General features: G+C 35.4%; 2 long non-coding RNA genes across 2 annotated transcripts in view; one reads left to right on the top strand and one right to left on the bottom strand.

Moving 5' to 3' along the window:
• Positions 1 to 37,594: 37,594 nt before the first annotated feature.
• On the bottom strand, positions 37,595 to 45,225 carry LOC112942038 (uncharacterized). The gene is made up of 3 exons (XR_003247880.2): positions 44,961 to 45,225; positions 40,114 to 40,205; positions 37,595 to 37,874 (listed from the first exon to the last, which is right to left on the bottom strand). It is a non-coding gene; the product is annotated as an uncharacterized lncRNA (long non-coding RNA).
• Positions 45,226 to 69,899: 24,674 nt separating this feature from the next.
• Positions 69,900 to 72,089, top strand: part of LOC138337648 (uncharacterized) — a 14,930-nt gene continuing 12,740 nt past the window's right edge. Inside the window, exon 1 of the long non-coding RNA XR_011211028.1 lies at positions 69,900 to 70,268. This is a non-coding gene — a long non-coding RNA (uncharacterized lncRNA). The remainder of the gene's footprint in view (positions 70,269 to 72,089) is intronic.

The raw sequence follows: 72,089 nt of genomic DNA, 5'->3' as shown, positions 1-72,089 counted from the left end.
AATTATCGTCGGGGAACAAGTCTGCGTCACGGAGCTGTTCCCTCAAGATTTTTCAAAATAGTTTTTGGTACAGTAGAGTCCGAATATGTTGACAAAAAATTTGGCCCTTGGTGAACCATTTACGCGACGCGGACTTGTTTCATCCATGCACAATTTGATGCCGCCTTAGGCAGCGTGTTGGCCCAAGGATGGGTCCTCCTCAAGGACCTCTGGGGTGGTCCTTGGGGAGTAGTAAACAGAAGTTTTTACCCTAAAGATTGTAATGTAGGGGTTAGGGTTATTCAAACTAATTTTAGACTCCAAAAAACACATAAAAACACATATAACATTGAAGGACAGACTAGCAGACAATCAAGACTAGTTTCTGTACCTCTTTGTCATCCTTCCACGTTTTTACTTCCAAACTCTACAAACTAACTTCTAATTCTAATATTTATTATTTTAACACCTTATTAACTCGTTAAACCCTTGTTAGGCTCTATATAACCCTACTTCATTTTGAGGGTCGTTACAGGATGGAGAAATGATTTCCTATCCCTTACAAACTTTATTAGTCAGAATTTCATTTTTATAAATAAGAGATATTCATTTCTAAGAAGGTCTTATTTTTATTTTTTCAATTGTATAAATCACATTTCCATGGTATTGTTTATGTCAAGACTCGGGCTACCCCCTATGAGCATCACAACGTACTTGACTCTGAAGGAGTCTCTTACAAGCCCTTAACCATCATTACATAAGACATAAGAGTAATGCGGAAAAATTAAAACATTTACATTAGAAGTACAACTTTCTTCACATAAGAAAAATAGGAAGCTAAACTTGTCTCATTACACCATCTAAACATAAGAGTACGAAAGTTAGTACTCATTAATTACATCAATAGTAAGTCTTATCATAATGAAATACAATATAGTCCTTAACAAGAAAAGTATACTAGAACTAGAACCTATAACAACTCGTACTCAGAATTGAGATCTTACCAAAACTGTGAGGTACCAGTTTTCTTAAAGAATGGACTAAGGGCACCTTTTTACGGCATGAACATACACTCATAGGAGATGTAGAAGAGAATGGGTTATTACAAAAGCACTAAGTATGGAAACATGCATAAAAATACTTAATTATTCTTAAAAAAAATACATCTTACTAAAAATGATGAATTTATTAAGTTGGAAAACCATTTATGCACATAAGGACATAAGACAAGTCATAACAGCATTCTCTTACGAGTTTTCATAACATAGTAGGACCATAACCTTAGCAACCCAAAAAGCATACTTGTGGAATGCATAGTTGGTATTCCAAAATACCAACTATACTAATTATCAATTTAGAATCACCTTAGTTACATATATCAACATTACATGCATTAATAATCCACAATTTATACATAAGTGAATAGCAATGTTCATCACATATACATAAGGAGAGTCATATCTTAACAATAACCCAATCAACGCATATCATACCTTCATGTTTTACCATAACATCATGGACCCACCCATATTCTCTTTCAAAGACTACTTGTGCAATGTAAAAAGTGAAGTCGCACACCCCCACTACTAAGAAGTAGACTTATCATGAAATCACAAGTATGGTGCAATTCATATGCATGATCTTATTAAATACTTATAATTGCCTTGACCGACATAGACCATAAGAGGTACATGGAATACAGTGAAATTAACCGCACACCAAAAAAAAGGTGTTGTACTTGCATAAGGTAGAACTAAACATGTATAGTTATAATGTGGATACACTAGCAAAGATATATGCGGACACATAGTTATGAGATAGGAAGATTGCTTCTAGAAACCCAACCGATTCAACTAACAGAAGAGTTTCCATCTCATTTATCATATGTAGAAGACCCGACCTAAACTAGAGTTAAAGTCTCTACCTCATTTGTCATATCTTCTCAGTTCTAAGCATTATTCTCCAACTTATACATATCTAAGGTGAATTGTAATTTCATATGTGAAGGAGTACATTACCTTTAACTCAACACATCCGATACATAGCTCATGGATTCAACATAGTGAGAACTAACTTTCACCTTAGAATCATCATATAATCATCCAAGACAAAACAAAACATTGTCATATCTAATAGTAAAGGAAACTAGCCTTTCAACAATACCATATCTCACACCTTAGTCATTGGATTTTCACCATTTAAGTAGAACATAACTTCATACATAAATATATAAAGGTAAGAACTTCCACCTTTCAAGTGGATTAAACAATTCACATATAAGAATCTTAGACATAGGATTACCTTTATACATCGCTTTCAAAGCCATAATTCAAGATTCAAAACATACAATTTACCGTTTAAGGTTCATAGATCATATCTTGGAATCAAACATAGAATTACTACTATAAGCATGGAATACACAAGGTTAATTACTAAATGCACAAACATACTATCCCACATATTAATAATTCATAAATAAACCCATCATAATTTTCATAAAGTGGGGGGAATGGGGAAAACACATGGGTTCAAGGGAAAATTTAGCAACAAAACCCCTAATTAAATGTCAATTTCATTATAATATAGGATAACCAATATAAAGAAAATGTTTTTGAGAATAATTCAAGGTTAGAATCAAAATCTTAATTTTGAACAAATTCCCAATTTGAAAACTAGTATAGGAATGGCTTCATGGGGAAAGAAATCCCATGAATGAAAGTTACATACCTTGTTTGAAGTTTTACCATGAACTTGTGATGAAAAAACTAGGTCTTGAACCCTTTCCTTGAAGCTTGTATAGAGGAAATTTGTAAGAGAAATATTTGAAAGAATTGGGTTAGGGAGAATATTTTAGATTTTTGAGTTTGAATCTTGTAAATGGATGAAAAAGAATTAAAACCCTATTTATATTTTACCCTTAAACTACCAAAAACATTCCACATTAATTGGAATTAAAAGTAAAAGACTAAACTAACCTTTATTAAAAGAACCCCTCCAGGTTCACAAGCCATATGGAGCACGACGACTCGTGGTGCTTGTCGTGAGATTTGAGGCAATAGCGTCTTTAATCTTGCTAATTCATACACTAAGTCAAGATCATGAGCCCCCCTACCCCTTGTAAAGTGAACCACGACCCGTTATGGTAAGTATAGTGCTTTGACAAGTAGCTCCCCTAAGTGCCCCATTTCCTACAAAAACTGAGTCTCACTACCCACCTCACAAATCGTGGAGTGGACCACGACCCTTTTTCAACTCGTGATGGTTGGGGAAGTAACTACAAAACTTGGGTCTCATAAGCCTTACACTAACGCTGGTCTTGACCACGAGCCGTTGTGGTTGCTATTGAGCCTTGAGGCAGTAGCTCCAAGTTTGGGCTTGCCCCTTTTGCTTGGCACTCCTCTATTAGGCCTTGACTTCTAAACCCCGTAAAATGATTAGATGGTCTACTAACTTGGGGGAAATTATTTTCATTCAATTGACCTTGCGTTTAGGCTCTAGTTCAACCAAGCATTTTCCGGAGTTTTACAAAATACCGGGTGGAGGGAATAGAATTTTAGTTTTGGAGTGGTGCATTGAAGATTTAATGTTCTTGTTTCTAGACTTAATGTTTAGTTTAAAATATATGTATTTATAAGGTTAGAGTTGGACACTTTGGGGGTGTTCGGGTTATTGACTTTTATTTTGTTAAATTTCTTTGAATGTTTCTTAGTACTTACCCATGAAAATGAACAAAGAGATTCCTTTATCTTGAGCCTCTGCAGTCCTTACTTGTGGTTGAGAGAAGTGGATTTTGTGTTATGGTGGATCGAAAACTAAATACATATTTAGTGCTGGATGGAAAAAATTTGAAGATGATAGCGATATAAAAGAGGGGTATGGACTTGTGTTTGAACTTTTAGAGTGTAACTCTAACAAAATCGAATTCAAAATTCATATTCTAACAGAAGATTTTCCAGCTGAATTGGTTCCTGAATATGAGGAGGGTATAATCATTGCAATGCAATAATAATTGATTAAAAACTTTATCATTTCTAGTAGAAATTTTGATTTTCAGGGATTTTTTTATTGATTCGAGTAGTTTCAATTTCAAAAACTAAAAACTTTATCAATTTCGATAGTTACATGTCTAATGTATGCCTCATTTTATCAATACTGCTTTTTTGGGTATTGCGGTTTAATAATGTTGATATTATTTATAAAAATATGTAGTACATTTTTATGCAACACATGTGCAAAGATATGAATATATTAAATTCTATTATTCAAAGCAATTCATTTTGAAATTTATATTTTTAAAAAACATGCAAATCTAAAATTTTTGTTTTACATTAACTAATTCAAACTTCATATTTTAAGAATGATTTGCATCTGAAACTAAATGGTTGTGACTAAGCAAGTGCCTATGATAAAAATTGACATCCTCACTATAGTTCGATGTGAATTTATGCTTAGGTGTTTTATCACATTGTCGACATTGAATCATATTGCAATTTAATTTCTTAAATATCATCACATAAGACTTGTTATTGTCCTTTTTCAACTTGTAGGAAGTTTATCCATGTAAATATTGAAAATTGAATTTAATAAAATAAAAAATGGTAAAGTTAACAATATAGCAAATTAAGAGACACGTGAAGAAGGGGTGGCAAATTATATTATTTTAAAATGTAATTGTGTGATTAAAAATGCGGTGAGGGTTTGTTTTTAAATATTTATAAAAAGGAAAATAATGACAAAAATTTAAAATATGATCCAATGAGCCTTCCGAAATTTTATCCCAACCGCGGAACAAATTGAAAATCAAATTCTTAAAAAATATTGGCAGTTGAATTAATTTGTCTAACCAGTTATAAGTTATAACTTGCATCTAAAATTTGGACCTCGGTTTTAAGCAATCTATCTCTGAAGTTCGATCATAGCATGTTCATATTTTTAGAGAAAATGCTATTTTGATACTTCTTATTTATGTATACGACATTGCCCTTTTTTGGATCCCCACAGATGCTTGTTTTTTAATATAGAGCATCCATGAAATCTAAATATGAAATGAATGATCTTGGTTTTATTTACACATTTGCCCATTACAAAAACAGTTGTGGAGATATCTTTTTTTTAATCTGGTGTTTGGTAGCCACATCAGAGTCCGGTCGAATTCCTAGTAGAATGTTCACATTAATGAAGGGTAAATCACTGTCTAACAAAGGTGAATACATACCCAAGGTCTCAAACCCAATACCTCTAATTAAGAATAAAGGAGTACTTACCACTCCACCACAACCTTGTCGGTAGATGTGTATATCTTTATTTGTCTAGAGTATTGTTTTATACCACCTAATATTTGCAAAACAACCTCTCTTTTTCCCGCTTAACTTATTCACCAAAATTAGATCTTCCTTAGCACACTAGTCTCTACATTTTGCAATAGTGAATCTTGTATGCCAGATATGAAGAACTAAGACAAATTTGAGATCTCTTATCTTCTCCAATGAAAACAATTTGATGACAGATCATCTCCTTAATATTCTTAATTGATAAAGGGAAATTATCTAACATTATTTTGAAAAATGTCCTTCCCTTAATAGTGTATCTTAATACATTATTTACATTGTTAGTATATAAATTAAATTTAACAGTACTCTTATTAATAACTAGACTTTGAAATTGGTGTTTGCCTTTAGCGGTAACATAAACACTAGTTGAAAAAAAGAGAGAAATAATTTTGTACGTATTAAATAAGTATTAATTTTATTGTTAAAGTTATATTTTCTCAATTTCACATAATTTTGATGATATATTTGAATCTTTTCATTTATTTTCCTATTATTAGGAGGGTTAAAGAGTACTAAAACAATAAGCTAAATTACCAACTTACTACCAATGTTTTTGTTGGGGTGTTAATAAGTTAGTACTTTGTCATGCTTGATTAAATTGTTCAGATTTGTATGGTAAGAATAAAATTATTTTTGATAAGAAGTGTTTAATTCTCAAGATAGTGCTTTTAGATGTGAATCAAATTATCAGACTCCAAAGCGAGTATCATATGTTGAGTGAAAGTTTTGTAAAAAGTAAGTAAATCAATTTCTACTACAGTTTAGGATGAAGTTTTAATTTATATCCATTCATTGTGAATTAAGACATTTCAAATTTGAGCGATGAGTATAAAATTTCTTTTGTAGAAAGTGTTTAATCTCCAAGATAAAACTTCTCGATTCAAACAAAATTAATCGAACATTAAAATAAATATCAAATATAAATTAAAAGTTAAAAAAAAAGAAGAAGCTAAGTTTAAAAGTCAATAGTTTTAATTGATTTTCAATCAATTATATGATTAAAAATAAATTGTACTACTATTGATGCCTATAGTCGATACTTACTTTTTGTATTATTTCTTCAGTTTAAATTGATTTGGTTTATTTTAATTTAATATGAAATTATAAAATAATTTTTTAAAAAAAATTGAAACCGTGTAACAAATGCTCTTAAATTGTGTGCTCTTATACATATGATAGAGAAAGTTAGATTAAAAGAATTATTAAAAAAATATTTTTAAAGACTTAAATGTCAAAAACACACCTAATTTATTCAATTTTTTATTTCACACCTAAACTCTTTAGAGTGTGATATAGACACCCATATATGATTTGTCAAGGAAAATAATATATTTTTATTTTTAAAAAAGAGTTAGGAATTTTTTACTGTGGGTTCAAGTTATCCTATTCACAAATGACAAGTAACAAATACAGAAAACCAAACTTGATTTTTTACTTTTGATGAAATATACAAATAGTTGGATTTTAGATTTGGAACTTATTATTTTAAAAAATCAAATAACTCTTGTTAGAAATATTTCTGATATTATTCTTAAACTTTTTAAAATCCTTTCTACAAAAATTCAGTTTTATGCCTGACATATGTGGTATATGATATTAAATAATATACGGACATAGCCCATTAATCATAAAATAAACTAATTATCTTAAATTAAGTCGTCAATTAATTAAATATAATTAAATAAATAGTTCAAAATTTCAAAACAACTCCATTAAATTATCAAAATTTACTTGGGACAACAGTAAAATAATAGCATTATAAAAATATATAAAAATCACCTTCCGAATTATTACAATTCATTAAAAATCTCTTGTAATCTTATATTATTTTCCCAAAAAACCCAACAAAGAAATTATTGGAAACATTTGTCTTCTAATTAAAAAATGAATCCAACTTAGATGACATGTAATCTGTGGCTTAGGAATATAACATTGCATTCTGTTGAATGCCTTCAATCGGACCCGTTACAACAGAAAGGACGGGGGTCTCGCACTATATATAGAAGCTAAGGCAAAACCTATTCTGCATTCTGTTTTTGCCTCTCCATAATAAAACTGCTCCCTCTCTTCCCCGAGGACGTAGCCAATTTATTGGTGAACCATGTAAATCTTTTGTCTTATTTTTCGCGTTTATATTTTCTCGTATTATCTCGAATTCCGCACAACAAATTGGTATCAGAGCCTCTCGGTTAATCGGTGTTTTTTGGATAATTCGAGATGTCTGCTTTGAACGTGAAAATCGACAAATTCACAGGGAGGAACAGTTTCAGTTTATGGCAGGTTAAGATGCAGGCTTTGTTGAAACAGCAAGGCTTCTGGGCGCCGTTGTCGAAAGACAAGAACGCCATCGTTACTCCTGAGATGGCGATTCTGGAGGAAAAGGCGCACTCACGATCATGCTGTGTCTCGCGGATGACGTCATCACGAAGGTCTCGGATGAAGAGACTGCTGCTGGTCTGTGGTTGAAGCTGGAGAGTTGTTACATGACAAAATCTCTAACCAACAAGCTGCTTCTGAAACAGCGTCTATTCGGTTTACGAATGGCTGAAGGTACACAACTCAGGGAACATTTAGAGCAATTGAATACTTTGTTACTAGAATTGCGTAATATCAATATGAAGAACGAGGATGAAGATGCTGCCCTGATTCTGTTAGTATCTCTCCCAATGTCGTTTGAGAATTTTGTTCAATCGTTCATTGTTGGGAAAGATACTGTGTCGCTAGAAGAAGTCAGATCGGCCCTTCATAGCAGGGAATTACGGCATAAGCTTAACGGCACAAGTACAGACATACAGCCTTCCGGTCTGTTCACCAGCAGCGAAAAGGAAAGGAAAAATGGCAGAAAGAAAAAGAAGCCGATATCGAAGGGTGCAAAGCTGGATGATGTTTGTAATTACTGCAAGGAGATGGGACACTGGAAATTTGATAGTCCGAAGAAGAAGAAGCAATCGGAAAAACAATCACTTTCTGCTGCTGTTGCTGAAGAAGACACCAATTCTGAAGATGACATTGCCCTAGTCGCGGATGAGCACACTCATCATTCAGATGTGTGGGTTCTCGATTCTGGGGCATCCTATCACATCTGTCCTAGGAGAGAGTGGTTCACAACTTATGAGCAGGTAGACGGAGGCAGCATCTCGATGGCCAACAGCTCTGTTTGCAAGGTGGTTGGGACAGGCTCGATCAAGATAAGGACACATGACGGTAGCTTCTGCACATTGAACGAGGTCAGGCACGTTCCATTGATGACGAAAAATCTGATATCTCTCAGTCTTTTGGACAGTAAGGGATTTACCTGGTCGGGAAAAGATGGAGTCTTGCGGCTCTGGAAGGGTTCAAATCTGATTCTGAAAGGTGTCATGTGTGGTACTTTGTATTTTATACAAGGTTCCACGGTTACAGGTTCAGCCCATGTTTCATCGTCAGAAGTTCACCAGAAGGATATGACTAAGTTATGGAACATGAGACTTGGTCATATGGGTGAAAGAGGGATTCAAATTTTTTCAAAGGAGGATCTTCTTGCTGGTCATAAGGTTAAGAGCCTAGAGTTTTGTGAACATTGTGTCTTTGGAAAACTACATCGCAACAAGTTTCCAAAGTCCATTCACAGAACAAAAGGCACACTTGATTATGTCCATTCTGATTGCTGGGGTCCATGCCGTGTTGAGTCTTTGGGAGGCTGCAGATTTTTTGTGTCCATTATTGATGACTACTCAAGGATGACATGGGTGTACATGATGAAGCATAAAACTGAAGCTCTCCAGAAGTTCAAGGAGTGGAAAGTTTTGATGGAAAATCAAATAGGGAAGAAGATCAAGAGGTTGCGAACTGATAATGGGCTGCAATTCTGCTGGTCTGAATTTGATCAATTCTTTAAGGATGAAGGGATTGCTCGACATGGTACAGTCCGAAATACACCACAGCACAACGGTGTAGCTGTGCGGATGAATCAAACACTTATGGAGAGAGCAAGGTGCATGCTCTCTAATGCTGGGCTAGATAGAAGATTCTGGGCAGAAGCGGTTAGTATAGCTTGCTACTTGATTAACTGCGGACCACACACAGGCATACAGTGCAAGACACCTATGGAGATGTGGTCATGAAAAGCTGCTGATTATTCAAATCTGAAAGCTTTTGGTTGTACGGCTTACTATCACGTCAGTGAAGGTAAGTCAGAACCAAGAGCTAAAAAGGGAGTATTTGTGGGCTACGGAGATGGAGTGAAAGGTTTCAGAATCTGGTCTCCAGCAGAAAAGAGGGTTATTATGAGAAGGAATGTTGTCTTTGATGAAAGTTCTCTGCTTAGAACCATTGTGAAGCCTACAACTACGTCAGAAACTGGGAGTCTTGATAATTAGGTGGAGTTTCAAGTCATTCAGAACGAGAGCGATTTGAAAGAACCTAAAGAGTAGGATCAAGAGCCACAGACAAAAACTGATATTCCAGAATCTATGCCATCAGATATCCATCGGAGTATAGCTCAAGATCGGCCAAGGAGGGTTGGAGTTCGGCCACCTACGAGGTATGGTTTTGAGGACATGGTGGGTTGTGCAATGCAGGTTGCTCAAGAGGTAGATACATCTGAGCCGTCTACTTACAAAGAAGCCATTTTAAGTCCTGATTCTGCAAAATGGTTTGCTGCTATGGGAGATGAGATGGAGTCCCTACACAAGAATCAGACATGGGATTTGGTCATACAGCCTTCGGAGAGAAAGATTATTACTTGCAAATGGGTTTTCAAGAAGAAGGAAGGGATATCACCAGCAGAAGGAGTCAAGTATAAAGTGAGGGTTGTTGCCAGAGGTTTCAACCAAAGAGAGGGAGTGGACTACAATGAGATCTTTTCACCAGTGGTCAGACATACTTCCATCCGAGTGCTACTAGCGATAGTTACACATCAGAATATGGAGCTTGAACAACTTGATGTGAAGACATCGTTTCTACATGGAGAGTTGGAGGAAGAGATATACATGACTCAGCCGGATGGTTTCCAAGTTCCAGGGATTGAAAATCACGTCCGCAAGTTGATAAAGTCCTTATATGGACTTAAGCAGTCTCTAAGGCAGTGGTACAAAAGGTTTGACAGCTATATGATGAAGTTGCGTTATACTCGGAGCTCATATGATTGTTGTGTCTACTACAATAGGCTCAAGGATGATTCATTCATTATCTGGTGCTTTATGTAGATGATATGCTGATAGCTGCAAAGAAGAAGCATGATATTCAGAAGCTGAAGGGTTTACTTAGTGCTGAGTTTGAGATGAAGGATCTGGGAACCGCTAGGAAGATTCTAGGGATGGAGATCATTAGAGACAGAGAGAGAAGGAAACTTTTCTTGTCACAGAGAAGCTACATTCAGAAGGTCTTGGTGAGGTTTGGCATGTCTTCATCTAAGCCTATTGATACCCCCAGTGCTGCCTATATCCATCTCACTGCCATGTTCGCTCCACAGTCAGAAAAAGAGAAGGAGTACATGTCACGAGTCCCTTATGCCAGTGCCGTAGGAAGTTTGATATATGTTATGGTCTGTACAAGGCCAGATTTAGCACATGCAGTCAGTGTAGTGAGCAGATTCATGGGACAACCAGGGAGAGAACATTGGCAGGCTGTGAAGAGAATTTTCCGGTACCTTAGAGGTACATCTGACGTTAGTCTCATTTATGGAGGTGATACTCAGTGCTTGGTTAGTGGCTATTCTGATTCTGACTATGCTGGAGATGTTGACAGAAGAAGATCGATGACTGGCTATGTGTTTACCCTTGGAGGATCTGTCGTCAGTTGGAAGGCAACTTTGCAACCTACAGTGACTTTGTCTACTACAGAAGAGGAGTATATGACCTTGACAGAGGCTGCAAAATAAGGGATTTGGCCGAAAGGGCTGGTTAGTGATCTTGGTCTGCATCATGATCAGGCTACGATGTATTGTGACAGTTTGAGCGTAATTTTTCTAGCCAAGGATCAAGTCCATCATGAGAGAACCAAGCATATTGATGTAAAGTATCATATTCTGAGAAGTGAGAAGAGAATCAAGGTGAAGAAAGTAGGAACTGCTGAGACTCTAAAAACGAACTAGTGAAATTAGAACCTCAAATGTTAGTCTATAGTTTTTAAACTGGTACAAACGATGGAAAGTGGCTTTAGAAGTTAGTTCGGTGGTTTTAGAGGTCATACGTTAAGCGATGTCCATGATGTCCGAAAACTAGTCTTTTGGTGTATGTGTGTTCTGGTATTGTCATTGAAGTTTGTGGGTTGATTAAGATACAAAACTTGTAGAAGTTCTAGTACATGTATTAACATGTGAAGGGGTTAAACGTCCAGGTACGACTCCATAAGGACCACCCCAAGGGTCCTTGAGGAGGACCTTAAATCAAATCCCAAAACTGCAAAAAAATGTTGGCCTACGACCATGGCATACGACTAGTAGATCCACTTATAGTCACTAAGTCTCCCTCCTTAAGTTAAGACTTATCCTAGGGATCTTTATTTCCTTTATACAAGTCTCTGACCAAAAGTACGATCCAACAAAACGGTCTTTTACTCCTTAGTAAGTGAAGGTTTCATAGGTAAGACTTGTTTCTCTAATGCAAGTCGGCCAAGCCAAGGGTTGTTTGTCAAATTCCACCCTTGACCAATTAAATGCATGTGCAATTATTTTATGTATTTTTAGGTATATTAAGTGTTTTAAAACAATTAAACCCTCATTTAGAATTGTACACCTAAATCAAAGTTCTTCAGTCCCAAATAGTTATCTCTAAATACCACTGAAGGTCAAGTTCAATGATCAATCTAGGGTTTGGATATCAAGTGCTTTTTTCTTCAATTTATTGCAGGATTCAACCAATAAGGTATGGTGAACCTTTATATAGGGCAAATTTCACCCTAGAGTCAATCTCAAAATAGTTTTCAAGATTTAAAATTTTGTGAAAAGCCCCAATGCTTACTCAAACTCGTGGGTTCTTGCATTAAACATTTTATATTGATAAAATATGATTATATTGATTGTTAACTTGTTAATTTAAAATTAAAAATTCTATGAACCCATTATTTCACTAAATTCCTAAAGTTTACTCATAGAGTGGTTTTTTTATTATGATGGGATATTGCTAGAATTGAGCTTAGATCGTATTGTTCTATTAATATGTATTGTTATCTATATATAATTATGATAAATTGTTGGAGAACCGAGTAATGGTGATCCTTGTTTGGGTGAAAGGTAAGTTTACGTAATTCTGTTACAATAATGGAATTGTTCTTGTATGGTTTGATCTACTTTATGGTGAAGGTGTTGACTTATTGTGTACATATTGTGAGCATGGTCTTGAAGGAATTACATAGTTAATTAGAATATTATCGTGTTAAGGTATATGTGAATGTATAATTTGAAGTTATTCATAGGGACTCAAGGAGATCTTGCATAAAGTGTTATGCTATTGTGAATGAAGTGTATTCTGTCTTAATACTATATTTGTTGATGTTACAATATGAAAGGTTTCTGTAATGTGATGTGTATCGTACCTTGGTATATTTAGGTACCTCTTCTTGAATATGATCTCTTTGAATTGGTAGACTTTGGTGCCTCTTCTTGATGTATGAAACATCTTGAATGTGACCTCATGACTTGGTAGACTTAGGCCTCTTTTTCTTGAGTAATGAATGAATAAATGTTTAGGATTGTTTGACTTAGTATTGGTACCTATCTATGAATGACTAATGAGTCCTCTAGGCTACATATTTAACTGATAGACCTATGATTGGCGACATTCATGATGAGTCTAGACCCCTAAGTGAATGTAAAACCTTGAAGCGGTAGACCTAAGGGTAAATACCTCGTTCTTGGGTGAAATGATATACTTAGAGATGGTGGTCCAGAATAATTGAAAACCATCTCCAAGAAAGTCAAATAGTTATACTTAACGAACCTTGATCTGTTAGATCAAAATATGGTTCCCTTATTTGTAGAAGCACCATGGGTTGGTAGAGCCAATGTTGGTGCCTTCCATAGTACATACATCTGAATGAACTACTCTATGGGAACAAGGGATAACACCGAGTGGATATGGTTAAGATGGTGTCTCTTCCCGAAGAAAGGACTATAGTCCAATGAACATCTTTAGATATCTTGTAAACCATGTGCCAACATGGGTTGCGTATTAGTTATACCCTTGGAAAGTGGAGCACCATCCACGGTGTGGGGTCTTCTGATACTAAATTTCAGGCCTAGTTAGTATGGTCTATGTCCGTTAATGCTTATTATCAACGAGTAGGATAAGAAGTTGCTAAAGAGAGTTCCCTAGTGTTAATGACTATTATATGAAATTCCTCTAAATGCTTAGATGTGTCCTTAAATGTTTCTAATAAATTAAATGTTGAACTAGTAGCATAAATTGATAGAATGAGTTTACTATAATGTTAAGTCGGACTAGAAGGGTTCTTATATATTTTACCCTTAAGAAAAACCTAGGTGTGGCATGAAGAGGTAATATCGCTGCCCCTACATGTCTTACTTAGGTGGATCCTAGGGTAACTTTACGTGGAGGGTCCAAGATGGTGAAATTGTGTATTTGACAAGGTGGCATGTGCTGAATATTGGAAATAGTTGAGCATGCTTATGATGTAGATATTGATTTATAATGTGTCTCTTATACATGTGGATTATGAATTTTATCAAAATAGAATGAAAATCATATATATCAAAAAATATCATTTTTTGCATGTTTTTTCATGATCATCATACTTAGTACATAATTGTGGTAAAACCATTATTTTCCTATGTCTTACTACATGTGTAGGTGTTGGCAAGTGAGGTGTTTTCAATAGTTGTAACAACTCGAGAGTATAACCTAGAAGAAATGGTATTCTCAACTCATGGCACGGTGTATTCAACCTCTAAAAGGTCTTATTCAAGCCCTTAGACATCATTCATCGCATATATATATATATATATATACATAAATATATATATATATATATATATATATGAAAAGTTGTAAGAAATTAAAACTTTTCACAACGATAGTTCAAATCCCTCTCATAGACAACATAGGAAATGCTAAGTCTCTTGTAGCCATCTTAGACACACGAATATCTTGGGTTACATCCTATACATCAATAAAATGAAAATACTAAAGTCTATCAAAACATCTTTTGAAGCAAAAGCTAAACATAAACATGTTCTTCAATCATGTGAGGACATACCAAGACTTGTTTAGGAGAATGCTATTCTCAAGATTCCAAAAGACTTCTCTAAATTTCCACCTATACGTTTAGAGATAAAACAAAATATAGAATTAGTACATTGAATGCACTAAAAATGGTGACATGCAATAAAACAATGCTAAAACGGACATTTATATAGAATATACTCTTTATGCTTTTTGGGGGGAAACCTCATAAATTGAGTATAAGAATGACTTTCAACACAAACTTCACATATAAGATACATTTCCAAGTAATCCACAATATAGAATGATCTAGGGGTTGCTAACGGCCGGATTGGATTGGTTTTGCACGGGTTGAATATGGTTTGAGAAAAAATGAGTTGGATCAAAATCCATCAAAATATAATATGGTCAAATATGGATTTGGTCAAATATGGTTTTGCCAAAATGGTTCTAACCCATTTAACCAAATTTGTTTTTCAAAAATATAAATGTACCCCTCTCCACATACCCCGGGGCGCCCCCCTCCCCTCTACCTTTCACCAACCAACCCCTAAAAAAATATTATTTTTCAAAATTAAACAAAAAAAATTGTTTAAAAAAAATTACCCCGCCCCTGGCAACCCCTTGCCCCCCACCCCACCTTCCACCAACATACCCTATTTTTTCTTCTAAAAAAATCTATTTTTTGCAGAAAAATAAATTACCCTCTCGTACAGGGTATTCTTCGCCCCCACCCCCAAAACCACCAACCTACCTCTAAAATTTTTTTATTGAGTGAAAGTGAAAATAAGTGATCTAATATGGATCAAATTGATACCCGTATTGAACCCATTTTGACCATATTTAAGAGACTTTTAAATTAGATTGAATCCCATATTTGACCAATTATAATATGAGCGATCCAAGTCATTGTATATGGTCAAAATGGCTCATTTTATTCATACGGGGTGAAATTGCCACCTCTAGAATGATCATCACTTCAAACCACATAATTATATAAGCCTCCTACCAAAAGTTATCCTAAGACTTACTTAAGTAACACAAGAAGAGACTGCTTATACATCCTCTTCAAGCACATCTAAATAATCCTTAGGACTAACTAAGATAATATTATTCAATTTTTTATTACTTAGACTATCTAGCCAAGGTAACTCTAAGATTCACTTGAGTAAGACTTGAAGTGCCCGCCTGCACACCCTCTCCAAGCCTAGTTAAGCAATCCTCAAAGCTACACTAGACAGGGATCCTTTTTATTCAACCTACATAAACTTAAGCATGACCATTTATTAAATCTATTAAAATAAAATAAATCATTTAGAGGACTTCATATAATGGACATGGAAAAGAACTACGGAAACCACATCTTAGTATCTTCAAAGCATACTTGTTCCATGTCTAGATATCGTCTTATTCAACTATCTAAATGTTTTAGAACTTCTCCAACACTGTAATGCATACCACATAATTATCATAGGCATTAACAGACATAGACCATACTACTTAGGCATGGAATCCGGACTCTACCTTATTCCGAGGGAGGGTGTTCTATTTTCCAAGGGTAGAACTAGGACACATCCCGTGTAGGCATATGATTAAGGAAGATCAAGGGTTTTTTTGTACTCTAGCCTCAACTTAAGTAAATTAACTACCAAAAGCATATTCACTCGCTGCTAGCCATGTTCTCATAGATCAAGTTCAATCACAAAAAGGCATATGAAAAGATACCATAATTTAGTATTACCAAATAAAAAATACTCCTACCATAGATGGGTCCACTAGGGCTGCCACTGAATGGTTACAAGGATAACTCAATTACTTCCTGAGAGATGGTTTCATTCTGTTCCAACCAACCTATCCTTATATCCATCATTCACACAAGAATGATACTATTACGGATTTCAACTTCAATGTTATAATAACCTCCATTCTATATTGAAAGTTCCAAGTTATTGACCTCCTTTACATGTTCAAGGTCATTTACTAGTCATACTTAGAAGGATACCATCCTAGGCCTACCTATCCTAGAGATTCATTTAACATTTGACCATACACATGCATGACAAATGTGCTTATGCCTACTATGTCAAGAGTTCATCTTCACATAACTTGTATGCATCAAGCTGAGGGACATAGGCTATTAATCAATATACACACATCATCTTCATATAACCTATACAATAATATTCAAGTGTAACGACCTGTTTAGTCGTTTTGAGCAGCAGATTTTATTTCAGGAAAAACAGGCTGAGACGGCAGAACCCACAACGGACCGTCATGGGCACGATGGACCGTCGAGGGGTCTCGTTTCAAAACACTTAGAAATTCTGAAAAATGGGTACTGAAATCGACTCTCTGAACTTTGTAACGGAATGGCAGAACGGACCGTCACAGGTGTTGACACCCAATTTTGACCCATGTCGGTAAATTAATTATCGAGCTTCCTAAATTTTCAAAATAATTTAAATTAATTAGTTTTATAATTTTTGCGAAAATATAACGATTTAATGTTTACATAGTTGTGTATATAGCCGGTATATCTTGTTTATATTCGAAACCAACCCAACTTAAAATTAATCCCAGGCCCAATCTTTGTTCCCAGCCCCACTTTAACTCCAACCCAATTTCCTTCAGCAGCCCAAACCATTCCTAGGCCCAAACACTTTAAGTTTTACCCGACCCAGCCCACATTCTCCAGACCCGACCCGACCTCCACCCCCTTCCTTCCCCTTCCTCTTCCCCTTTCCCCCACGCGACCCCAACCCCAGACCCCCTAACAGAAACCCCCACAGATGCGAAAATGATAATTCCCAGAAACGCCAGCACCCCCACGCGTTCTCGTCTCCCCCACGCGTTCTCGTCTCCCCTACACTCTCTTCCTCTCTCCTCGTCGTACAGCTCTGCAACACGCTAGGCGACGTGAACTCATCCTTGGCGGCGTAGGATCGAGCCACGTTGTTCGCCAAGGACGAAGAAGCAATCTTGACCCTCCACGTGCTTCCAGTCCGTTGCATTCTTGGCATCAAAAGGGCATATTCCTTCAGATGCGGATAATTTTGAATTTCAAATTCGAATTTGGGTGGAAAAAGGCCATCTTTCAGCGATTCCATTCCGAAAACCCTAAAAGTTTTCTATATAAACCCCTTCCTTCTTCAGTTTTGGGGTTAGAGTTTCGGGGATTGGGAAGGAATTTTGAAGAAAAAAAATAATAACACTGTTTCTTTCCTGTCCGTGGTAGAAGAACAGAGGGAGATTTTGGTCGAAAAAAATTCAGAAAGGCAGAGCTTTGGGGGGTTAGAGAAAATTTGATTGGATTTTTGGGTTTGAGATTTCAGCCGTTAAGAAACTTTTAGTTGAGGAAATTTTCGTAATATTTTGATTCTTTTTTTTCTTTCTGCTTTTCTCGAAGAACGGGAGTTAGAAGTTATTGGGATTTGTTTTAGCTGAAATCTTGTTGTTAAAATACAGAGGAATCATAATTTTCTTGGAGAAAAGAGGCCATCCCATAGAGAAGATTCATATTTGTTCCTTTGGAATAGGATTTTCGGTTCCTAGAGAGAATAACCAGTGAGATTCTCAAAACGTAGGACGAGAAGGAACTATTTCGTTGAGAGTCGGTGCGACGTTCTAGTTCAAACGTGCGAGGCAGAGGTGTGGTTTCGAGTTGGTTGAAGCATCGCTGTTGCTGCTCGTATCGTCTCGATTCGCTGCTTCCAAACAGGTAATCCTCCCCCTGCTCCATCCTATTTCTTCGTTTCTTTCCCTAATTTAAGAATGCTTGTTTCTTTTACCGCTTTGTGTTCTGGATGATGCTGCTGGCCGGTTTTCTCTATTTTCTTTGTGTTGTTTTCGTGGTGGAATCGAATCTGTTAAACGTTCTGATATCAAGTAGTATTGAGTATATATGGCTTGTGCTGCTGCTCGTCTATTGTTGTCCCTTCGTTTCGCCTCAAGTCAAATTATTTAGTTGTTATCTGTTAAGTCGCGTCTTGTGGCAATGTTTTATGAGATATGATATTAGTTGTTGCGTCGTCCGTTCTGTTAGTATTTGGTTTGGGTTTAGCTGCTGTTAATATGATGTAGTGAGGAAGCTGTTGAATCTTTTCAATTGTTTTTTCCCGAATATCAACCTGTTTGTTACCTCCAAACAAAATAGATATGGTTGGGTCATATACTCGTTTGATTCAAGTGCTTCATTCTCTAAAGTATCTTCTGTTGTGTCATCATTCTGATGTAGTTGCAGTCATACCCCTGTTATGTGTTTATGTTAGTTTGAAATATGCTTAGTCGACATATATATCAAAGTTTAATTTTTCTGCTGGAATATGTTACCGAAATTGCTTACCAGATTTGGCATGTGAAATGGGTTTGATTTTTTTACTCCTGAACGTTGATTGCCTACCTATAGTTATCCTATTTTGGTTATTGGCTGTGGTATGGGTATAGATCCAAGGATCAAACTCATCAGTTTATTCACGCCTTAAAGTGTTTTCTTGTCTAAAATAGCTTGTCTTGAATTTGTATATTTTTTATATTAAGATTGATAACTTTCCTTAATTAGTTGTTTCCTAGTTCGATAAAGGCTAATCATTTTATCATTTTGCATGTGAAATTGCTTTCCGAGTCCATTTTGGGACTTCATCTTACCCTTGCATTGTGGAAGAGCCGACAAGGCTCAAAATTCCTTCATCGAATCAACCATCGAGGCAAAACTTAGAAAGTCAAATGCCATGAAGATGAGAGAAAGTTGAAGCAAGCGGATTAGAAGACCTTTTCTTTATTTGCTTGTTATTGTGTTGTATTTATTTCGGGCATAAGCCCTTGTCCTTTTATCTTTCTTGTAATTATTTTGTATATTTAGATTAGGACAGGTACAAAATGGGTCAAAACCCAAAAAGCAGGTGGGTCCAACATTCGGTCAAGGCGAACAGAACCGAAGTTGGACCCAAATCTCTCTCTCTGTCTCTTTCTCTCTCTCTCTCCTTATTACTTGCTTACATGTGTTTGTTTAAAGTATCGTTAGTGTTAGGACTAGAAAACTCCAAACCCCTGTCGAAACGCTTTTCTATTTTATCTAGTTTAGAACTAAGCCTTGAAAGTGATAAATGTTTTCAACTCGTAAATTCGTCTAAGACTTTCCTAAGTTCAAAATTTTTTAAATTCTACAAGTTTGTTTGAATATAAAGTGCCTTAACCTTAAAAAATGAAATTTGCAAAGTAAATTATTTCAAAACTTATAAAGTTTGCCTTGATGGAAAATCTTAAGAATAGCAAAAAAATAAAATAGTTAAATAAGTTAATACCCGGAAAATCGTAAGTTAGTAGAGTGTCTTAGGTGCCTTACACCTTCCTAAGACACTAATAAGAATCCCGAACCCCCTAATAAATTTTCAAAACGATTTTCTCTGTTTAAATTGTTTTGAGAATGAGTTTTCTTGATTTTTCTTAAAAATTAAGTGGCGACTCCTAAAAGTCGAAAATACCTTTAAAAAACAAACAAACTCTTTTCGAAAATCATTTTTCGATAAAACAACAGGCGTGACGGAACGTCACAGACTCTTCAGAGAATTAAGTCTCTAAACTCTGTGACGGAGTAGCTGGACGGAACGTAGTAGGCACGACGGACCGTAGCAGGCACGACGGCCCGTCACAGGCTGCGTAATCCCAGGCGGAGTCGGATTTCTTTAAGGTTTTAAGGGACGTTTTTGACTATTCCGGCTTTAATTATAAAATTAGTGGGTTAATGTTAATAAGTCTAATTACTTGGGGGTTAAAAGAGGTAACTTTGAGTAAATTAGTGGGTTATTATTGCCATATTTTATTCTTAATTATATGCTAATTAGGGTAAAAGAAAGAGGGTTTGAATAAAGAAAATAGAAAGAACAAAGAGAGAGAGAGGATCGAACGAGAAGAGGAAAACGAAAAGCCTTGGGAAATTTCTTGCTTGATCACGAATCTTCGGTGGAGGTAGGTTATGGCTTTTATACTATTCGTAGTTAACTCTTAATAGCGAATGATATGTGTTGGGTGGTATTGTAAAGTCTTCTATATGCTAAATTGTATGCTTGCATGAATGTGATTATATAATTGTGATGAAATAAGAATGATGAAGCTATTGAATCCCAAATCTTGAAAACCCTTGTTAATGATGATGCCTTGGTATAAAAGAAGGCTTGAAGAACTAAAGTAATGAGATTTATGATGCCTTGGTATAAAAGAAGGCTTGATGAACTAAAGTAATGAGATTGATGATGCCTTGGCATAAAAGAAGGCTTGATGAATTAATAGAATAAGATTAGTGGATCGGGTTTCACGAACCGACACGTAGAATTAGGGGATCGAGTGTCACGAACCGACACGTAGAATTAGAGGATCGGGTGTCACGAACTGACACGTAGAATTAGGGGATCGGGTGTCACGAACTGACATGTAGAATTAGGGGATCGGGTGTCACGAATCGACACGTAGAATTAGGGGATCGGGTGTCACAAACTGACACGTAGAATTAGGGGATCGGGTGTCACGAACCGACACGTAGAATTAGGGAATCGGAGTGTCACGTTCCGAAACATAGTAGTAGGGGAGCGGAGTGTCACGTACCGACACAAGAATAAAGGTGATGAATCTTGAAAGATGTTAATATACTCAATCAAATGAACCTAATTCCCAAATGAGTATGATATGGAGGCTTGCGTCCTCATATGTGTATTTGACGTTATTTATCAAAGATTCTTGTACATGTTGTTGCTACAGATTGAGTATTGTAGTTGATTTATGATATTATTTGATGCATATTGTTTTCTATTTTGAGTTGGCCAATGATATCTACTCAGTACCCGTGTTTTGTACAGACCCCTACTTGTATGTTGCTTTCCTTGTTAATTGTAGAGTGCAGCAAACGTGTCATCGTCTTCAACTCAACCGCAACTCTAGCCAGTCTTCATTACACCGGATTTCAGGGTGAGCTAATGCTTCTAGCTTGGACTGGATCTTCCTCTTCATGTCTTCATGCCTTGAAGTTCCGGCATGGACTAGCTTTTTATGTATTTTAGCTTCTTAGATACTCTTAAATTAGTAATTTGAGGATAGATGTTCTTGTGATGATGACTTCCAGATTTTGGGGATAATAATAAATGTTTGAGTTTTAGAAGTTATTTGATTTATTTTGTTAATGAGTTTTTAAGTCTTCCGCAATGTTTTAGTTCATTATGTTTGAAATGATGGGGTTAGATTGGTTGGTTCGCTCACATAGGAGGATAAGTGTGGGTGCCAGTCGCGACCCGATTTGGGTCGTGACAAACTTGGTATCAAAGCATTAGGTTCGTTGGTCTCATCACACAAGAACGAGTCTAGTAGTGTCTTAAGGAACGGTAGGGGGACGCCTTTACTTTTCTTTGAGAGGCCAGAAGACTTTAGGAAAATTCCATTCTTTCTTTCTTTCTTTCGTGCTATACTTGGGTCCAATCGGTATCTAGGTGATACAAATTGATATCTGACCATCTTCACTCTATTTCGCAGATGGTTAGAAATAGAGCAACGACTGCGCCAACATCAACATCGGCAAGACAAGAAGCGTCTGAGCCAGCCATAGGGGCTGTAGCTCAAGGAAGAGTAGCGGCAAGAGGCCGTGGTAGAGGTCGTGGGAGGACGTCCTCTAGAGAAAGAGGACGAGCACCTAGACCATCTGATACTAGGGCAGTGACTCCTCCACCGACTGAAGAAGTAGTAAGAGAGGGTGAGGAAGGGGAAACTGAACAAGTACAGAATGAGGGTTTGCCTCCCCAACCTACCCCAGAGATGATCAATCAGGTTCTTGCTTATCTTAGTGGGTTATCTGATCAAGGTCAAACACCTCCAGTGTTTTCTGCACCAGCACCTCAGGGTCCGAAGGTACAACATGCGGCTACTGTAGCTCCCCGCATGGATGCCTCATTGGAAATAGGCATGTTTCCTCGTCTGACTACAGGGCTTGTAATGACAAATGATCAGCATGAACTTTTCAGTAAGTTCTTGAAATTGAAACCTCCAGTCTTCTAGGGTGCTGAATCGGAGGATGATTATGACTTTCTGGTTGACTGTCATGAGCTACTACACAAGATGGGTATAGTAAAACGGTTTGGTGTTGAGTTTGTGACTTATCAGTTTCAAGAGAACGCCAAAATGTGGTGGCGGTCACATGTTGAGTGTCAACCAACAGAGGCACCACCTATGACTTGTGCATCATTCTCTAGCTTGTTTATGGAGAAGTATATCCCCCGAACTTTGAGGGATAGTAAAAGAGATGAATTTTTGAGCCTAGAGCAAGGTAGGATGTCGGTAACTGCATATGAGGCTAAGTTTCGTGCATTATCCCGGTATGCCATCCAACTATGTTTCAGTCCACAAGAGCAGATTCGCCGTTTTGTGAAGGGGTTGAGATCAGAGTTGCGGATTTCAGCCTTACAGGTAGCGGCTACAGCGAAATCTTTTCAAGAAGTGGTAGACTTCGTGATAGAGGTAGAGGGAGTGAAACTAGATGACTTCACCATAGCAACTACATCAAAAAGGTTTCGAAAGGGAGGTGAGTTTAATGGTTTTTACTCTAGAGGACAGGGTTCAGGAGGTTACTCAGTCCGACCAATTCAGTCTTCACTACAGACTGTAGTTGGGGGACCAGCTCAGACCAGTCAACACTTCTCTGAAAGACCTATGCTTGAATCCAGAGAGTGTTATGGATGTGGGGAGACTGGGCACATTAGGAGAAATTGTCCGAAACAGAGTTACGACCTCCAAATGTTAGAGGTAGAGGTGGTTATGGAAGAGGCCGTCAATCTGGAGGACGCGGTGGTCGAGGTAATGGTGGTCACCAAAACGGCCGGGGTGATGGGCAAACTAGAGCCACTACATCACAACATGGTAGGGGCAACGGACAGACAGGTGAGAGGGCCCATTGTTACGCTTTCCCTGGGCGGTCAGAAGCGGAGACATCAGATGCTGTCATCACAGGTAATCTTTCGGTTTGTGATTGCATGGCTTTTGTATTGTTTGACCCTGGCTCTACATTTTCATATGTATCTTCTGCATTTGCTAATGGTCTTGATTTACATTGTGAATTGCTTGACATACTTATTCGTGTGTCTACTCCGGTGGGTGAGTCTGTAATAGTTGAAAGGATATATAGGTCTTGTTTGGTGAATTTCGTGAGGAACAATTCTTATGTAGACTTGGGTATCTTAAAAATGGTTGATTTTTATGTAATTGTGGGTATGACTTGGCTTTCTCCAAATTTTGCGATCTTGGATTGTAATGGTAAAACTGTGACGTTAGCCAAGCCTGGGACAGATCCGTTAGTGTGGGAGGGTGACTACACTTCCAATCCGGTTCGTATCATCTCCTTTCTTCGTGCTAAGAAAATGGTTAGTAAAGGTTGTTTAGCGTTCTTGGAACATCTCAGGGATGATACTACCCAAGTACCTCCAATTGAGTCGGTTCCGATAGTTCGTGAGTTTTTAGATGTATTTCCCGCAGACCTTCCTGGCACGCCACCGAATAGAGATATTGACTTTTGCATCGATCTTGAACCGGGTACTCGCCCCATTTCTATACCCTCTTATAGAATGGCTCCCGTGGAGTTAAGAGAGCTAAAGGCACAACTTCAAGAGTTGCTAAGCAGAGGCTTTTTTAGACCAAGTGCATCTCCTTGGGGTGCTCCGGTATTATTTGTGAAGAAAAAGGATGGGAGCTTTCGAATGTGCATAGACTACAGACCACTAAATAAGGTAACGGTTAAGAACAAGTATCATCTTCCTCGCATTGATGATTTGTTCGATCAGTTACAAGGTGTTTGTGTCTTCTCTAAGATTGACTTGAGATCCGGTTATCATCAATTGAAGATACGGGCAACGGATGTGCCAAAGACTGTTTTTCGAACTAGGTATGGGCATTACGAATTTGTAATAATGTCTTTTGGTCTTACGAATGCCCCTGCTGCTTTCATGAGCTTGATGAATGGGATTTTTAAGCCATATCTGGATCTCTTTGTGATCGTATTCATTGATGATATATTGGTATACTCAAAGAGCAAGAAGGAACATGAAGAGCATTTGAGAATGGTATTGGAAATGTTGAGGGAGAAAAAGCTTTATGCCAAATTCTCCAAGTGTGAGTTTTGGCTAGATGCAGTGTCCTTCTTGGGGCATGTGGTTTCGAAGGATGGGGTGATGGTAGATCCTTCTAAGATTGAGACAGTGAAGAATTGGGTAAGACCTACTAATGTGTCAGAAATAAGGAGCTTTGTTGGTTTAGCTAGCTATTACCGCCGATTTGTCAAGGGATTCTCTTCCATCGCTTCTCAATTGACGAACTTGACTAAACAGAATGTTCCATTTGTATGGTCGGACGAGTGTGAAGAAATCTTGAAGAAGCTCAAGACTTTGTTGACTACCGCACCAATCCTTACCTTGCCAGTGGAAGGTAAGAATTTCATTGTCTATTGTGATGCATCCTATTTGGGCTTGGGTGCAGTGCTAATGCAAGAGAAGAACGTAATTGCTTATGCTTCAAGGCAATTAAAGGTGCACGAACGTAATTATCCTACCCATGATTTGGAATCGGCTGCGGTAGTGTTTGCCTTAAAGCAATGGAGACACTATCTATATGGGGTTAAGTGTGAAGTATACACGGATCATCGTAGCCTACAGTATGTCTTTACTCTAAAAGATTTGAATTTGAGACAGAGGAGATGGATGGAACTACTGAAGGACTACGATATCACTATCTTGTATCATCCGGGAAAGGCTAATGTTGTGGCAGACGCTTTAAGTAGAAAGGCAGGGAGTATGGGAAGTCTAGCTCACTTGCAAGTTTCTAGACGTCCATTGGCTAGAGAGGTTCAGACTCTGGCTAACGACCTTATGAGGATAGAAGTAAATGAGAAGGGAGGATTATTGGCTTGTGTGGAGGCAAGATCTTCTTTTCTTGACAAGATTAAAGGAAAGAAGTTTAATGATGAGAAATTGATCCGGATCCGAGATAAAGTGTTGCGAGGAGAGGCTAAAGAAGCATTAATGGATGAGGAAGGTGTTTTGAGAATTAAGGGAAGGGTATGTGTGCCCCGTGGTTATGATTTGATCCACACCATTCTTACAGAGGCTCATAGTTTCGGATATTCTATACATCCTGGTGCAACCAAGATGTACCGTGACCTAAAGCAACACTTTTGGTGGAGTAGAATGAAGCGCGACATTGTTGATTTTGTTGCCAAATGTCCAAATTGTCAGCAAGTAAAGTAATAACACCAGAGGCCCGGAGGAACACTTCAGAGAATGCCCATTCCTGAATGGAAGTGGGAAAGAATTGCAATGGACTACGTGGTTGGTCTTCCAAAGACATTGGGGAAGTTTGACTCTATTTGGGTAATCGTTGATAGGTTAACGAAGTCTGCCCACTTCATTCCAGTCAAGGTGACATATAATGCAGAGAAGTTGGTCAAAATCTATATCTCAGAAATTATTCGATTGCATGGAGTTCCACTTTCCATCATATCAGATAGAGGCACGCAGTTTACTTCTAAGTTTTGGAAAACATTGCATGCGGAATTGGGTACTAGGTTGGACCTTAGTACTGCGTTCCATCCTCAGACCGATGGTCAGTCTGAGCGAACAATTCAAGTGTTGGAGTATATGTTTCGTGCATGTGTGATAGAATTTGGAGGACATTGGGATAGCTTCTTACCCTTAGCAGAGTTCTCCTACAACAATAGCTATCACTCAAGCATTGATATGGCCCCATTTGAGGCACTATATGGGAGAAGATGTAGGTCTCCCATTGGGTGGTTTGATTCATTTGAAGTTAGACCTTGGGGTACTGACCTTCTGAGGGAATCATTAGATAAAGTGAAATCTATTCAAGAAAAGCTTTTAGCGGCGCAAAGTAGACCGAAGGAGTATGAAGATCGGAAGGTTAGAGACTTGGAGTTTATGGAGGGTGAACAAGTCTTACTGAAAGTCTCGCCCATGAAAGGGGTGATGCGGTTTGGAAAAAGGGGTAAACTAAGCCCAAGGTATATTGGTCCCTTCGAGGTTCTAAAGCGCATAGGGGAGGTGGCTTATGAGTTAGCCTTGCCTCCAGGGCTGTCCGGAGTGCATCCGGCATTCCATGTGTCTATGTTGAAAAGATACCATGGGGATGGAAACTATATTATTCGTTGGGATTCAGTCTTGCTTGATGAAAATTTTACTTATGAGGAGGAGCTTGTTGCCATTCTAGATAGAGAAATTCGCAAGTTGAGATCAAGGGAGATTGCATCCATCAACATTCAATGGAAGAATCGACCAGTCGAAGAATCCACTTTGGAGAAAGAGGCTGATATGAGAGAAAGATACTCACACCTGTTTACAGATTCAGGTACTCCTTTTCGCCCTTGTTTTCCTTCTTGTGATCGTTCAGGGACGAACGATGGGTAAATTGGTATCTACTGTAACGACCTGTTTAGTCGTTTTGAGCAGCAGATTTTATTTCTGGAAAAACAGGCTGAGACGACGGAACCCACGACAGACCTTCATGAGCACGACGGACCGTCGAGGGATCTCGTTTCAAAACACTTAGAAATTTTGAAAAATGGGTGCTGAAATCGACTCTCTGAACTTTGTAACGGAATGGCAGGACGGACCGTCACAGGCGTGACGGACCGTCACAGACTCTTCAGAGAATTAAGTCTCTGAACTCTGTGACGGAGCAGCAGGACGGACCGTAGCAGGCACGATGGCCCGTCACAGGCTGCGTAATCCCAGGCGGAGTTGGATTTCTTTAAGGTTTTAAGGGACGTTTTTGACTATTCCGGCTTTAATTATAAAGTTAGTGGGTTAATGTTAATAAGTCTAATTACTTGGGGGTTAAAAGAGGTAACTTTGAGTAAATTAGTGGGTTATTATTGCCATCTTTTATTCTTAATTATATGCTAATTAGGTTAAAAGAAAGAGGGTTTGAATAAAGAAAATAGAAAGAACAAAGAGAGAGAGAGGATCGAACGAGAAGAGGAAAACGAAAAGCCTTGGGAAATTTCTTGCTTGATCACGAATCTTCGGTGGAGGTAGGTTATGGCTTTTATACTATTCGTAGTTAACTCTTAATAGCGAATGATATGTGTTGGGTGGTATTGTAAAGTCTTCTATATGCTAAATTGTATGCTTGCATGAATGTGATTATATAATTGTGATGAAATAAGCATGATGAAGCTATTGAATCCCAAATCTTGAAAACCCCTTGTTAATGATGATGCCTTGGTATAAAAGAAGGCTTGAAGAACTAAAGTAATGAGATTTATGATGCCTTGGTATAAAAGAAGGCTTGATGAACTAAAGTAATGAGATTGATGATGCCTTGGCATAAAAGAAGGCTTGATGAATTAATAGAATGAGATTAGTGGATCGGGTGTCACGAACCGACACGTAGAATTAGGGGATCGAGTGTCACGAACCGACACGTAGAATTAGGGGATCGGGTGTCACGAACCGACACGTAGAATTAGGGGATTGGGTGTCACGAACCGACATGTAGAATTAGGGGATTGGGTGTCACGAACCGACACGTAGAATTAGGGGATCGGGTGTCACGAACCGACACGTAGAATTAGGGGATCGGGTGTCACGAACCGACGCGTAGAATTAGGGAATCGGAGTGTCACGTTCCGAAACATAGTAGTAGGGGAGCGGAGTGTCACGTACCGACACAAGAATAAAGGTGATGAATCTTGAAAGATGTTAATATACTCAATCAAATGAACCTAATTCCCAAATGAGTATGATATGGAGGCTTGCGTCCTCATGAGTGTATTTGACGTTATTTATCAAAGATTCTTGTACATGTTGTTGCTACAGATTGAGTTTTGTAGTTGATTTATGATATTATTTGATGCATATTGTTTTCTATTTTGAGTTGGCCAATGATATCTACTCAGTACCCGTGTTTTGTACAGACCCCTACTTGTATGTTGCTTTCCTTGTTAATTGTAGAGTGCAGCAAACGTGTCGTCGTCTTCAACTCAATCGCAACTCTAGCCAGTCTTTATTACACCGGATTTCAGGGTGAGCTAATGCTTCTAGCTTGGACTGGATCTTCCTCTTCATGTCTTCATGCCTTGAAGTTCCGGCATGGACTAGCTTTTTATGTATTTTAGCTTCTTAGATACTCTTAAATTAGTAATTTGAGGATAGATGTTCTTGTGATGATGACTTCCAGATTTTGGGGATAATAATAAATGTTTGAGTTTTAGAAGTTATTTGATTTATTTTGTTAATGAGTTTTTAAGTCTTCCGCAATGTTTTAGTTCATTATGTTTGAAATGATGGGGTTAGATTGGTTGGTTCGCTCACATAGGAGGATATGTGTGGGTGCCAGTCGCGACCCGATTTGGGTCGTGACATCAAGTATCATGTAAGAACACACGAATCTACCTAGAAATAAACACTAGCAACACAACTAGTGACATCAGCCTAGTCTATTATGATCACACATAACCAATTAGAAGAAATCAGACACTAATCCCTCATATACACATATATGCATAATCTTACTTCTTATTGATCACCCATATAAACTATAAGACGATAACATCCCCATTTACATAATAATAATGTCAAGGAGCCATGGTGGCAACAATTATAAAACATAAGAACCGCCACCATAAGTGGACCATACCAATAAACACAATTCAATGCCTATACTACACAATATAGAGAGATTATTCATTTTACCACCATTCAATCATCAACACCGCCAATCCTTATCCTTTTCAATCAATTCAATTCACCAAGGCTCTTACCAATAGCCATATACACAATACTAAACCAATAATTTAACCCAAACAATGATCCAAGAATATACAATATTTTTCGTAATCAATTTAAGTGGTCCTATATACAATTCTATCATAATTCATACATATTTCAGTCGCCCAACACAATCTACACAATAATCCAATACAGTTAAGACATGATCAAATCACAAACATTTAGAGTCAAAATTAGAATTTTAGGAATTGCATAAGTTCATTGAGATTTGGATCTAAAAACATTCAATTAATATCAATCTTATCATAAATCATTTATTTGAAGCATTTTATGCAAGAACCCATGGCTAGAATTCAATTAAGGAAATTCCAAGTTTTGAAAGTCTTTGAAAAGCCTTTGGAACTTGGCTCCTTGAAGAAAGAAGATTCAAGGATTAAACATCATACCTTAATTGTGTATATTAGACGAACATGATGAATATTTAATGGATAAATCAAGCTCCTAGCTTCAACTTTGCTCCTAGCTTCAACAGAAATCTAGATGATTCTTTCTGGGGTTTTGATCTTTAAAGATGAACTCAACAATAAGTTCTTGACTTATAAAGTAACTTAAAATACCCAAATATCCATAAAATAACCCCCAAATATATTATTTGGATTCTAGGTGAATTACCTAAATTACCCCTATCTTGGACAAGGACCTGCAGGAAATTGCAGGCCCTATATGATGACTTCTAGCGACGGACCGTCAATGGAATGACGGTTTGGTCTTGAAGGTTTGTCGTTTGTGAAGATACCACCATTTTTAGGGGATTATCTCCCTCACCTAAGTGTGTATAAACATTCCCCATCGATGGGGCGTCGATTGAGCAGTCGTTGGTTGGGACTACCTTGGGCAGTTCCATGTCCAAAGTTTGGTCCTCCTCAAGGATCCTTAGAGTGCTTTTTGGGGAGTCGTGCCTGAATGTTTCAAAACCTTAACACGCTCGTCTAGATCTTAGGATTCTCTCCTATGACTTTGAACTCAAACCAATATGTAGAACATGCAATGGCACACTAGAACACACAAGCACGTCTCAAGGATAACTTTTGAACGTCTTGGACGTTTAACTTCCAAACTCTTCCAAGCCCAACACACTGCCTCCTAACACTTTAATTAACCATTTTAAGAACTTATAAACTCATGAATCACATTTTAAACACTATTTCAACCTAGTTCATTTTAGAGGTGCCATAATAGTGAAGCTTGGGAGTAGAGTTTCTCTCAAGACTTTTGGTATGTCCTCAAATGTTGAAGTCACATATTCTGTGTTGTAGTTTCTTTTGTTAAAACTTTTTAATAGACTTGTACTATTCCTCTTTAATTTAAAGGGTTGTGTCCCTAGTATGTTCTTTGAAATTGGGTCTAAGTTGGTTACGGGAGACTAGTATTCCGCTTGCATATAAAGATTTTTTAAACATTGACGACTTTTGAGTCTTATGATTTTGGTTAAAAAGTATTAGTTCCTCCCTATTTTTATAGCCTATGTGATGAATGAATGTTAAGGGATTGTATAAGACCTCTTCATGTCGAGTACGTCGTGCTACGACTCGGGGGTGCTCCCGCGTTGTGACACCGGAGATCCGAGACACAATAGAATAGGGGGTCTAAATTATATATATAAAAAATAGTTATGTTTATTTAATTGTTTAGATATATTTTACCATCATTAATTCTAAAAAAAACATTGTAATTGATTATAGTTTTAATAATTATTATTTTTTTCAATTGTTAGCATATGTCTAGTAATATTTTGCAAGAAAAGAATAAACATATTATAAATTATTGTAGGTTACCATACCAACATGAATTTTTCCGTCTCTCTTATTGATATATAGTTTGAAAAACTTTTTCAATAGAATCAATTATTACATAACAATAAAAATTATTATAAACGTGTTTTAAAATAAAATTAAAATTTTACTTCATTGCATATGTCATTAAGATCTAGTACTATTTTTTACTTATATAATATTTCGTAATCCTTTTAATCAAAAAGGCAATATCATAGTTATTGTTAGGTGACACAAAACTTTTTTAAAATTTTAACTATTAGAAAATCTAATTAATTTGGCTTGAAATGTTTAATGAAATATCTCAAAGAATTTAACACAATCCTACAAAACCAATGTTAAAACATGATTGATGCAAATTGAAATATATTAGACAAGTCAAGAAAAAAAATAATCGTAAATTCTATCGTCTACATTTTTTTAAATTATAATCACATTAATAGAAAAATTTCAAAGATATGAGCATAATAATTAGTAAGAGATAAACAAGAAAATTTAAATTACAGAGAAAGGCCTAACATGCCCCTTAAGTATTTGAATTGGTTAAAAATTACCCTTCATTCACCTATCGGTACTAAAATACCCTTGACATCTACCTTCCGACTAAAAAAATACCCTTCAGTCCAATGTATCACACACATTAGGTGGTTGGAGGGTAATAGTGTACCAAATATAATAATTTAAGTGCATTTTGGTCCCTTTTCCATAAAAAATAATTTAAAATTACTTAATATATAAGCTCACGTGATAGGCTAGATTTTTAATTCCAAAGAAAATTTAAAATTAGAAAAAGGTTAGGCATTCTACTCTCTAGACTACTCCCTCCCCAACCTTTCAATTCGTATCTCTTTCAATTTATTTCTATTTGGGTATTGTCCGCAGTTTTATTTTTGTAAAAAATTACGATAAACAGGAGACAAAATAATGAGGCATATTGATATAATTAGTTCAATAAAAGATGAATTAATCAAGCAAATATATAAAACGATTACAATTTTTTGTGTGTACCCAAAATTTAATATAAAATAATAAATCATTTCTTTTATCCCCATCCTAATCTCAAAATAATACTAATTAAAAGAATATAACTATGTGAGTTCATTTCAGGTTTGAGTCCCAAATATCCTAATTAAGAATAATAAATTAAAAACAAAGAAATATAAGAGAATGAATAAGACGCTCTGATAATTGAGAGAAAAATTTACGTTAATGAAAATACTAACATTTTTAGATGGACATTCAATTGGTGTAAGCATGGAATTTAGTTGGATCCTCATTTTTTAGTTGGGTTATGCTATAATATATTGCGGTTGATTTAAAGTAGGTCAATATATAGATATCATGAAATTACTTTTTCAATATTATTTTCAAATGTATCGGGTCAAAATATAATTCATAAGTTATTTTATAGAAAATAGAATTCAAAAATATCATTTTATTTTTTATTTGAGAAGAGTTTAAATTTGAACGAATCACATTAAGCAATATAATAAATAAATATTTAATTATTTTATTTTAAGAGAAATCTTAAAAGTAAGGGCAAATATGAGTCAAACGATTAACATCGAGGTTATTTTTTAGCAAAAATTTTGACATCAAGGGTATTTTAGGGCCGATAGGTGAATGTAGGGTAGCTTTGTATCAATTCAAACACATGAGGGACATTTTATACCCTTCTCCTTTTAAAGTAATAATAACACTGAATACATAATTTTTTATATTCTACTTTAGGATATTTTGTTTCTTTTAAGTGTTAATAAGGTGCTTAACCCTTATTGTCTCTTTAAGGTATGTATTTCCTTCATCTTTTTTCTGCTCATTCATATGTTTAATATTTCAAGTCTTCTAAAGATGTACTATGTTCGAACTTCACGATGTGTATGTAATTCAGACATCGCCTTCTTTTCACTAGAACTGAGTACATAACTGCTATAATGATCAATATATGTGTATTAAAACTTATACAATGGAAAGACACATCAACTATTTTTGGTAAAAAAAATAATTAACACTCAATGTAGGGCTTTTGAATGTGCACCGGATTATCGCACCTCAAAACGAATGTCATATATCAAGTGAAAGTCTTTTAAAAAGTAAGTAGATCTATTACTACTAAAGTTTCAGATGGTGTGGTAACTGATAAATATCAATCCATTATTAATAATGGGTCGTGTGGTGCATTGTATAACAAGAAATAATGCATGCATTAACTCTTGTTTAGTATAATTTTTCAACCTACATATAACTAATAATATATATTCTATTGTATATGAAGGTGTGTATTACTAATACCATGACTTTTTTGGGTATAAGTAATACAAGAGATCTAATGCATGTATTAGCATAGTTAAAGACTCAATTATGTACCCCTCAAAACTTTATTTACATCTTTTCAATCATAATTGTGGAGAGTATTATAGTAAATTAATATTTTTATGCAATGCATGTAATTTAATACAACAAACAAAACAGTATATAATTAATACAAGTATCACTAATGTACTCAATCTAACATTATTTTTATACACCAAATGACTCCTTGCACATTTGGAATTTGAACTCATGTGATTTAAAATGACTCCAAATAAAAATAAATAAATATGACTTGTAGAATAAAATAAAAATAAATAAGCTAAGCTTCAACGTCAATTGATTAATATAGGTGGGACTATAAAATTTTATTATTCTATACAGATCTTATTTAATCAATAAAAAAATATTTATTAATTTAAAGAATGCTTTGAGATGTATATTAATTAAACATATTTCTCATTATTATTTTTGACTTGCGATTTTTTATGTATTTAATAGAATATGTGTGAACATATAGATTAAATATGAATTTATTTGTATAAATCAATATATAATAACTGAAATAAAAAATTATATAAAAATTGATGATGCAAATTTAAGAAATAATATGTTTGATGTAAGTATGCATAAACAACAAATTTTTAAAGTATTGAATTATTATAATGAACTTTTTTAAAAAATAGATTACTAAGTGTAATGACCCCAGAGGTCATTTTTGATAATTTTGAACTATTCATTGGCTTTAGTTAATTATTTATGGACAATTGACTTAATTGATAGTTAATGGACTAAAGTATCTTTTATTTAAGATCTTATACCATTTGTTCCATATAATAAAATTAAGTTAGTAAAATTTACCACTTAAATACCTAATTACTTTAATTAAAAACAAAAAGGAGATAAGAGAAAAAGGGAAAGAAATTAACCTGCATCGAGTGGCGGCTGGCGGGGAGACTACCCACTTCACGATCAGGTAACAAAAATAATTTCTTAATTATGCAATTGAAATATGGATCAAATTCAAATGGTAGTTATAATTATTATAATAATGAGAGGAAAAGGTAAGAAGGTAACAACTTTCACATTTCAATTTACTATATATTATATATATTATATTTTTGTTTGCAGTGACTTAGAATTGGCACAAGTTGACTTTCGTCCATTTTTTTATCATTATGGCCAATTGATGGCTATGTAATCATCATAATAACTAAAGGCGTTCATTTATATTTTGAATGCAGTGGTCGTCCGTAAAAAAAAATTATTAGGGCTTAGTTTAATTTTTACAATTTTTAATATATATAGAAATTTTAATGTAGTGAGTCAAGGTGTTAAATATTAATATATTATATTATAGAAAATTTGTATGATTGTATTATTTGGAAAATTTATAACTTACTTCATTTTTGAAATTTAGAAAATATAAGATTTGACCTATAGACCGGAATCAAGATTTGGGAACTTTGTTACGCACTTGAGTGAGTTTCGGGTCTAAGATAGACATATAGGTATTGTTAGTTTCAAAAATCTTATCGTGGTTATTTATTTGAATAGATTGTTTTGAGTTGGAAGTTTAACAAAAAGGGAAGACTCAAGTTCCGAAGTGATTGTTCTACTATTTGAGGAAAGTGGATCTCTAAACCCTTATTAAGCGTATGAAATTCGTGTATTTCTTTGTGTGGTGTTGAGAATGACTTGGAGACTTGTAGCTTATTTGTTGGTGTTGTATTCCTGGTTGTAAATTGTATTTTGTTATCAAAATGGTTATCTCCTCCTTTTCATTTGAGCATGTCATTTGCATTGTATCTGAGACATGGTTGTGGTAAGAGGATGTACCATTTCGAGGGTCGTATCGCGCGCCGCGATGGGTATTATAATTCGAGGGACGTATCGCGCACCGCGAAGGTTACTATTATCGAGGGTCGTGTCGTGCGCCGCGACAGATGCATGGACAGATATGTCCCCCATGGGTCCCGGACTGAGAGACAGCGGGTGTGTATCGTTAAGAAAGACATGCATCATTATACTTGACATTGCATCTCATGGCATTGCACATTTTATTAATGAATTTGAACACGTGTTTTGCTGATCTTGTGATTGTTTCTCTGTGAAGCTTGTGACTGTTGAATATTGAGTTGTTATTGAGAATGTGTAAACTGATAGAGTGTGGTTATTGAGTTGTGTGTTTGGTAAACTGTAAACTGTTAGGCTGTAACATGGAGGTTTAGATAGGGTGTAAGGAGTACCCGTATTTTGTTCACTTAACTTGTGTTTAGAGGTTTGCTTGTTGGGTACCGCGTGGTTTCGAGGCATCTTGTGGAGGGTTGTGAGGTAGCTGTTTGTCATCTCAGCAAACTTTCCTACTCCAGTTTATGACTTTGTTTTTACTTGAAAGACAACTTCATGTTAGACTTCTATTTTATTTCAATTCTAATATTTACATTAGAGGCTTGTGCACGTGACAACCTGGTTTTGGGGATTGAATTAATATGACTTGGTTTCATAATAGAAATTGTTGTTGGATTGTCATTTACTTCCACACTTTGTTAGATATTGGGTTTTAAGCTGACTTGTTTTGGTGGGATAAGACGAGTGCCATCACACTCATTTTTGGGTCGTGACACTAAGAAGGATATTAATGTCAAGTGATCATTAATTATATTACTTCAAACCTCTCTATAATTTTTTTCTAATTTTCTTTTCTTTTTTTACTCTATTTGATTTTTCTCTTTACTCCAGGAAGTAGTAATACATTACGAAAATTGATGCACTACAAAATGAAAATTACAAGAAAGTAAATTTAAATTTTACATATTACGTTCTTGCTCAGAATAAATATAAAATATCAATCATTAATTTAACTAATGAGAAGCTTAAAAGAGTAAAATTCTATAGAATATTTTTGTTATTAAATATTCTTTATTGCACAATGAAATATGCACAAGGACATAAAAATTAGAGAATTGCATACAAAAAAAGAAAGAATGAAAAATATAAAAAGTAAAATTAGGATATCAATATGTACATATATTATTACAATAATTAAGTATTCATTGAAAAGCGTGAGCTTTAATTAAGCTTTACTGCAAAGTTATGTGGTTGAATTTTGTTCAGGAATATTTAAGGCATGATGAGGTCTTTTTACATTCAATAAATAGATAAAAACGAGTCAGGAATATAATTAGATATTTTCATTATTTTGAATCAAATTATGAAAAGAATTTTTTTTTAAAAAAGATTAATTATATATAAAAGATAACAAAAAGTTATCTATTTATGTATACTCATACACATAAATTAAGTACCATATAAATAATTTGTCAAATAAAACATCATTTACTAAATTTGAAATGTAGAAATTATAAAAAACGAACATTTATATAAATTCTTTCATGAATCAATAATTTACTTATAACCCCAAAAAAGATCATTAATAATACATCATAACAAAAAAAAAAAAGATTATCAAACTAATGAAGTACAGATAAAAATATAGATTGGTTGTTGGAATGTCTATTGTATTACATGTGTTAGAACTAAGAACAAAAAAGTAGTATTTATAGATTGGTGTATTTTTCAAAAAGAAATGAAAATAATTTCAAAATTTCTAAACAAAGTAAAAAACAGTCAGTGGTAGTTAAGATTAAGTGAATGCGTAGATTGATTTTAAGAGTTATTTATTAAAAAATGTCAAACAATTGAGGAAAAAAAAAGATATATTCCATTTTTGGCTTTAAAAGCATTCCACATCTTCCCTCTACATTTAGTTTTATTATAATACAAATTTTATGTGATATAAACAGGATTTTGATCGATGAAAAAATAGATTTTTAGATCACAATTGTTTTATATTTACGATGTACAATATTTTCCTTTTCCTGACGATTCTTCAATACTACTTCAAAAGTTTTAAAAAAAATTAATTTATAATTGCATTAGAGATAAACAATTAATCCGCATAGCTTAGAAACTTTAAAATTATATATAAACATCACAATTATTTATGCTAAATGCTTTAAAAACATACAAAGTGATCTCACATTATTTATGTTAAAATTCAAAGACAATCTTGAAAAATCGTTATGTAATTTGATTTTGTAATTCTTTAAGTCAAAACAATCTCGAATGAAGTCACCTCTTTTTGAAACGAAGATCATGTTATATAAACAATATTAGTTTTTACAAAAACATGGAAAAAATTAGTCAAAAAAGTCTTTAGCAACAATTTATATTATTGTGTAAATAAAATATTAATTTATACACCTTTGCCACTATTTATAATAGTTTCTACATAAACAAATTTGCAAAGGTCGATACATAAAATTGATGCACGAGATACTTATTACATAAGTATTTACTTGTAAAAGAAAATTGAAAAAAATATGCAAGGTTGTTATATTCTATTTTTTCTAGTATTTTTTTTAAAAAATCTTCTTCCAGTAGGACTTGTTGCAACAAAGTTGAGTTGTGCATGTTTATCCTGCAAACAAAAAACTAAATACAAAAATATTTTTACAAAATAAGTTATAAAATACGCAAGTATGAATTAAAAAGAACAAGATATCGCATAATAAAACACATTACTAAGCATTTTATAATACTCAGAACTATAAGCATAACTCGAAAAGTTATCCCCAATACATATAAACATCCCTAAACTATTAGGTGTTGTAATAAGTAAAATAAGAAATTACCTCACATATTCATGACTTATCCAACCAAAAAGAATAACACTTTAACATTTTTAGAGGCATTACACAAAAAGAGTTCAATAACAAAGCTAATTAAAATATAAATCTATTTTTTACCAACATTCACATATGTGGGAAAGTACCATAAGAATCATAAAACAAATAACATTGACACAAGTAAAATAAACATCAACGAAACTTAAGATATAAAATTCAAATCATCATCTTACCATGATTAATAAGTTTAATTTCTCTCAACTTTGAACCCTTAAATTAGAAATCATGTTGAGATTTGTCTCAAGAATTTAAGCAAGTTAACATAATGCAACTTAGAAACTTTAAATAAAAAAATGACTATAATATAACTCTAAAAAAATCAATAAACTAAATGTGGTTCAGCTTATCTTCAAACAGGTTGCTAGAAAGAACCACGTTGTGTAAGGTAGCGCAAATTTATTCTATCCAAATAGTATCAAGGAAGAGATGTCAACTATAAAAGTATTGAAGGTCCCAAATGGTGCGCGAAAATCAATCACATCCCTCTCTCTGCTGAAAACTTTTAATTAGTTTTGGTTGTAGTCAAGTGGCAGGGAACACTGATAACTTATATTACTACATAACTTTCATTATTCGAGGGAGAAATAGCTCTTTACTTAAAAGAAAGAATGAATAGAATATAAGCTGTTTGTAATATAAAAAATAGCCAAACTTATCAGACATGCATATACTGAAGAACAAATAAACAAACTTTAGTTTAGTATTGAGTATATGCATAATCCAAATTCCTATCAAGAAAACAATACCAAAGTACAAAACACTCTTTCCTAAAAAAAATAATACCATCAATACACTAATGCAAGAAAACAAATAAAAAATCCCTCCAATCCCACTGTAGGTTTGTCCTGAAGTAAAAGGCCAAATTCAGTAAAAGCATGTATATAAACACCTTATCCAAGGGTAATCTGCAATGAAGCTTTTCTAGCCTCAAAATTTTTGCTGCAAAATGCCAAATAGAAATAAGAGAAATGCACAAAACGAAGTTCTGAAGTCACATCCTATACAACATAATAGAGTACAAAGATCATCTATAAATAGTAGAACTTCTCTATCTACACAAATAGTAGTGATTTCCTTAAAACTGATAAAATATAGGAAGTTTTTCATTCAATAAATATTGACATTATTGGGTTCAAGAAAAAAAGAACCATCACAGAACAAAATCGGATAAAAGGGGAAAATGAGAAAAATGGATAGGGAGAAGACATCACAATCACCCTTCTTCAACGACAAACAACCTAAAAAAGAGATACTCCGATCAAGGAATGGTTTACCAAGGTAGAAGAGGGGAATGCATTAGTCCTCTCACAAGTATGTAAAGAAGAGTAACCACATTAACTTGAAACATGAAATAATGCTGACAAAGCGTTGTTTGTTACCCTGATTTCATAGTTTGTCTTAATTCTACTTGTGTTAAGTAAAGACATCAGAATATTGGAGATAAACATGAACAGAAGGTGCCATCAACTAAAGATTGCATCACGAAAAGCATACCTAATAAGCGCTTTAGGTTTATCTGTCCTTATAGTTTCCACATTGTAATTCCCAAGATGTACAACAATAAACAAAGTAAACCAACACTGTAACTAGACAGATGTAAGACAGAATCTTTATTAACGTTATACATACGCATGTACATGAAATAATCAACTGAACCAATATCGTGACTAGTCATAGAAACACACAATATCTATTAATATGCACCAAGTACGTATACTAGAAAATTTAATCATTTCATTGTATGAATGTGGTTATTTGTCCAGGTAACAATATCACCTTTGAAGAAAAAAAGAGCCAAGTAAGAGTTACTACATTCACAAATATTATTAACATTAAAAACTACAACACACCAATATACTAATCAAAGGAAAGCTAGCTTAATAGATAAGGGGTTATGTCAAACTGCAACATCACTTGATCAGACTATACATTGATCCCGAAGAGATATAAAAGAACTGTAACTTCTACAAAGACAACTAATTTACCGTGCTGCAATTTCTTCAGAAGAAGAGATGTAAGCTGAAACTATGTCGACACATCCAATCACAAGGGTGAGGAACTGTAATTTGTCATTCAACTGTAGAGGAAAGAAACACAAAAAGTTTAGAAGTGTGAACATTTACAAAATCAAACAATCTAAATTGGGAGGAGTGACAACGAGAGGGACGAGTCGAATATAAGCCGATGAAAAATGATTTAGATAAAATAGATAAAATGCTCAACTCGACTCATTTTTTAAATAGATAATAAAAACATGTTACCCAATGGATACCCATAATATAATATGGGTCTTCTTAGAAGCTTGAACCCCCTGACATGCCACATCCAACACCACCGTAGTATCTCATAACTTATAAAATCTAAGAGTAAGCTAAGAAACCACGAATAATAATTTTTTGGAATTAAATTGGAAAATTTGGAAAATTCCTAGATTTCGAAAGTGAGTTTTAATCATTTTAGAACGGTCATAACTTCCGGGTCAGAAGGAGTTAGGGTGAGTTCTTTATTTGAATGGAAAATTGTTGAAAAGATTTTTTCAACGGAGCCAAGTTTTAAAAATTTTGAGCTCGTATAAGGGAGATATGACTTTCGGAAATAGGGTTGTTGGACAGTGGAAAGTGTAATCCATATTTGTTAAGGGTATTTTAGTCTTTTCCTTACCCAATTATTTAATTTCTTTTTTGGGTAAAAAGTTTGTGTCCAAGCTTATCCCATTCACTTTACGCATTTAGAAAACAAGTTAGGGTTTTGAGAGAAGATAAAAGAAGTGGAGAAAAGAGGAGAAAGGAGAAAAAAAAAAGCAAGAACACCCAAATCGTTGTGTGGATTTGGTCAAGGTGATCCCTTTTGAGGTACATGAGATCATTCGGTGTTGGATCCTTTCACCGACACTCCAAATTGATTATATTCATACAATTCGATTTATTTGAATCAAAATCTTGAAGTTCTTGATGAAAAGTTGTGAAGTTCTTGTTGGTTGAATTGTAGTTGATCTCTAGTAGTATTGATTCATGTTTCCAAACAGCTTTCAGGTCTAATTTATTAGGTAATGAGTTATTTAGGGATCCTAAGTGTTTGGAGGTAAAATCCATCGAAGTTTAGGAGGTTAAGAGATGAAAAACGGAGAAGAAAAGTCGAAGGACTAGTCAGGTAACCCTTGGGGCGCCATGCTTGCCAGAGCGCCTCAGGGCAGCCTCTATCTGGCAGCCCCTGGCGTACCGCGCCTTACACGAGGGTCTGTGCGACAGGCTTTGGTGCCCAGCGCGTGAAAGAGCGCCAAGACACCCTAACGACACCGTTCTTTTCCTATATCTTCGTACTAGTTCTTAAGTGATGTACCTTTCATTTCTAGTTGATTCCAACACTCTAAAATACATCTTAACATGATGAAATAATTCCTAAATATGAGATACTGATCCTTGAATCAATAATTCAATTTAAGGGAAGCTATGATCCAAATCAAAGAAGTTAAGAGTCAAGTTTAAAAGTTAAGAAACAAGTTGAAGTGAGTTCTTAAAATTTTCAAAGAGTCTTAGCCAATCATTTTAACTTTGATATAAGGCCAAAGTTACAAGTTGAGAAAAGAGAAAAGAGTTGACTTACATTCTCAAAAACTAATAGGGGAATAATTATTCCCTAAGAGTTATGTTTCAAGTTAAGTAAAGAGCAAAAGTTTAGTTCATTTCTCTAAGGCTATAAGGGAACTAAGTATTCCCTAAAGGTTTACAGATGTTTCTCATTTTTGTTAAAGAAAACTAAGAGTTCCAAAAGTGTTTTGATCAAAAAGGGAAACATTGCCTCTAAAAAGAGGGATAAGTAAATTATCTCAACCCAAAGGAAGGAGTTTTATTAAAAGTATGTGATAAAGTGTATTTTGGAAGTAGTACTGAGCACCAATGTGGGTATGAGAGTTCATATTAACTTAAGTCTCCCTGTAAACCATGTATCCATCATGGGAAATGACAGGCCATACTTTTTAGATTATCACGTAAGGAGAGCTAGTGGATCCACTAAGTCAAGTAAGGTCCTATATTGACGGCAAGGTATAAGATGGTCCTTGCGCAACGAGAGGTAATATGTTGTATCATCACTTAGGCTCAATGTGATGGTTCTTTGTTAGTGAATCTCACACAAAAGTTATATTACTTTCATGTATAAGTAAAGTTGAGTTTATTATTATATTTGTTTAACGAACTAAGTTGTTTTTATTAGTTTACAAGCTTTATATATCGTATATGTTTTAAATTGATTTATATACATAATGTGAGTTAAGAACATTCTTGAGATGAGTAGTGCCAAGGTAAGTTCATCTTAATCCCCTCAATCTTAAGTCGTTGGTTAGCTTTCCAACTCGCACACACGTATATTCAATGTAGTCATGTCAATTGGCCTGCATCGTTTCATGATGTAGACGCAGGTAACCAGGGTTAGCATACAACACACTATTAATCCAGTTGAGCACTCCACAGTCATTTGGTAAAGCTCCTTACATTCTAGAGCACATCACTTTTATTGTTTTGTTTTTAGCTTAGTCCATTATGATCTTCTGTGGTCTGTTCCAATATCCCTCTCTGTTATTTTAGAGACATCATATACAGTGAGTAATTCAGTTTTGGATTCAAATTTATCTTATATTTTATATGTTCAATTTATGACACATAGTGCCATTTTGGCCAAGACAATTAGTTATGTTATTCTATAAGAATGTATTTTAATTCTTTAGTTGAGATGAGCATAATCTTCCACTTAATAAAGTCAGCCAACTCAAGGGTTCACTTAGGGGCCAACAATGGTCTTTGAGTGCCGGCAACGTCCGAAGTGTAGGCTCGGCGCATGACAAACTTAGTATCAGAGTACAGAGTTCAAGAGTCCTAAGGAGTCTATGAAGTTGTGTCTATAGAGTTTTAGTCATGGTTATGAAGTGCACCACCACATCTATGATTAAGAGGTTACAACATTTAGGAATGTTCCCTTCTTTCATATTCTTTTCGTGCAAAGAGTTATCTCTAAAGTCTCTATCTAATTCGTGCGTATGCATATTTTTCAAATCATCATACCTCCACAAAGATAAGTCACAGGTCGACCATGCTGAAGAAATGTTGATTAACAAGAGGTTCCGAATGCATCAGATGTGCAATTCCATAAATAAGTTACAAATGCCGAATTTTAGAAAGCTATTTAGATGCTAAATTCAGTAGTAACCAATCAAGCCGGGCTATAGAGAGAAGCTAGACAAGAAGGGTTTGACACCTTGAGGTTTCTTTTGTTTTGAGAATGAATCCTCCTAGCTTCACCTGATCAAGCACTACTGAGGATCCGGAGAACTTTGTAGAAGAGTTGAAGAAAGTTTTTTAGGTAATGCATGTGGCCGATGTTGAAAGGGTTGAATTGGTTGATTATCAACAAAAGAGTGTGGCTAGAACCTGGTTTAACCGATTGATGGATGGTATAACTGATGGTGCCCCACATCTAAGTTGGGTTTGGTCGAAGAAGTCTTCTTGGGGAGGTTCTTTACCCACATCTAAGACGATTAGTTAAGTTATTAAATAAGAACGTATTTTAATTCTTTAATTGAGATAAGCATAATCTTCCTCTGAGTAATATAAGTCAGGACAAGGGTCTGCTTGGGGGCCAACAATGGTCTTCGATTGTCGGTCACTACCAGGGTGTAGGTTCGTGGCATGACAATCAGCCCCTACCCTCCACTTCTTAAAAATTAACTATTCAAGTTTGATTTTTAAGAATACTTAAGTGTTGAAAACTTCAGCCCCTTTAATTACCCAACCAAGACAACAACTTGCCAATACACTGTAAAAAGGCTTTCTGATTGAATGGATCGCTACGTACTTGGCCATACTTCTTCATAAGCTTTCCACATTTCAAATTCTTCCGCTTTCAATGGCCCTCAGTTATTAATTGACCGACTAGTAATGATGATATCGTCCCATCAATTTACCATCAACAACTTACAATTCTCCTTCTTGTGTTCGATTTTGGCTGCAGATTTAATGTTCAATTTTTTTGAATACCACTGAATACATACAATTAACTATTGGCTTAATTTTTAGTACCCCAAATACTAGTACCAGAAGTAAGAATTATAGCTTTTTTATTTGATTTGTGTTATTTTAAATACTAAGCATATGTTTTTTGAAGTTGTTTTAATCCAAGACCTCTAAGTAGAACTTTCTTTTCGTGCAACAATCGACAACGAAGGTGTTTAGCATCCCTTTCCATAATTATGTTCATATTCTTTAGTAAAGTCCAAGAAAAGTAAAGGTTTTGTTTATATCAATCATATTAAGAGATTAATCAATGAGTTTACTTACATTACTTAGTTCAACTCTATACAAACACCTAAAATAATATATTACTTTGAAGGCAGAGTAGTCTCATCTAATGACGTACTATTATCTTGGTATTTTCTAATACCTAAGATTTAATAATAATTATTGGATGCCTAAAAACAACTACTCATAAAATACAAATGTTTTAAAGTCATCGTTGTACACTTTATAAATACAATATCATATTTATGGAAATCATGGTTCTCGTTTTAGGTCTTACTAATATAATTAGACACAAGAAATTTCAGATTTTTTAAATCTGCTCTGCTACCTATCATATCATCCAATGGAGTAAATAATATACACGAATACATCCTGAATCATACGCAAAAGTGGTTGATTTCTTATTTACCTCATCAAAATGAATTTGAAAGTCAATATTGATGTTGCAGGTTGAACGACTGCAACATAACTGATACTTCAAAATTGCATAATAAGACCCACATTATATACAACCTACTGAAAATATGGAGGTAGGATCTTACAGTTTGAAGCCCTAATTCTTAATTGGATAAGACATTACTCCTTCAGACCAAACATGAAGCTCCGATGACTTGAACACTGAATCTAATGAGAGAATTAATGGTCGGCGTTCAATTAAAAATAAAACTAAAGGTCGTGTGAAAATAAGAGGGTGAAAGATTTGGGGAAAACTATAAAAGAAAACAAATGAGGAAAATTTTGCCGCGATATTGTTTGCTCAAATTTGAGAAAGAATAATGATTTTTACCAACAACAGAAATATCTTTGATAATGATAAAAAATTGTTGTTTTTAATGTATTAATATCTTTCAATTTATTATACTAGCAACTCAAAATATATAGCCAAAAGATTAAAAGATTTTGTAACCAGAACAAAACTTATTGTAACAAGTTTGATATATGCCAACAAAAAAGGTAAGATGTTGCCACTTATTAAATTCAACCAACATTTTTACAATTGTTGCTAGAAAATTGTTGTCAATTCTATGTTTTCTGGTAATGTCAACACTTTTAGAAATAATTTAGACACCAATAAACTAGGTATCTGTCGATTTAGAAGTCCACGACAGCGGTGCCAAAACTTTTTGCGTCCAAAAACGCATGCAAGTGCCAGTGCACGTAGTCACTCAAGTAGTAAATAGACACTTCGAGACTAATGTTCGTACCCAGGGGACTTTAAATTGGTTAATACAAATATGAAATGAATATCTAAATTTACTCAAGTATTATATAAATTTTGAAATTTTCTTAATTACTAATTCAAACCTAATAAGAATTAGATACTTTAAGTAAACGATTTCAACAAAGAAACTTCAAAAATTGGAAAGATAACTCAGGGTTGTAGCATAAGTTGAATTCCGGTTCAATGTGATTCTATTCGATGGTGTAAAGGGTTAACTTATTGTGGGTTGGCAAGGTTCGTTTTAGGATCATAATCTTTCGAATTCTAATCGCCTAAGACTATTGACAACCTAACTACATCATCAAGAGGGGTTAGGTATGAATCAACAACATGCACTAAGTATTCATCTTGCATTTTCACAAGATGTGGTGCATATGTATAAAACTATCCTATACACAAATCAATCTAGCTTACTCTAGATTGAACACACCTCTTGCATTCTTTACTCTATCCCTCTATTCATCTTCCGATATAAAGAATGGACAGTAAGTATATTCTAATTTTGATAAATCATTAAAATGATGAAATGAGAATGCAAGCACAAAATAAACACCAACCCTTTTCACACAAGGAACAAATTCACATTAAGTCATCCTTCATAGCCACAACTCTAGGACAAGGGATTTTATCAACCCATAATACAAAAAAACAAGATAACATGTTATAGAATCATACAAGTGTTTACGAAGATGAAGAAAGAGAAGAAACCTCCTAGAATTTAGGACAAAATCGTCCTTAACTTCAACTCCCATTTATAGAAAGTGTAGTGTGCAATAAGAGACATTTAAACTATTTATATTCCAAAATAAACACGTGGGAAATTTTTTTTTGTCCAGGTTCGCGACGCAGAGGTGTTCGTTCGCTGAATTCTACTAATAAGAGGAACACCCTCCGCGATGCGAATCCATCATAGACTCCCCTGTTATTTGGAGTTCCTTTTCTTCATTGGTGGAATGATCTCCGCGATGGGACTCTAACGCGGACTCCTTCAGTGCTTGGAGGGAGTACATCCGCGTCGTGGGGTTTCTTCTTTCCAATGCCATTTCAAACTTCTTGGTTCTTCTCTAAGGCCACTTTTTTTCTACTTTCCAACATGTGATCAGGTGCCCAAATTCAGCTATTTTTCCAATGATATTTTGATTGAAGAATCTAATAATATTCCTTCAAAGATGAGGACTCAAAACAACTCTAAATACTTGACTAAAACACCGAAAAAGGTTCATGCTCGAGTATATGTATGGGATAAAAATGGTTTTTAGGAATATACATACGCCTAACATCAATGGCTAATGTGTAGTTTGATGTGGGTTCTACCTATTCTTATGTGTCTATGAGTTTGGCCTTTGATATTGAGATGTTATGTGATGTTCTTGATTCACCTATAGGTGTTTCTACCTCGGATGGAGAGTCTTTCGTAATAACCAATGTCTATCGTGTTTGCCCTATCTTTTTTTTATGGGATTTTAGATATGAGGTGATTTGGTGATTTCGGACATGAATGATTTTGATATTATCTTAGGCATGACTTGGTTGTTTTCCTTTTATTATGTGCTTAGTTTTAATACCCTGTTCGTGACTATAGAAATTCCAAGAAGGGAAAAATTAGAGTTGGAAGTGGTATACAAGCTTACAAAAACTAAAATTATATCCTCCATCCGTTATAGTAAACTTGTAGAGTAAGGTTTTTTACCTTATTTGGATCATGTTGGGGATGTTAAGATTAAAGCTCCATCCATTGGGTCTATTCATGTGGTGTCTTAGTAAAATGATGTATTCCCAAATGATTTTTGTTGGCCATTCCTCTAAATAGAGACATGAATTCTCTCTTATTGACTTAGATCCTACTAAGCGCCCCATTTCAATTCCTCTATGTCGCATGGCTCTAGAAGAATTGAGAGAGCTTAAGGCTCAAATCCAAGAGTTCTTTAATAAGGGTTTTATTCATCCTAGTGCTTCCTCATGGGGTGATCCAATTTTATTTGTTAAGAAGAAATATGATAGCATACAGATGTGCATAGATTACCTCGAAAAAAGCTTTGAAAACATATAAACATGATCCTTCCCTTTTCGGATTCATTCCGCTTGTTCTTGATCTAAAAACAATCAACAATATAGGACAATAAAAAAATAAATAACTAATATCCCAGAAATGTACCAAATTCATAAACCCTAGGTCAAACTCACAATCCCAACTAGCCAAATTAGGGGGTTTTCACGATGAATTATATCAAGAAACCCTTTTACATCTATTATGATCCATTCTAAATGATTCTACGAACTGAAAAATGAAAACGGGGATTGAAAACCTTACCTTTATCAATAAGGGTTGTGGAAAACGAGTTGAAATCACCCAAGGTTTGTTTCATAGTTCTAAAAGTCCAAAAGTGCAAAATAAGGTCAACTAGGGGTTTTATTTACAAATTTATATCCCGTCATCCTGCTATAATGGAGCCCATCCCGCTACAGCGACACTTCTTTAACCAGTGATCTCCAGTTTAATAAATCACAAAAATCCTATTAATCAATCTCTGTCTCGTCCGCTATGGCAGCATCAATCCCGATCTAGTGGTGTCAATGCAACGATAATAATCTCGCTACAGCGGCATGAATTGAGGGTGTAAGATCCTAAGAGATTTTCAGTTTCCCCCTTTAACAACGTACACTTATCCCGTTACGTTTCGAAATACGCTGAATGTAGTGATTTATTCCCGGAGATATATTTATCTAAATTCAATTTAGTTGAGTCGTTTAGGTTCCTTTAAGATTTATCTAACCAATTTTGTAATCAAATTCTAATTTACTCCACCCTATTGCCACAAATTTTCCCTACACCTAGATGACTTCGATTTCCTCCAAATATGGACAAGGTTGAGAAAATCCTAATAGTCCAAAAAAAAAATTTCAGTCTCGATTTTTCCTCGTTGGTATTTATATAATGATGAAACTTAGTCTTTACAATAGATACCAGTTTACCAATCTCTCATTCCTGGGCGATCAACTTAGAAAGGTAGGCTAAAAGGGAACAAGGTGGTACCTCATTCGACGAACAATTGGGGATACTTGTCATGCATGTGTTTCTTGATCTTCCAAGTAGCTTTCTTAACTATACGATGTTTCCATTGAACCTTCACGGACTTAATCACCTTGGTCCTAAACTTACAAACATCACGATCCAGAATAGCAATCGGTTCCTCTTCATATCGGAGATCTATGTCTAGCACTATTTAAATTTATTTTCATTTCCGTTTAAAAGGTACATCCACCTATAAAAACTAATTTTTTCTTAGTTCTACCGCATGTAATATCTAGTCATTCCAACAGCCAATCTGCATTTTTATCTATTCTTTATTTGTCTCATAATTTTTTTTTGCTGTGATGTAATATTATTTAAAATTTATTTTGTTTTTACGTAATTTATTGATATATTATATTTGCATGATAAGAATTTATTTAAATGATCTTTCTTTATAACTTGTACATGTCAGATTTGGTGAATGAAGTTTTATTTGACAAATTATAGATATGCTTCTTAATTTCTGTGTGTAAGTACACGTAAATAGATAAATTTTTGAAATTATTTATATATGATTAATCTTTTATTTCGAAAATTCTTTTCTTCATTTTATTTATGAAAATGATGAAAACATCTAAATATATAACTGAATCATTTTATTTAGTAATTTATTATTTAATAGAATTTTAAAAATATCTCATACATGAAATATTCATTAGCAAAATTTAACACATATAACTTTGCAATAAAGCTTAATTAAAGCCCTCGTTTTTCAATGAATATATAATTACCGTAAGTTATATTTACATATTGGTATCCTAATTTACTTTTTTTATATTTTTTTATTCTTTCTTTTTGAGTATACAGTTCTCTAATTATTTTGTCCTTGTGCATATTTCATTGTGAACTAAAAGAATATTTAATAACAAAGATATTGTGTATAATTTTACTCTTTTTAGCTTTTCATTATATTAATTAGTTGTTGATATTTTATATTGATTTCGAGAAAGAATGTAATATGTAAAATTTTAATTTACTTTCTTATAATTCTCGTTTTGTGGTGCATCAATTTTTTTAATGTATTACTCCTTGTAGGAGTAAAGAGAAAAATCAAATAGTGCAAAACATGAGAAGAAAATAAGAAAATTAATATGGAGAGGTTTAAAGTATTATAATTAATGATCACTTGACATGAATATCCTTTTTAATAATCTATTTTCTAAAAATATTCCGTGAAATAATTCAATACTTTTAAAATTTGTTGTTTATGAATACTTAGATCAAACATACTATTTCCTATGTTTGCATTATAAATTTTAACATAATTTTATTTATTTCACCTAATATATATTATTTAATCTTGTTGTTCACGCATATTCTATAAATTATATAAAGATTCACAAATTTCCAAATAATTATGAGAAATATTTTTAATTAACATATTTTACAAAAAATATAATATTAATATTTATTCATATTTTATATTTCTTTAAACCGCACGAAGTGGAATATCTATTACAGTAAAACCTTCATAAATTAATACTCAGTAAATTAATAATCTCTCTAGATTAATATTTTCCTACGTTCCCCGCTTAGGCTAATGAAAAAAAATCACCTATTTTAATAAGATAATATATTTCCACAATAACCTATTATAAACATATGGTTCCATTAATATGATGAATTAATAATTGTTCAAATGTACAAATACATCTAAGAAAATTAGTATAATATAAATCTATTGTGTTCTGTTTTTTCTTAAAATTTAAATTTAGTTGAAGTTCATCTCATACTTTTCTTATTGTTTCCAGGAGCTCTAGTGTTGTCTTTTAGAACTAGGCCATAATTTTTTTTCCATTAGTCAAAACTCTTGACCTTTGAACATGTATCACTTTCACCAGAATAATCCAACACGTTATTGATATCCAATTTATTGTGATAATCGAGATCAATCGTGACCTCAAGTTCATGAATGTCGTTTTCACAAGTGGATTCATTCAAATTCTCAGAGATTGCATCCCCCCCAACGAATTTAATAGTGTCAAAAACAGTTATTGACACCCTATTTTAACCCTCCTCGATAATGATTAATTCACGAGTTTCTTAACTTCCTAACGGGTTGAAATAGTTTACTTGATAAGATTCAAATTTTCCAAGTCATTTTAAAGTAACTTTAAGTGATTTTATAATTTTGGAATGATACACACACACACACATATATACATATACATACATACATATATACATACATACATACATATATATATATATATATATATATTCAAAAATTGTCTCAAAAAGATCTTCGATTTACTGAATACCCTATAAAATTGATTTTGTCTAAACTTTTAGTTTTCATTTTTTGAGTAATTATTTATAATTAAGTTAACTATTTTATCTTGTTAAAACTATGAGACTTGTTAAATTAATCTGGGTTGATTCATTTTGTTATAATTTTGACTGAATTTTATTTTTCAATACTAAACCTATCTGAGACAACTGTTTGGGCCCTCTTCCCCTTCCTGCCAGCCCAAATACCACCCGCCCCAAATTCCTTTTTAAATAAACTGACCCAACAATAATGTGAAAATTATCCCACTCAAATTTTCCATTATTTCTCAGCCCAATTCTTTTCCTAACTCTACCCTAGCCCAATCTATTAGCCCATGCCCCTTTTGACCCAACCCAACCCAAAACCATATTCACAAAAAAACAAAATCAAGTCTCTCCAACACTAGCTTCAGACGCTAGCGGCAACAAATTGGAACGGTTCCAGCATATTCCCCACGCGCTCTTCTTCCTCCTCTCAACATGTAGCCACAACACAACAAACCCTCCCAGTTTTTCTCTTCTTCTTCCTTGACGCGTACCAGGCACGTGAGCAGTGAAGGCAGGTGCAACAAAAGGGCAACAAGAATACTACGCTATCTTCTGTTGTTTTCCTTTCTCCTAGTACTGTCCCAGCAGTATTTCTCCAGCGACCAGGCAGGTGTTATCGTCCTTTCAGTTCAAGATTAAGCCACGTAGCGCGACAAGACAACATTTTGATCTGGCACATCATTCTACCTTGCCTCTATAAGAAATAGGTCAAAAGCTTAAAATAGATGATTTCTCTGGAAAGGGAAAATAATTCAAATTTGTATTCCAAATGGTCTTGGAACCCGTTCCCCATCCGAATTTCTCCAAAATTTGTAACCCTAAAGTTCTCCTATATAAGGTCTCTTTTGTTCGTCCTAACGGGGGAGATTTTTTTAAAGTCAAAATATTGGATGAAACACATCGAGAGCAACTTCAAGAAAAGTCTAACCAAAGGAAAATATACAAAAAAACATTTCAAGGTAGAGTGTGTTTTAGTTTTGAGCGAAGCATCACATTTTCTATCGGTTTGCATCGGTTTCCTATGAGTTTCGCAGAGATTTGTGTTTCAAGGTTGGAAGTTCGTGGTCTTGCTCATGTTTCCTCGTTCTGTGCCCTCCAAAAGGCGAAATTCTCTACTGATTTACGTTTATGTCATATATGAATGTTCTTCCCCAGTAAGGTGTTCAAGTCGTTTTTCTCTGTTTACTTCTTGGGTTTATTGAGTATTTTGTTTTGTTTCGTATTTTAGTTGAGGAGGACTTGTCAAATATGTCTGAGATAGGACTTTTGTATTAAGAACCTTAAGGCTCACTGCTCGAAGCATTTTATAATATAAGTTTGTTACGTTTAGTAGACTTTAGTTTCATTTGTCTGATTCAACATCAGTTTTATAACTTTATTTACTTGAGTTATATCCCATGATTGTTCTCTTTGTTTTAGATTTCGTAGTATAGCCGTGTGATGAGTTTTTTTTAAATGGCTACATTGGTCGTACTTTGTTCCTGTTTAACATGAGCCTATGCTATTCTTTGATGTTTGATGTCATACCCCTCATTCTTTCACCTCAAGTTCGATGAATGAATTAAGACGTTAATATTTCCAGTTCATTCGTTACAAGTTGGTTTATTGTTTTTACACTTTTGGTTCGGATCATTGCTCCCTATCCGTTATAAGACTTCCACACTTGTCTTATATGAGCTAAATTAGTCGAATCCCTTATTTTGTTTGGATTAAAATCATTTCATAATGCAAAAGTGCCTTATGCTTGTATGTGCTTATTGAGCTTGGGTTGTTTCCTTTTTCATGATTGAAACAGTTTGTAAATTGTAGTTTTCTTGTCAATGTGCATTAGATTTTTTTTTAAAGGCTAAGTTAGACGTTAAAAGTTGTATTGTCTTTAGGTTCCTTTCCTCTTGAGACGCTAGAAATAATTTGTCACTTTTTTCATGCTATAAAAATACTCGTTCTGTATTTAGTTATATTCAATATGTCAAAGTGAGTGATATCGCCACCATGTTTAGTTTCTAGAGATCACCAATCTGTCTTCCTTCTGCTTAAAATGATTCAATCTGCCACTATCCCTTACTTCCTACCTCAAAATCTGATAGCATGGCATCTTCAAAATTCGTCAACATAGTTTTTTTTTAGCATGGGACATATTTTGTTTTCAAGTATGACAGTTTTTTTATCATTGTTTTGGTTCGGTATTGTTTAACATCGATAGTTGATCACATATTTTGTAGTGTAATTTGTTCTTGATTTCTACCCCTTTGAATGATTCCCTCATATATTTGTGTGTTGTTACTGTTAGTAGTCAAAAGCTGCCTAAGTCATCTGAATCGTCTTAGTTGCAGTTTTCCAGTATATCGTTTGTTTCCTATATTTTTATTTTAAATAACAACTAAAATTAATAAAAATAAGAAAATTATATAAGTTGAATTATCCTACTTGACTATGAAACCCAAGTATGAGTCTGCCAATTTTTCTGTAGCCTTAGGATGATGTTTGCTTATTTTGTACTACCTTGAGAAACAATGTCTTGGCCTTTTGGCATTGCCTGTTTCTTCCACCGCCATTTTAGCATGACATAGGCATAGCAAACCACAAAAACATTTTTGTCTTCTTTTATTTTGATACACATTTTAGTTATGTTGTATAGATCTTAAAGTATTATCCATCACTAATTTCTATTTTTATTTTGTTGCTTTCTATGTGCGAACTCCTCCCGAGTCCATTTGGACTCCGTTTACCCTCCTTGCAACTTCTTGTTGAGCCATGAAGGCTCCAACATTTATCATTCGATCCCTTTAAAACTGGCGTACAAGTTTCAGAGGTTGAAGAATTCACTTTTAGGCCGGTGTTTAAGAAATTGTGTCTAAGCCCAAATTTCTTTCCAAAATATTTTATTTTGTTATATAAGGGCCTAAGCCTTTTTTGTCTCTCTTTTCTGTATTTATTATTCACTATTGTATGATTAGTATAGGACAGGTGGTAACGGGTCATAAACCCGACAAGAAAATGGGTCCAAGTACCAGTCTAGTTGGACAGAAACCGGTTTGGACCCAACTCTCTCTCCCTATCTCTATCTTTATTTTTAATGTAGATTTATTTGTTTACTTACTGATAGCTTTAAGGTTAGAAATTCTCAAATCCCCCGCAGACGACGTAATGTTTTATCAACTTAAAATCGTATCAAGTCTAAATGGGTATTAAAAAGATAAATGAACTTGCAAGTCAAATCTAATTAGAATAGAATATTAATGCTTCACCTTTAAAACAACTTCAAATATTTTTTATCTCAAAAATATCAAGTTAGTTATTTCATTAGCCAAACGGGTTAGTTGCCGGAAAACCGCAAGTAAGCGGACGTCTTAGGTGCCTTCAATACCTTCCTAAAACATTAATAGGCATCCTAGATTCCCTTTTAAGTTTTCAAAAGGATTTTTGTGTTTAAGACTTTGGGAAAACATAGTTTTTTTCTTTATTTTTTCATAAAATTATATGTGGCGACTCTAAAAATCGAAAACTTATAAAAATATAATATATTTTTTTGAAAACCTATAAAATAATGGCGACTTTGCAGAGGATTTACAGGATTCTAACCTTAAAACTAATTTTATTTGCATACGTGAAATAACTTGTTTACTTTTTTTTATCTTACTATTAAAACTATTGCATTTCTATGGCATATTTCCGCCAAACAAGAAATAGTTGAATTAGGACAATGGGAGTTACGTGGCTTACCACGTCTTCTTTCAGCAATACACAAGTCTTTATTTGGAAGTAGCAAACGAATAGTGGGAATGTGGTCATCCAGTGTTGTTTGTTAGCTTCACCCCATTGTCTGTCTGACTCGGGTAACCGTCACTTTGAAACAAATTCTAGTAAGCCTACAATGGAGCGAAACCAAAATAAAACTTAAGCATAAGCTTGAGACTGCTTAATAACATACGTGTATTAAGTCCATTAGTTGAAACCGCCAAAATCATGTCCAAGATCTCCGACCTCACGACATATCATTTTGCTTAGTATTTGAATGATGTGCATGTGGAAACCAATATGGGGGTGGGTTAACCTAACTAGGTTTCTATTTTGTATTATGAATAAGTTTCCAAGATTTGACATGGTCGTAGAAGCACCACTTCTACTCAAAATGTGGTTGAATGACCTTGATCAGGATCATAAAAGAACGATTAAAAAATATGAGGGCGCCCTGCCATAGTTGCTCAACATGAACGGTCAGCCGGAATTGATCGAAGTCCTCACAGGCGACTGAGATAATGAAATAATGGTGTTTCATTTCGGAACTGTAGCAATCACCCCAACTATCAAAGAGATTCGAGACTGCATCGATGGGTATAGGGTTGGAGAGAAGAGTACGAAAGCAAGAAGAAATGTTCATCCCTAATAGACCTTCTGTAGAAAATATCGTACACAAGCTCAGGTTAGGAAAATATTATGTATATTTGTGCCAAGAGTTTAACATATCATTCAGAGACATCTATGTTAGATTTGGGAATACAAGCTTTTACGCTAATTATAACTAAGAGTCCAAGATTACCTACAGAGAATTGATCGAAATTCGTCCTTTAGCCTTTGCTATAGCATTATTGGGAACAACGGTCTTCCCACATGGCCCGAGTCTAAGTATCAACACCCAAATTATAAGTCTCACTCACACTTTATTCAAAGTATACGTAAACCAAGGATAGCTGAAGTATTATCCTATAGCTTCGGTCATTTTGTCAGATATGTATCGAGCCTTGGGAAAGTGCAAGGAAGGGCATCACTATTTGCAAGGGTGTAATTTGCTCCTTCGATGTTGGATTTTGAGTCACCTAGAAACGGGGGTTGGGCCACGGGAGCTTCATACTCTGGATAATAAGAACAACCTCAAAGATTTGAACGATATGTTGTTTTGGGCAAATTTTAAGAATCGAAGGACCAGTGGTAGATATGCTTAGATTTTTTTTCCGAACTAAGAGAAGAAGATCTCGAATGGAAGGTCAATCATGTCATTTTGATAGAAGCCATCGTGGAGGGTCACAAACAGCCTGTGCTTCCTTTACCAAGAATTCGGGGAATCCATCTTTATGCACCTTTCCGAGTCCTTTGACAACTAAGGAGGATGCAAACCACACCTCCAGAGGCATACTATGGCACCTATGTGTACGATATTGGGGATGATAGAGTGCGCGATGCTTCTGAAATAATGAGATAATGGAAAGGGGCCAAATGGATGGATAAAGACACCATTGCTCAAGACGGATTCAATGCCGGATATGATGAGACATACAAAGCTTGGTTGCAAGATAACATACAATGTATCTCCTATCCAATCCCGCACAGTTTTTTTGCAGTATAAAAGACAAGGGGGCCAAGTCTATAATTGAGATAAGAGAGGTAAAAAGCGAAGCCTATGAAATGTACAGAAAGTTTATTGAGAATCAAGATGCTCTTGCAAAGGCAAATCAAGAAGTGAAAAAGCTAAGGCGTGGTTATGATGCACTTGACTCGTGGGTCAAAGAAAAGATAGAGAGGATTCAATACGAGAGATGGGAAGAAAAAGGACGCCTGGGTAAAGTTTTCCTGTTGATACTACGATACATGTTTCAGAAATACAAGAATCAGGATAGTGGCGTAGCAGCAGGGCCATTAGGGACGACATAGTGGATTTTGCCCCTGTGTGGGTTTTTCCATATATAGTTCTATTATTTTCAGCCCCTACGTGGGCCTGCTTTATTGCATTTCCGTACATTTAATGGCCCCTACGCGGGTCTGGCCTTTTATATTTTGTTCCTTTATTTCCCCTTGTGAACATTAATTATTCATTTGTGAAGTTGTTTGGGTGGGGGGGTGTTAATTATCTTGTTGAAATTCATGTGTACATCATTCAAATGCACTAGGTCTATCGTAGGCACAAAAGAGTCCCCTGTATGCTTAGGACGCGATGTTTGTTAAATTAATTGCTTATGTTCTCTGTTGCTTTTGATGGGGGTATCGTTAACATACTCCTTTCCAGAAATTTGCAAAAATATGCACACAAGTCACTATGACAAATTGTCCGACAAAAATATTAAAAGTCTTAAGTTTCTCACTCAAAAGACATATCTCATACCCCAAAGCCTAAAAATCTACTCTATCATCTTAGGAAAGGCGGAATCAGAGATATAGGAAGAGGTAAGAGTATCAATAAGGAACTTACGTAAAAGAAGTTACAAAGACAGATAAAACAAATCACTCTCGAAATTCAAGAGGTCAGAAAAGAAAGACTCAGGGTCGAAGTTGCCGCATCGATCTACAATGGTGAGACTGCGGCATTGGATCACGATTTGGTGTCAAAAATTAAAAAGAAGAAAAACATTGAGGCAGAGAGAGAGAGGATTTAATCAATAAGTTGGATATGCTTCGGTTAAGGATTCAGGAAAGGGAGGCAAGAGAAGCGGAGATGGATTCAGAAATTGATGAGGAACTGACGACGGACATTGCAGAATTCATCACCATGAGGGAATGAATGGCCAAATTTTGGGAGAAGAACAAGACGTTCCACCATAAAATTATCATCAAACTTCAAAAAAATGCGCGGGAAATACTCTATCCACAAACAAGAGGCTAGTGGTGGTCCAGACGACACTCACCCTGGAGCAACTAAGGAAGTCATTGATTAAAATATCATATATAAGACTCCATTTATTGTCCGTCTAAGAGGAGGAGAGAAATGGATCACTCTTCCAGCCTACGAGCTGACCCATCATGTAGGAGCGAAAGTTATGTCTTGTGTTGTTTTGTTCGAACATCTTCGGTAGAAACCTCATGAGGGGGTGGCTTAAGTCTTTGGGCAAGAAAAATATTCACAGGTATGTTCCTTCAACCCAAAACAACGAGGGCGTACTATAGAAGAATGTGTATAACTTGAGTTGAGAATCTACCGCCAGATCAATATTGGGAACATCCCGCATACGTGAGGTAATAATACCGTTCTGACGTATGAACAATCAGATCTAATTGAGCACACTCAACTTTTTTTCATAATTTCATACCATTTAGTGAATCAATCTTGCATATCTTCATTGATTTGGTTTGGAATGGGGTTTTATCCCCTATCCACAATGATGATAGAGGTATCGATCCCGTCGGGGAAGAAATCTGGAGACCTTGCGCTTACCACAATGCTGCATATCATAGCCTTTCAAGGTGCCTCATCTTTTTCTATGACGTAGAGACCCTCGTCAACATGGGAAAAATTTGAGTCGAGTTTTTTCCCCGTGGCTGAGATGATATTGAGAAGAGGGGTGACTGAGATGTAATCATTATTTATCTTGAAAGCTATGTTGTTATCATTCATTTTCCATGTAACCGTCCTATATGAATGAAGGAAAATTAATATTTATTTTCTACTCTAACTACGGTTGATCTAAATTCTCCTTGTGAGATATGTAGGTAGGTTGTGAAGGCCCATCCCATATGTTTAATTTTCATTCTCCCCCCTCATAATACAAGAAGATACAAAGACCAGATCAACGGTTATCAAAGAGGAGCTGAAAGAAGACCTTAGATCAACGTGATTTATCCTTTCTGAGATCGTGTCAAACTAAAATGACCAAACTCCTACTCGTCAAAATATGTTTCTTTCCATACTCATGGGTTGAAGATATCCTCAAAAAAGCAACCTTTGTGTTTATCTTCTATCTATGTGATATTATGTATTTTGTATTCTAAATCTAATTTGACAAATCTTCCTTTGAGTATGTTTTCTTCTCAAGTTCTTTAAAACTGAACTGTGTAGATTAAGCTGGCAGATCATCCCTATTTTGCCAGGTCCAAAGATCCCGCAGATTCCTTTCCCAGACAAGATTGAGACAAAGGAAAAGAATTAATGAGAGACAATAATCAAGAAGCCAGTCTCACCGACGTTGTGGTGGCTCAACCCACCATAGCGGACCACAACGCATTAATTATGCAATTAATGCAACAGATTGCAGAAATACAGGTGGAAATGAAAAGGAGACAAGATCTTCCTCCAGAAGGTTTTGCTGTTAACGCTGCTGATGGGAGACCTCCTCTCTATTTCCCTGCTTCAATCATGGATCTAGCTCAAAATCTTTCATCTACACCTGCTCATAATCCTTCCATCATAGACCAGACAACTCAAAACAACTAATATGCATCGGCTTCTTACCAAACACCTCCTCCTACAAACAACCACGCCCAACTGCCACTTCATTCTCAAAAAACGCAACATCAAACCGCTGCACCACCGCAAACTAATGCAAAAACCCAAACCAAAATACTTTCAGCCCCCAAACTCCTCAACACCACCAAAACAAAAATACTAACCCCCAAACCTATCCGCAAAACTACAAACTCACACAGAATGCCTAAAGTCCTACCGTAGCTCCACCTCTACCTAAAAGAACAACTTTTCAGATTTCCATCCCAACTGAGAAGTATGTGCATGGTTCTGAGCTGTACCATTACGAGAAATATGCAAGAGAAAGGAGGGCAAAGGAAGAGGTAAAAGTGTATATAAACAAAGATCTCAGTAAATTCATGAAGGAGTTCCAATGCATCCCAAACGTTGCTTGTCTTAACTATGAGGATTTGTGCATTCATCCGGATCTCGACCTCCGAGCAAGGTTAAAGGTTCCTAAATTTGACACTTTCGGAGCAGTAGGGAATCCTATGGCTCATCTGAGAGCCTACTACGACCATCTTGTCGCAGTTGGTAGGGATGAAGTCTTGCTAATTAGGCTCTTTTGCGGATGTCTATGTGGGGAGGACCGAGAATAGTTCACCTCCCATGAAACCAGGTAGTAGCCTAGTTGGAATGCCTTTGCAAAGGATTTTATTGATCGGTTTGCTTACAACATCGAAATCATTCCCGATCGATACACCTTGGAAAGATGAAGTAAAAATCACTGAAAGATATAGTGTCCGCCTACAGGTGGAGAAAGAAAGTGGCTATAGTAAGGCAATATATGTATGAGAAAAATATAGTGGAAGTCTTTGTACAGGTGCAAGAGCCCGAGTATAATGATAGGATCATGTGCTTGTGGGAGCAAAATTTGCTGACATAGTCAAGATTGGTGAGACTATTGAATATGGTTTGAAAACAGGGAAAATAGCTTGTGTTGCCGCGTCGCCTGGATCATCGGGATCATTGAAGAAAAAGAGAGAGCATATTGCTGCAGTCTCTTATGAGGGGAATAAAACCCTAGAAGATCCTCCTCCTCCCAAGGTCTTCCTCGACCGTCTCAAAACACATACTGGGCTTGCTACACACAAGCTAGTCATCAAAATAATGCTCCTCTAGTGTGCCAAAACACTACACCCACGTACCAAAATGCCTCCCCTCCGAATAACCAAAATCCATATCATATTTACCAAAATCTTCCTCTACTTTACCAAATTTCATCACAATTCTACCAAAACGTTGCTCCTAATTGTTCCAATGTGCAACCGAGCTATAGAGCACCGCCCCCCATATATCAAGTCCAAGTTTCAGTATACCAAAATGGTGCCACGAACTACCAAGATCCATCACCAAAGTACCAAACAAATCCATATCCCCGAAGCCAATCTCACTGTCCAAATACCTGAAGTTATCAACAGGTTCCTCCCCCAAAACAAGGCAGTTATGATCCACCTCCACATATATTCGAGAAAAATCCTCCCAGGAACTTTAAAATATTTGGCGAGAGCCGAACAAAGTTGTACGAGTGACTGGATGCGGCTGGATATATCCACCCGATGGGGCCTAAGCCGGTGGATACTAGTTCCAAATTCTACAGACTCGATCAAAAGGTCTGCATATCACTCCAACTACGTTGGAAATGATACCGAGACTAAATCAACCTCAAGAAAAAGATTCAAGATCTAATCGACCAAGAGGTGGTTTTTCTTCAAGAAGATGCGCCTAATGTACAACTCCAACCCTTTACCAAATCATGGAGGCGTCAATATCAACGTGAAAGAGACGGATAATGATTGGTGCTTGACTAAGGTAATAACTCCAATTGTCCATGATGACTTAGAAATCGTTGTGGCCTCATTGAGCGTCAAAGAGAAAAAAGAGTTCGTGATCCTAACACTCGCAAAGGTTTTTGCCTTGGTTCCATAAGAAAATCTTATCTGGCCAAAATCCGTGAATGAATTTGCTACTGCTCAGGGTATTGTCAAATATGGGAGGTGTTACATTCCTTAAGTGTTGGATTTTAGAGGATAGAAGAAGGATCAGCGTAAATATCCGATAAGTGAGGGTGAAGCGGAGGAGTTTTGAAGAAAGATGCAGCCAAAAGACTATTCGATCGTGAAACACTTGGAAAAAAATCTAGCCCAGATTTCTGTGTGGTCCTTGCTGATGAGATCCCAATTGCACAAACATGCCTTAATGAAGCCTCTTGATGATACGTATGTGACCGTGGGCACAAGTAGCGATAATGTGGCTGCAATGATTAACCAAGTGATCTGAGGGCATCAGATTAGTTTCTGCGATGATGTGTTGCCTTTTGAAGTGAGGCCACACAACAAGGTGTTTCACATCACTGTCGTATTTTATGAGAAGATCATAAACTGTGTCCTGGTGGATGATGGATCTAGTCTCAATAATGGCCTGTTGTCGACTATGAGGAAGTTAAGGTTTGATTTGGGAAACTGCAACGAAATAAAGTCAATGTAAGAGCCTTTGACTGAGTGCATAAAGACACGTTGATAGCGGAGAATCTGATCGTCCAAATGGGTCTGGCAGAATTTAGTCATAGTTCCAAGTCTTGGACATCGACACCAGCTATAATTTTCTTCAAGGAAGACTTTTCATCCATATGGCTAGAGTTGTGCCTTCTACTCTTTATAAGATGATGAAACTCGTTTAGAAGGACGAAGAATTGGTTATTCACGGTTAAGGGAGTCACTCCAACAGGCAGCCACCCACTATTGACGAAGTCTCACTAGGTACCAATTTCGACACGATGGAGCTGGTAAATGACACCAGTGAGTATTTGGCCCCACACCCTCCCGTGCCTGCCGTGTACAAAATTATCCCCATTTTAATACATCAGAATGGTTTCAAACCAGGTTTCGTATTGGAAAAAAAATCTCAAGGGATTATTGACCCTATTCCAATCCCCGTCAAAGGAGCTAATATGAATTGGGGTATACCCCCAAAGATGATGGTATGAAAATGATGAAGAGCAATGATCAAGCATTTGCTAAGACAATCCCACATCTGTATGAATCATTTCCATTCTGGGAGTACGTCGATCGTGATGTCCTCGGTGAAGGAATCTGCAACCTTTTTGAAGAGATTGTTGTTGTCATAGAATAAGAGGTTGATTAGGTGGTATCCTTGATGCAGATCCTGAAGAACAGCTGCAGAATTGGACTTCCACGCCAATCTTGATTCCCCGATCATCTTTGTAGAAGGACATTTGTTTATGCATATTTTGAAAATTTATGACTGTCCAGAAAAGGCGCGAGACCCGCCATGTAGCATTTTTCTTAATCTTTTGAATTTTAAAATTTCCCCGTGATGTCTAAAAAGGCAACATGTCCCTTTTCCATGGCTAAAGTATGTTTTTTCCAATTTGAAGAAAAGCCTCTCTTATTGAATTTTTTATTTACTTATTTGTTATATTTTTTACTTTCCTAACTTTGTCTATTTATGATTTAAGTAATATACGTTTTAAACCTTCCAATGTCATGTCATGTCATGAGATGAACCAATAGAATGAGGCAAATGATGACCAGGTTGATGAATACGTTGCTGAAGAATTTCTGCATGAAAATCATCATAAGCAAAATTCAAAAGAGACTGAAACCATGAATCTGGGAGACCAAGAGTGTGCTAAAGAGGTCAAAGTCACTGTACACTTGAATGAAGCTCAAAGAAATAATATGATTTGTTTACTTACCGAGTACGTTGATGTGTTCATCTGGGAAGTCAGCGACATGCTAGGGTGAAGTACCAATGTTGTGTCTCACAAATTGTCGATTACTCCAGGATTCAATCCAGTGAAACAGAAGGCTCAAAAGTTCAAGCCTGAATTGAGTTTAAATATCACATAAGAGATCACCAAGAATATCGAGTCTCGAATGGTAGAAATGACGCAATACCCAACTTGGTTGGCCAATTCTTGTTGCCAAAAAAGATGGAAAGATAATTTTCCGTTGTGAAACATTCATATTCTGACCGAAAACAGTGCTAAGCATGAAATACAGTCATTTGTCAATTGTTACGCAGGTTATCATGAAATTCTAATTGACGAGAAAGATCCACAAAAGACAGCTTTCATCACGCACTAGGGTTTGTATCATTACAGGGTGATGCGATTTGTCCTCAAGAATGTTGGTGCTACATATATGAGGGCTATGACGACCATATTTCATGATATTATTCATAAGGAGATCGATGTGTACATAGATGACGTCATAATCAAGTCCTATGAGATTTCAGACCACTTGACACATTTAAAGAAATTCTTTGATCGTTTTCATCGTTACAACTTGATGTTAAATCCTGTTAAGTGTGCTTTTGGGGTGCTAGCTAGAAATTTGTTTGAGATTCATAGTCATCATAAGGGGCATCGAGCTCGACTCGTCCAAGATTGAGAAAATTCAAGAGTTACTTCCTCGCAGGACCAAGAAGGAAGGGATGAGTTTCTTAGGGAGGTTGAACTACATCAGCCGATTCATAGCTCAATAAACTGTGTCATGTAAGCCTATCTTCAAGATGTTTCAAGAAAGACACTCTTACAAAGTGGACTGAAGAGTGTCAGACTTCCTTCGATACTATCAAGATCTATTTGTCCAATCTACTGGTATTGGTTCCTCCACAAGAAGGGAGTCCATTGTTGCTGTATTTGTCCGTCTCAGAGAGTGCATTTGGATGCGTACTTGGTCAACATGACGAGACAGGAAAGAAGGAACGAGCCATTTATTACATAAGAAAGAAGTTCACTCTTTATGAGTCTCGTTATATTTTTCTAGAGTGAAGGTGTTGTGCTTTGACTTTGATTACTCAAAAATTGAGGCATTATCTGTCTTCTTACACTACATATCTCATCTCCAGAATGGACATTGAAGTATATATTAAAGAAGGCGATGCCGACTGGGATGTTGTCCAATTGGAAAATGCTTTTGAGTGAATTTGATATTGTGTTTGTGACTATGAAGGCGATTTAATCACAAGCCATGGCTGATCATCTTGCGGAAAATATTGTTGACGAAGAGTATGAACCACTCAAGACTTATTTTCACGATGAAGAAGTATTGTTTGTGGGTAAAGATATTTCTGATATATATCCTAGCTGGGGATTATTATTTGATGGAGTGACAAATCACAAAGGGAAAGGTATTGGAGCGGTGTTAGTGTCGGAATATCTTCAGCACTATGCCATGGCGGCTAACCTGCGATTTAACTACATGAACAACATGAGTGAATATAAAGCATGTGTCCTCAGTTTGAAAATGGCCATCGACATGAATGTCTACGAGTTATTGGTTATTGGAGATTCAGATCTGATTATTTATCAGGTTCAAGGAGAGTGGGCCGTGAAGAACCCGAAGATCACACCGTATGTGCATTATGTATAGAAGTTGTGCAAGAGTTTTTGAAAGATTGAGTCTAGACAAACTCTCAAAACGCAAGAATGAGTTGGCTTATACTCTTGCCACCATTACGTCGATGATTAAGCATCCAGATACTAGTTATATTGATCCTCTGGAAATAGACCTAAAAGAACATCTGGTCCATTGTTCCCATGTTGAATCATAAAAACAGACGTTTTTCCATGGTATTTCAATATAAAGAAGTACTTAGAAAATGGAAGTTGTCCTGAAGACGTAACATCCTACAAGAAGAAGTCGATACACCGTATGGATCTCAATTTCTTTCTAAGTGGAGAAATCCTTTATAGGAGGACTCCAGACTTGGGCCTTCTTAGATGTATTGGTGCTACTGAAGCTGCGAAGGTTATCGAACATATACATGCTGGAGTTTGCGACACACATATGAATGGACTCACTTTAGCCAGAAATATCTTTTTAGCCTGTAATTTATTGATGACTATGGAGAATGGTTGTTTCATGTTTGTGCAGAAATGTCATAAATGCAAGTGCACAATGATTTGATATGAGTGCCACCTCACGAACTCAATTCTATGAGTTCACCTTGGACATTTGTAGCTTGCGTCATGGATGTCATCGATTAGATAGAGCTAGACGCTTCTAATGGACATATATTTATTTTAGTTGCCAATGATTACTTCACCAAGTAGGTGGAAGCAGCTTCATACAAGTAAGTGACCAAGAAGGTTGTTGCTGATTACGTTCAAAATAATCTGATATGCAGGTTTTGGGGTACCAGAATCCATCATTACTGATAATGGTGAAAATATCAACATTCACTTGATGAAAGACATATGCGAGCAATTTAAGATTTCTTATAGAAACTCAACCGGTTATCGTCCTCAAATGAATGGAGCCGTACATGATGCAAATAAAAATATCAAGAAGTTTCTGAGTTGAGTAATGTTGAGTTGGTTTACCGAACCACTGTCAGAATGTCAATTGGAGTTACTCAATACTTCCTATAGTATGGGACAGAAGCAGTCATACGTTATCATGTCGAGATACTATCTTTGAGAATCATGCAGGAACCTAACTTGAGTAATGCGGAGTGGGTCAGCAAGCATATTGACCAATTGGCATTGATTGATTAGAAGAGAATGGTTGCCGTTTGTCATGGACAAATATATCATCAAAGAATGATTCTCTCTTTCCACAAGAGAGTCAGAGCCAGAATTTTTGAAATTATTCAGTTGGTCCTTAAACATATTTTTCCTCATCAAGATGAGTATAAAGGAAAATTTGCATAATATTGACAAAGACCCTACATGGTTTGCAAAGTATGATCAAGAGGTTCTTTAATCTTGTCAGAGATGGATGCCATTGTTTGGCCGAAGCCGAGCAACCCAGATGTTGTCAAGAGATACTATGTGTGAAGCCTTAGTATGTATTTCTGTCATTTCCTTGTTTTCATTCTATTTTCTTGTATTTTCATTGTTCAAAACTTTATCCCTCTTTGTAATGAACTACGTCTTACTTGAATTCTCAAGAATGAGATGCGTAGGCCGCCTATGTCATCCTCGGTCACTCCATTTTATCCCTTTTATTAATTGTTTAGATTAAAACTATGTTCGACGTGAATACTCATGAACGAGATACGTAGGCGGCCTATGTCGGCCTTGGTTAGTTTACTTTATAAAATTTCTTATTATTGTAAAACTTTGAGGACGAACTACGTTTGTCCTGATTTCTGCCCCAACGGGATACGTAAGCGCCAAAAGGGTTCGGTTATATCTCCCCTAAGATTTCTATTTCTCTTTACAATAGAATCTTGGAAGGAATTTTTTATAGAGACTCAAACATTCTTTACAACAAGATTTTTTCCTCAGAAAGTCAAGACTGAAGATACTTCAAAATTTGTACAGATTTTCGAGAGGATCTCGAAAGTTCCATGATTTACTTATCGACAGTTGAAGATAAGCCGAATCTTGTAGCTGGGATAGAAATTTGAGGATGGCCTCGAAAATTTAACTTGGATTCATCAACAGTGTGGAGTGACTCATGAATACTCCTCAGCAAATAATCAAATTGACCTTAAAGCGTCAGAGTCCAAGAAGTCCGCTAAGCCTGACGTTACATGATACATGGCAGTAACCCTCTTCAAAATGCTACCTTTGAACTATTTATTTTTTCTTAAAATTTTAAATTTGTTTTTCATTGGTTTTGACATAAAATATTTTGCCTTCTCTATCAAGAGTCGGGGGATCAGAAAAATCAACGGGAGATAGCAGGACATGGAGCAAACAATTGAAGAATCAACACAGATCAGTTCATTTTATAACTAACCATTTTTCTGTAATGCATGTTTATAGTCTTGCTCTGAAATCACCAGGTTTCTCCGATCAATGATTATGGAGAAGTCAAGGAGTCAAAAGCATCCCCTAATTTACAAATTCTCTATGGTGTAGGAGTTATTTTATTTTGTCAAATCAAAGATTTGCGAATATGAATGATTTATTTCATTCAATTCTCAACAACATGAAGTCTATAAGGATCATCCATCTAGGTCAAAAATGAACAAAATGAAAACCCTGAAAAGGATAGTTTACGATTTTTGTCAAGGACGTCATCTGCATCACATCCTTAGATACGATACTGTCTCTACGAGAAGTGTCATTTTGATTTTATTGTCGACTAAGACGATACACTACCCGGATGAGTCATTATATTTGTATTGTCGATTGAGATGATACACTACCCGATGGGTCATTTTATTTGTATTGCCAATGGACGCGATACACTCCCTGGAGGGTTATTTAATTTAATTGTCAATCGAGACAATATTATTATCTAGAAGGAACTCTGAAGATAACTATGTTTCTCGATTGAAGCACTATCTTCATTTGGTAGCAAGGATGGCATCAAGGGAAAATATTCACACATCGCAAGAAGATATTCATGCCCCGCAAGAAATCACTCATCGTCGGAGGATTTTATGCCCTAGAGAAAATCATGCATCGCGAGTTAATTTTCATACATCAAGAGTTAATATTCATGCATCGCGGAAGATCATGCATCGCGAGTGAATATTCATGCATCGCAAGTTAATATCCATGCATCGCAAGTCAATATTCATGCATCGCGGTTAATATTCAAGCATCGCGGGAAGATATTCAAGCCCTAGAAAAAATTAGGCATCACAAGAAGATATTCGTGCCCCGTAAAAGATCATGGATCGTGAGTTAATATTAATGCATCGTGAGTTAATATTCATGCATCGCGGGTCAATATTCATGCATGGAAAAATATCATACATCGCTGGTCAATATTCATGCATGGCGAAAGATCATGCATCACGAGTCAATATTTATGCATCAAGGAAAATCATACATCGCGAGTCAATTGTCGTGCATCGTAGAAAGATATTCATGTCCCGCAAGAAATCACTCATCGCGGGAAGATATTTATGCCCTGCAGAAAATCATACATCCGAAAAGTCATGCATCGCGAATCAATACTAATGCATCGCGGAAGATCATGCATCGTGAGTTAATATTCATGCATCATGGTTTAATTTTCATGCATTTTGAATGATCATGCATCACAGGTCAATATTCATGCATCGCGAGTCAATATTCATGCATCACAGAAGATCATGCACCGCAAGTTAATATCCGCACATCGCAGGAGGATATTCATGCCCCGCAAGAAATCATGCCTCGCGGGAGGATATTCATTCCCCATAAAAAAAATCACGCATCGCGAGAAGATATTCATTCCCCGCAAGAAGTCATGCATTTCTTGAGAAGGAATCACGCATCTTAAGAGAAATATTTACCCATTGGCATCAAGTGCATCTTTATTTTGCAAGATTAGTCGCCAAAAGAATCATCAGAGATGACATCAAGAGAAAAATCAGCACATTGCGTCAACTTTCACATACGTCGTTTGAATATTAGATTGCAAACATAAAACATAAACTTTATTTTCATTACATTAAATCGATCGAGTTGACATCAAATGTGAAGGAGAGAAACTAAGTGTCAATGCAGTAAAAGACACTATCTCCCATTTGAATTGCATTTTTAAGCTGACGAGTTTTATCTTAGTCTTTATCGAGATCATCAGAAAGGATGAATTATCAAATAAGAAAATCACAGGTGCGGACAACATAAAAAAGGATGCAGCGAAACGTGAAACATTTTCTTAGCAGCGAACTGTGACGTAGTCCAATGAGAATTATCAAACTCTTAGGATGCGAGCAAAGTAGAGACTTTCACCACCATTAAACCACACCCCTATCGGAAGGCATGTGGGTTTTTCTTTAGTTTTCTTGGTTTCGGTCTCGCATCCGAAAATTTTTAGTATTGGTCAGAAGCAAGTTTCCAATATGAGTGACTGTACACCAAGAGTTTTGGAAATTATGTCCGTGTAAGTTCTTATCTATGGGTGTGAAGTGCACCACATTCATAACTAAAAGACTACAAGCCTCCTTTTAACACCTTACTTAATTTGTCACTTTTCAAGAACCAAAGGTTATCTAAAATTATGGATTTCCTTTTCAACCGATTGAGTCGAACTACAAGAAGCCTGATTCATGAAGATACAAGGATATCTAGGTGAGCTTAATGTTGAAAATTTGGCTGTATTCCAATATTCGCTCTTAAATCCTTCTCCCAAGCATTTTCGTCCCTTCATAATTCAATATCGAGATGAATTTTGAATTCTTTCAAAATCGTGTGTTAAATAAAGCGTATCAAACTACAAGTGGCCTGAATAATCATATAGCCTGAGATATGTAGGAAAACAATTTTCGGGGATGGTCAAATTGTATTGGTCAATTTCATTTTGCTTGAATTTCTTGCATTAATCCAAGTAAAATGAGGAAAATTTGTTGACACCCAATTTTAACACTCCCGATATAAATAAATTCACCAGTTTCTTAAATTCCTAACGAGTTGAAATAGTTTGCTTTATAAGATTCAAATGTTTCCAAGTCATTTTTAAGGAACTTTAAACGAGTTGATAATTTTGAAATGATATATTTTTTTTACATGGTTTACATAATTAGTTTATTTTAGGAAATATTCAAAAATTGTCTCAAAAAGATCTTGGCTTTACTTAATACCGTATCAAATTGATTTCATCTAAACTGTTTGTTTTCATTTTTAGATTCATTAGTTCATTATTAAGTTAACTATTTTATCTTATCAAAACTATGAGACTTGTTAAATTAATCTACATTGATTCATTTTGTTATAATTTGGATTTATTTTGACTATTTTTTCAATACTAAACCTATTTGAGACAACTGTTTGTGCCCTCTTCCCCTTTCTGCCAACCCAAATACCAGCCTCCCTAAATTCCGTTCTGAATAAAATGACCCAACAACAATGTTAAAATTAGCCAGCTCCAATTTTCCATTATTTCTTAGCCAAATTCTTTTCCTAACGCTCCCAATTTCTCGACCCATGCCCCTTGTGACCCGACCCGACCCAACCCAAAACCATGTTCGGAAAAAGACAAAATTAACTCTCTCCAACTTTCAAGGTAGACTGTACTTTAGTTTTAAGCGAAGCATCACATTTTCTATCGGTTTGCGTCAGTTTCCTCCAAGTTACGCGGAGATTTGAGTTTCGAGGTTGGAAGTTCATGGTCTTTCTTGTGTTGCCTTGCTTGCTTCCCTCGAAAAAGGTGAAATTCTCTTCTGATTTATGTTTATGTCATATATGAATGTTCTTCCCCAATTAGGTCTTCAAGTCATTTTCCTCTATTTACTTCTTCGGTTCATTGAGTTTTTTTTTTTTTTGTATTCTAGTTGAGCAGGACATCTAAAATATGTGGGTGATAAGAGTTTTTTTATTATGTACCTTAAGTCTCACTTCTCAAAGCATTTTATAATATACGTTTGTTACGTCGAGTAGACTTTAGTTTAATTTGTCTTATTCAACATCAGTTTTATAGCTTTATTTACTTGAGTTATATCCCATGTTTGTTCTCGTTGTTTTACATTCATAGTATAGTCATGTGATGAGTTTTTTTTTAAATGGCTACATTGGTCGTACTTTGTTACTGTTTAACATGAGCCTATGCTATTCTTTGATGTTTGATGTCATATCCCTCATTCTTTCACATCAATTTCGATGAGTTAATTAAGAAATCAATATTTCAAGTTCATTCGTTGTTTTGGAACTCGCTATTTTAGATGTTTTGGTTGATCTTTTTAACACTTTTAGTTCGGATCATAGCTCCCTATCCATTAACACAGTTCACACACTTATCTTGTATGAGCTAAATTAGCTGAATCCCTTTTTTTCTTTTGGTTAAAATCATTTCAGAATGCAATAGTGCCTTATGCTTGTATGTTATTATTGAGCTTGGGTTGCTTCATTTTTGTAAATTGAAACATTTTGCAGAATTTAGTTTCCTTATCTGTGTGCATTAGTTTTTTTTATTTTAAAAAAAATTCTAAATTTGAGATGTTAAGAGTTGTATTGTCTTTAGGTTCCTTTCCTCTTGAGACGCTAGAAATCATTTGTCACTTTTTCTCATGCAATAAAAATACTCGTTCTGCATTTACTTATATTCAATATGTCAAAGTGAGTGATATTGCCACCATGTTTAGTTTCTAGACATCACCACTATCCCTTACTTCCTACCCTTTAATATGATAGGATGGAACCTTCAAAATTTGTTAAGATAGTTTCTCTTTAGCGTGAGATATATTTTTTAGTCAAGTATGGTAGTTTTTTTATCGTTGGTTTGGTTTGCTGTGTTTAACATCGGTAGTTGGTCACATATTTTTTAGTGTAATTTGTTCTTGATTTTTACCCCTTTGAATGATTCCCTCATATATTTGTGTGTTGTTACTGTTAGAAGTCAAAAGCTGCATATGTTATTTGAATCGTCTTAGTTGCAGTGTTCCTGTATTTCGTTTGTTGCCTATATTTCTTTTAAGTAACAATTAAAATAAATAAAAATAAGTAAATAATAGAAGTTGAATTGTCTAACTTGATTATGAAACCAATGTATTAGTCTGCCAAGTTTTCTGTAGCCTTAGGATGATGTTTGCTTATTTTGTACTACCGTGAGAACCAATTTATTGGCCTTTTGGCATTGCACGTTTTTTAGCATGACATAGACATAGAAAACCATAAATATATTTTTGTATTGTTTTATTTTGCTTACATATTTTAGTTATAATGTATAGATCTTAAAGTATTATCCATCACTAATTTCTATTTTTTTTTCCTTTCTATGTGTGAACTCCTCCCGAGTCCATTTGGACTCCGTTTCCCCTCCTTGTGACTTCTTGTTGAGCCATGAAGGCTCAAACATTAATACATGGCTCCTTTTAAAATCGGTGTATAGGTTTTCAAAGGTTGACAAATTCGTTTTTGAGCCGGAGCTTAAGGAATTTGGTCTAAGCCCAAATTTATTTTCAAAATATTGTATTTTGTTATCTTTGGGACTAAGACCTTGTTGTCTCTCCTTTTCCATATTTATTATTTATTA

Source organism: Solanum lycopersicum, chromosome 8 (genome assembly GCF_036512215.1).
Source record: "Solanum lycopersicum chromosome 8, SLM_r2.1".
In the NCBI taxonomy this organism is placed as follows: domain Eukaryota; kingdom Viridiplantae; phylum Streptophyta; class Magnoliopsida; order Solanales; family Solanaceae; genus Solanum; species Solanum lycopersicum.
This window is presented reverse-complemented; position numbering and strand designations above follow the sequence as displayed.